General features: G+C 35.9%; 2 protein-coding genes and 1 non-coding gene across 8 annotated transcripts; 2 read left to right on the forward strand and 1 right to left on the reverse strand.

The window, feature by feature from the left end:
* Nucleotides 1–2,878: 2,878 nt before the first annotated feature.
* Nucleotides 2,879–2,982, forward strand: LOC148573664 (small nucleolar RNA R71). Its single transcript, XR_015906447.1, has one exon. It is a non-coding gene; the product is annotated as a small nucleolar RNA R71 (small nucleolar RNA).
* Nucleotides 2,983–23,806: 20,824 nt separating this feature from the next.
* On the forward strand, nucleotides 23,807–31,583 carry LOC107625239 (cysteine-rich receptor-like protein kinase 26). Its single transcript, XM_088505344.1, has 8 exons — nucleotides 23,807–24,770; nucleotides 25,460–25,585; nucleotides 26,020–26,150; nucleotides 26,629–26,839; nucleotides 26,937–27,174; nucleotides 27,267–27,417; nucleotides 27,581–27,954; nucleotides 31,474–31,583. Exons 1-7 carry the CDS (start codon nucleotides 23,906–23,908, stop codon nucleotides 27,875–27,877), a joined length of 2,019 nt encoding a protein of 672 aa, XP_088361470.1. The 5' UTR covers nucleotides 23,807–23,905; the 3' UTR covers nucleotides 27,878–27,954; nucleotides 31,474–31,583.
* A 322-nt stretch (nucleotides 31,584–31,905) lies between these two features.
* Nucleotides 31,906–40,911, reverse strand: LOC107625238 (uncharacterized). Of its 6 annotated transcripts, XM_088505345.1 has the most exons (7): nucleotides 39,506–39,918; nucleotides 37,240–37,349; nucleotides 37,087–37,157; nucleotides 36,868–36,972; nucleotides 32,771–32,841; nucleotides 32,601–32,663; nucleotides 31,906–32,490 (listed from the first exon to the last, which is right to left on the reverse strand). In XM_088505345.1, exons 2-7 carry the CDS (start codon nucleotides 37,260–37,262, stop codon nucleotides 32,212–32,214), a joined length of 612 nt encoding a protein of 203 aa, XP_088361471.1. In that variant the 5' UTR covers nucleotides 37,263–37,349; nucleotides 39,506–39,918; the 3' UTR covers nucleotides 31,906–32,211. The 6 variants fall into 6 exon arrangements, with proteins under 6 accessions (XP_088361471.1, XP_088361473.1, XP_088361474.1 ...); XM_088505347.1 differs by lacking the exons at nucleotides 37,240–37,349; nucleotides 39,506–39,918 and adding an exon at nucleotides 40,331–40,911; XM_088505348.1 differs by lacking the exons at nucleotides 37,240–37,349; nucleotides 39,506–39,918 and adding an exon at nucleotides 40,331–40,887 and having other exon boundaries at nucleotides 37,087–37,170.
* Between the last annotated feature and the right edge of the window lie 31,178 nt (nucleotides 40,912–72,089).

Here is a 72,089-nt window from a genome sequence, read left to right on the forward strand (position 1 = left end):
TAAGCATGGCCGAATGGCCAGCCTTCAAGGTCTATGGACTAGACGTCCAAAGATCTCTCCCAACACAATAGCAAAAGGTCCTATTTATAGAAAAATAGTAGCCTAGGGTTACAGAAATAGGTAATTAATGCAGAAATCTTCTTTCGGACCCACTTGGTGTGTGCTTGGGCTGAGCATTGAAGCTTTCATGTGTAGAGACTTTTCTTGGAGTTAAACGCCATCTTTTGTGCCAGTTCTGGCGTTAAACGCCAGAATTCTTGAGCTGACTTGGAACGCCTGTTTGGGCCATCAAATCTCGGAAAAAGTATGGACTATTATATATTACTAGAAATCCCAGGATGTCTACTTTCCAAAGCAATTGAGAGCGCGCCAATTGGGCTTCTGTAGCTCCAGAAAATCCACTTCGAATGCACGGAGGTCAGAATCCAACAGCATCTGCAGTCCTTTTTCAGCCTCTGAATCAGATTTTTGCTCAGGTCCCTCAATTTCAGCCAGAAAATACCTGAAATCACAAAAAAATACACAAACTCATAGTAAAGTCCAGAAGAGTGATTTTTATTTAAAAACTAATAAAAATATAATAAAAACCAATTAAAATATACTAAAAACATACTAAAAACAATGCCAAAAAGCGTATAAATTATCCGCTCATTAGTCCACAGATCCTGAGGTGTCAAGGACTTCTCATCCATGCACCATTTTGGCGTGTAAACACCCCTTTGACTGCCAATCCTAGCGTTAAACGCCAGGTTGCTGCCCATTTCTGGCGTTTAACGCCAGCTTTTCTTCCCTTTCTGGCATTAAATGCCAACTTTTATTCCTTTTCTGGCATTTAAACGCCAGCTTTGTGCCCCTTTCTAGCGTTAAACGCCAGTCTGGTGCCCTTTTCTGGCATTAAACGGCAGCTTTGTGCTTCTTTCTGGCGTTAAACGCCAGTCTGGTGCCCTTTTCTGGTGTTAAACGCCCAGAATGGTGCCAGACTAGGCGTTTAACGCCCATTCTGCTACCCTTACTGGCGTTTGAACGCCAGTAAGATCGTCCTCCAGGGTGTGCTATTTTTAATGTTATTTTTTATTCTATTTTTGCTTTTTCTGTTATTTTTGTGACTTCACATGATCATCAACCTAAAGAATATATAAAATAGCAATGGAAAATAGATAAATATAATTAAATAAAATTGGGTCGCCTCCCAACAAGCGCTTTTTTAATGTCAATAGCTTGGCAGTGGGCTCTCATGGAGCCTCACATATACTCAAAGCATGATGATGGCCTCCCAACACCACACTTAGAGTTTGAATGTGGGGGCTATGTTTGACTCTGCATTGAGAGAAGCTTGTCATGCTTCTTCTCCATGTGTGTAGTAGGAGATCCTTGAGCCTTAAACACAAGGTAGTCCTTATTCACTTGAAGGACTAACTCTCCTCTGTCAACATCAGTCACAGCTTTTGCTGTGGCTAGAAAGAGTCTGCCAAGGATGATGGATTCATCCATACTCTTCCCAGTGTCCAGGATTATGAATTCAGCAGGGATGTAAACGTCTTCAACCTTTACCAAGACATCGTCTACAAGTCCATAAGCCTATATTCTTGAATTGTCTGCCATCTCTAGTGAGATTCTTGCAGCCTGCACTTCAAGGATCCCTAGCTTCTCCATTACAGAGAGGGGCATGAGGTTTATACTTGATTCTAGGTCACACAGAGCTTTCTCAAAGGTCATGGTTCCTATGGTGCAAGGTATTAAAAATTTTTCGGGATCCGGTTTCTTTTTGGGTAATTTTTGCCTAACCAAGGTATTCAGTTCATTGATGAGCAATGGAGGTTCATCCTCCCAAGTCTCATTACCAAATAACTTGGCATTTAACTTCATGATTTCTCCAAGGTACTTAACAACTTGCTCTTCGGTAATATCTTCATCCTCTTCAGAGGAAGAATACTCATCAGAGCTTATGAATGGCAGAAGTAAGTTCAGTGGAATCTCTATGGTCTCTATATGAGCCTCAGATTCCTTTGGTTCCTCATTAGGGAACTCCTTGGAGGCCAGTGGATGTCCATTGAGGTCTTCCTTACTGGAAATCACTGCCTCTTCCTCCTCTCCAGGTTCGGCCGTGTGGGGTATGTTGATGTCCTTACACTCTCTTTTTGGATTCTCTTCTGTATTGCTTGAGAGAGTACTAGGAGGGAGTTCAGTAACTCTTTTACTCAGCTGACCCACTTGTGCCTCCAAATTTCTAATAGAGGACCTTGCTTCAGTCATAAAACTTAGTATGGTCTTAGATAGATCAGAGATTATGGTTGCTAAGCTAGAGAGACTCTGCTCAGAATTCTCTGTCTGTTGCTGAGAAGATGATGGAAAAGGCTTGCTATTGCCGAACCGTGTTCTCCCACAATTATTATTATTGAAGCTTTGATTAGGCTTCTGTTGATCCTTCCATGAGAGGTTAGGATGATTCCTCCATGTAGGATTGTAAGTGTTTCCATAGGAATCTCCCATGTAATTCACTTCTGCCATTCCAAGATTCTCAGGATCATAAGCTTCTTCTTCAGAGGAAGCTTCCTTAGTACTGCCTGTTGCAGGTTGCATTCCAGCCAGACTCTGAGAAATCATATTGACTTACTGAGTCAATATTTTCTTCTGAGCCAATATGGCATTCAGAGTGTCAATCTTAAGAATTCCTTTCTTCTAAGTTGTCCCATTATTCACAGGATTCCTTTCAGAAGTGTACATGAATTGGTTATTTGCGACCATTTCAATGAGTTTCTGGGCTTCTTCAAGCGTCTTCTTCAGATGAAGAGATCCACCAGCAGAGTTATCCAATGACATCTTGGACAGTTCAGATAGACCATCATAGAATATGCATATGATGCTCCATTCTGAAAGCATGCCAGAAGGACACCTTCTGATCAATTGCTTGTATCTTTCCCAAGCTTCATAGAGGGATTCGCCTTCCTTCTGTCTGAAGGTCTGGACTTTCACTCTAAGCTTACTCAATTTTTGAGGTGGAAAGAACTTTGCCAAGAAGGCATTGACCAGCTTTTCCCAAGAGTTCAGGCTATCCTTAGGTTGTGAGTCCAACCATGTTCTAGCTCTGTCTCTTACAGCAAAAGGGAAAAGCATAAGTTTGTAGACCTCAAGGTCAACCCCATGGGTCTTAACAGTGTCACAGATTTGCAAGAATTCAGCTAAAAATTGATGAGGATCTTCCAATGGAAGTTCATGATACTTGCAATTCTGCTGCATTAGAGAAACTAATTGAGGCTTAAGCTCAAAGTTGTTTGCTCCAATTGCAGGAATTGAGATGCTTCTTCCACAGAAGTCAGAAGAGGGTGCAATGAAGTCACCAAGCATCTTCCTTGCATCTCCACCATTGTTGTTGGGTTCGGCCATGTCTTCTTCTTTTTTGAAGAATTCTGTCAGGTTCTCTCCAAAGTATTGTGCTTTAGCTTCTCTTAGCTTCCTCTTTAGAGTCCTTTCAGGTTCCAGATCAGCTTCAACAAGAATGTTCTTATCCTTGCTCCTGCTTATATGAAAGAGAAGAGAACAAGAAAGTATGAAATCCTCTATGTCACAGTATAGAGATTCCTTGAAGTGTCAAAGGAAAAGAAGAATAGAAGAATGAGGTAGAGAGGGGAATTCGAACTTATAGAAAGGGAGTGAGTCCGAATTTCTAAATGAGGGGGAGTGTTAGTCCTTAAATAGAAAAAGGTGAGGAGGGAGAAGAATTTTTGAAAACAAATTTTTAAATAAAATTATAATTTCAAATTAATTAAAAAGAATTTTGAAAAAGTGGTGATGGTTTTTTCGAAAATCAAAATTGAGAAAGTGGTTAGGTGAGTTTGAAAAAGATATGATTGAAATAGAAAACTTTTAAAATCAAACAAAAAGTCAAGCAGTTGATTTTAGGAGATTTGAAAATCAATTTTTAAAAGATAAGAAGTTAGAGAAGATTTTGAAATTGATTTTGAAAAAGATATGATTGAAATTTATTTTGAAAAAGATATGATTGAGAAGATATGATTGAAAAATAATTTTAAAAGATTTTATTTTGAAAATTAAAGTTGATTACTTGACTAACAAGAAACTAAAAGATATGATTTTAAAATTTTAAAAAAAATTCAACCTTTCTTAATAGGCAAGTAACAACTTGAGATTTTGAATCAATCACATTAAATGTTAGCATTGATTTTGAAAAATTATGAAGATTTGAAAAAGATTTGAATTAAAAACTAACTTACCTCTCTTGTGTTGTTCTGGTGTTAAATACCCAGAATGGTATACATTCTGGCGTTTAACGCCCAAAATACTACCCTTTTGGGCGTTTAACGCCCAGCCACCTAGCTAGCATTTAAACGCCAGTTTTCCTTCCTCACTGGGCGTTTTGAACGCCCAGCTTTTTCTCTTTAATTCCTCTGTTGTATGTTCTGAGTCTTCAATTCTTTGTATTATTGACTTGAAAAGACATAATTTTGAAAATTTTTTTGAATTTTTTTTTATTGATGGGAAAGAAAAACAACAGAATGAAGCTAAACATGGAAAATCAAGATCAAAACAAATAACGCATGCAAGACACCAAACTTAGAAGTTTGTATACTAGGGAGAATAACAATTTGGAAATGCATATGAAAAACAATAAAAGACACCAAACAGGAGAGTTTAAAGATCAGAACGAAGAAAATCATCAAGAACAACTTGAAGATCAACAAAGAACATAATGCATAAAATTTCGAAAAATGCAAGAAAAAGAAAAACATGCAATTGACACCAAACTTAAAATCTGACACTAGATTCAAACAAGAAACACAAATTATTTTTTATTTTTTCATGGTTTTATTAAATTTTTTTCGAAAATAAAATAAAATAAAATTACCTAATCTGAGCAACAAGATGAACCGTCAGTTGTCCAAACTCGAACAATCCCCGGCAACGGCGCCAAAAACTTGGTACACGAAATCGTGATCGCACACTTTTCACACAACTCCATGCAGCTGACCAACAAGTGCATTGGGTCGTCCAAGTAATACCTTACGTGAGTAAGGGTCGATCCCACGGAGATTGTCGGCTTGAAGCAAGCTATGGTCATCCTTGTAAATCTCAGACAGGCGAATTCAAATAGTTTTGAGGTTTTGATGATTAAGATATAATTAAAACATAAAATAAAATAGAAATACTTATGTACTTCATTGGTGGGATTTCAGATAAGCGTATGGAGATGCTTATTACTTCTGAACCTCTGCTTTCCTATTGCTTTCATTCAACCATGCGTATTCCCTTCCATGGCAAGCTGTATATTGGGGGGATCACCGTTGTCAATGGCTACCGTCCGTCCTCTCAGTGAAAATGGTCCAAATGCGCTGTCACCGCACGGCTAATCATCTGTCGGTTCTCACTCATGTTGGAATAAGATCCATTGATCCTTTTGCGTCTGTCACTACGCCCAACACTCGCGAGTTTGAAGCTCGTCACAGTCATCCCATCCCAGATCCTACTCAGAATACTACAGACAAGGTTTAGACTTTCTGGATCTCAAGAATGCTGCCAATTGATTCTAGCTTATACCACGAAGACTCTGATTTCACGGAATGGAAGGTTCTGTTGTCAGGAGAAGCAACCATGCGTCGTGAATCAGGAGGCTTAGAGATATGCATTCAAGCTTGTTTCATGTAGAACAGAAGTGGTTGTCAAGCACGCGTTCATAAGTGAGAATGGTGATGAGTGTCACATAATCATCACATTCATCATGTTCTTGTGTGCGAATGAATATCTTAGAACAAGAATAAGCTTGAATTGAATAGAAAAACAGTAGTAATTGTATTAATTCATGAAGAACAGCAGAGCTCCACACCTTAATCTATGGGGTGTAGAAACTCCACCGTTGAAAATACATAAGTGACAATGGTGTTCATTGGCTTCGGCCCCAGAGAGGAAACCAGAATAACCAAGATGAAAATACAATAGTAAAAGGTCCTATTTATATTGAACTAGTAACCTAGGGTTTACAGAAACAAGTAAATTATGCAGAAATCCACTTCCCAGCCCACTTGGTGTGTGCATGGGCTGAGCATTGAAGCTTTCAAATGTAGAAACTTTTCTTGGAGTTAAACACCAACTCTGGTGCCAGTTTGGGCGTTTAACTCCAGCTTTTATGCCAGTTCTGGCGTTAAACGCCAGAATAGAGTAGAAAGTTGGCGTTTAAACGCCAGTTTGCATTATCAAAACTCGGGTAAAGTATGAACTATTATATATTGCTGGAAAGCTCAAGATCTCTACTTTTCAACGCAATTGAGAGCGCGCCAATTGGGCTTCTGTAGCTCGAGAAAATCCATCTCGAGTGCAGCAGGGTCAGAATCGAACAGCATCTGCAGTCTTTTTTCAGCCTCTGAATCATATTTTTGCTCAGGCCCCTCAATTTCAGCCAGAAAATACCTAAAATCACAAAAAAATATACAAACTCATAGTAAAGTCCAGAAATGTAAATTTTGCATAAAAACTAATAAAAATATACTAAAAACTAACTAAAATATACTAAAAACTATGTAAAAACAGTGCCAAAAAGCGTATAAATTATCCGCTCATCAGTAGCTTTAAGAGTAAGTCTGCCCTTGTGTTTCATTCTTCAGGAATGTGTTGAATGGTTACTCGCTCGAACTTGGCCGCCAGTTCTTTTGCCTTTGCTAGGTATTGTTATAGCAGGGGGTCCCGTGTTTGGTAGTTTTCGTTAATTTGGGAGATGACTACCTGGAAGTCGCTGCAAATTTCTGATGCGTTCACCCCGACTTCTTTGGCTAATATCAATCCGGCCAGGAGGGCCTCGTATTCGGCTTGATTCCTGGATATCGGGAATTCGTATCGAATGGACTATTCGATGACGATTCCAGTTTTAGTTTCCAGTATCACTCCTGCTCCTCCCAAACTAGTGTTGGATGAGCCATCCACATGTAGTTTCTAGAGTTTTTTGGGTTCGTTTCCTGGGGTCATTTTGGTGTTGAAGTCGGCTATAGCTTGTGCTTTGATGACGTTTTGGGACCCGAATCCGATCCAGTATTGAGATAGTTCGACGGACCATGCGAGCATCCCTCTTACTAGGTCCGACTTTTGTAGCACTTGCCTGACCGCCTGGTCAGTTCAGATCGTAATAGAGTGGGCCTGAAAGTATTGTCGGAGGTGTCGCAAGGCTGTGAGTTGCACAAAGGCAACTTTTTCGAGTCGGAAATAGCGTGTCTCCGTGCTTTTAGGACCTTGCTTATGAAGTATATTGGCTCTTGTGCCTTATGCTCGTTTTCTCGGACGAGTGACGCAGCTAGTGTCTCTTTTGTTATGGATAGGTAGGGATAAAGTGTTTCCCCAGTTTTGAGTTTGGAGAGTATGAAGGATTCTGCCAGTACTTTTTTGAAGTGCTGAAAGGCTTCTTCGCACTCGGTTTCCCACTTAAAATTGATGCCCTTTTTATTAGTTTGAAGAAAGGGATGGCCCTTTAGGCCAAGGCCCCGAGGAATCGGGAGAGAAGGGCTAGTCGTCCAGTTAATCTTTGGATGTCCTTGATACTTTCCGGGTCGCTTATATCAAAGATGGTTCTACACTTTTCTGGGTTTGCTTCGACCCCCCGTTAGGTGATCATGAAACCCAGAAATTTTCTGGCTTCCATCCTGAACGCGCACTTTGTCTAATTGAGGCGCATTCGATGTTTTCTTAAGGTATTTAACACAAATTTGAGGTCACTAACAAGCTCTTCACCGGTTTGGGTTTTGGGGAGCATGTAATCGATGTAAACCTCCAACTTGGTTCCAAAGAGGTCTTGAAAATCTTGGTGACGAGCCTTTGGTAAGTAGCTCATGCGTTTTTTAGTCCGAATGGCATGACTGTGTAGCAGTACGTGCCATCGAACATTACGAAAGCTGTCTTTTCTTCATCGGGCCGGAGCATAGGTATTTGATTATACCCCGAGTAGGCCTCTATAAAGCTGAGAAATTTAAGTCCTAACACGGCGTCGATGAGTCTGTCGATGTTCGGGAAGGGAAAGGCGTCTTTGAGGCAAGCTTTATTCAAGTCGGTGTAATTGATGCACATTCGTCACTTGTCATTTGCTTTCTTGACTAATATGACATTGGCTAGCCAGGTCACATAAGGTAATTCTCAGATGAAGCCTGCTTTTAGCAGGGCTTTGACTTGCTTCCTGAGTTTGGCTGCCTGGTCTGGTGACATTTTCCTCCTTCTATAGGTCACGGGCTTGGCATTTGGATCCATGGCCAAACGATGGGAAATTAGATTGGGGTTTATGCCTGGCATGTCGGCCGAAATAAACGCGAATAGGTCTTTGTTCTACTTTAAAAGTTAAATTAGGTTCCCTTTCAGGTCATAGGGCAGGTTCTTGTTGATGAATATATATTCTTTCTTGGTTTGCCCTATTTGTTATTTTCCATGTCTCCCTCCGATTCTGGTCTAGGCTGACCGTCTTGGCGTGCGTCGAGGTCGGCGAGAAACATGTCAGCTGCATCACAAGACCTCTTGTGGAGAGCCAGGCTGGTGTTGCCACATTCTACTGCGACTTCCCGGTCCCCATGAATTATTCTGATGGTGCCGTTATTGGCTTGGAACTTCATGAGGAGGAATTTGGTGAAAATAACGGCGGAAGGGTCGTTGATCGTTTTCCTTCCAAGGATGATATTATAGGTAGTGGAGTTTTTGAGGACTACGGACTCGGAGAGGATGGTCTTCCTTTGGCTTCCAGTTCCAATAGTGAGTGGTAACACTATGGATCCATCCAGTTTCAGGAAGTTGTCCCCGAGTCCAGTTACTCCATTGCGATGGGTTTGCAAATTTTTGGTTCGGAGACCTAGCTTGTTGAAAGCTCCTCTGAAGAGGATGTTGGAGTCTGCTCTGGTGTTAACCAGTATTCTCTTTACCAGTCTGGTCCTGACTCTGGCCGAGATGACGAATGGGGACTCTTCCGCCGAGGTGCCGTGTTGGCAGTCATCAGGGGAGAATGGAATTGCCTCTATGGGCAGGGGGGTTGGAGCTTGGTTTCTTATTGCCAGGACTTTAAGGTCCTTTCTCAGTGCCAATTTTGACTTTTCTAGCGCGTTCTTTCCAGTGATGATGTTTTCTACTATGGTGGGGTCGGACTCGGGACCTTCCTGTGGTGTTTGTCGTAGTGTCCTTGGGTTATGGCCTTCGCGGTCTGGTGATCTTTTTCTTTCTGTTCTTTTGGGTTCTCAGATAATCTTGGCAAACTCGGGTAGTTTGCCGTCTTGAATGGTTTGTTCAAGGGCATCTTTTAAATCGAAGAAGCCTTGGATTTTGTGTCTGTATCCTCGGTGATAGCCGCAATACAGCCTTTTGTTGCCACCTGTCTGCTCTTTCAGTTGTCGTTAGGGGTGGAAAAAGGCCAGGCGGCCTGCCAGGGGCCTGCAGTCTGGCCTGTATTTGGCCTGGCCTAACCTGGCCTGTTATAAAATAGGCACAGGCCCAGGCTCTTTTAAAAGCCTTAATACGTTAATAGGCCAGGCCCAGGCTCACTAATTAGCCTTATTGGCCTGTCAGGCCTGCCTGGGCCTGTTAAAATATAATTAAATATATAAATAATTATTTATTATAACAAAATTATGAGATATTTTAAATTTATTATATTTTATTATAAATATTTTTGTATATTTTTAATATATTAAAAGTTTAAATTTTTTTATAAATATTAAATATATGACATATTACATATAAATATTTTTATTAAAAAATAATTTTTTTAAATAATATTTTTATTTTTGTAAAAAAAAATTATCAGGCCTTTTAACAGGCTTCAGGCCAGGCCAGGCTGAATAACAGGCCAGGCCTAGTACCTTATAAAGAGCCTATAACAGGCTGCAGGCCAGGCTCAGGCCAATTAACTGTATGACAGGCCAGGCCTGTTAAGAGCAAAGCCTGGCCTGGCCTGGCCTGTTTCCACCCCTAGTTGTCGTGCTTTCAGGAGGATGCCCTATTCTACTATTTATTAGTAGATTTCTGTGATGGGAGCGGGCAGGGGGTGTAGCTTGAAATTTTTCCCACCCAAGGTTGCCGGTTGGCGTTTGTCAGTTTGGGGTGCTCTTTTTTGGGGTTCTTTTGGTGGAGGGTTATTGCAAGGTGCCGAGTTGTCGTACTGTGTAAGAACCAGCTAAATCGTTTTAATAAAATAATAATTTTTAGTGCTCAGAGTAGATTCAAAATTTAGAAGTTTTAATTTAAAAGTATAAAGGTGAAATTTGGTTTTAATGAATTTTTTGAGTCAGAAAATGTATTTTTTTTAAAAACCGAAAAAAATCGCGAACCGACAGCCGAACTGGTCGAACCGGTTTAAGTCTGTCCGGTACTGTGTTTTGAGAAAAATCATATTTTTGAAAATTGATTTATTGTTTTGAAAGGACCAAAAAAAATTTAGAATTGAAAACCGGGAACTAATCTTAAAGGTTTTGGCCCAAAGTGAGCCAAACGGACCCAAAACGCTAATGGGTTGGACCGGGCCCAAGTTGGGTCCAAGTCCAACATTTAAAAGGAAGTTATGAGGCCATTTGGCCTCTTTTTTTAGAAAAGAAAGAGAGAGGGACGGTGAGAAGAGGGAAGAGATGAAGAAGAGAGTGCACTATTCATTGTCACTTTCCGGGAGCCATAACTTGAGCTACGAAGCTCCGATTGACAAGCCGTTTGCGGCCACGCGAAGCTCTTGACGAGATCTTTCTTTCTATTTTGGTTTTGTTGGTAAGATCTCTCAACTCACACTCCAGTTTCCTGCCCTAGATTCTGTGCGTTTTTGGGTTTGGTTTTTGAGTGAGTTTTGTGGTTTAGGTTGTTTAGGTGGTCTCTAGTAGCGGGTAATTGTTGGAAATTGCCTCAATCCTCTTTGGACAAGGTAAAATTGCTCATAAATCCTTGTAATATTGTATGTTATGGTTTATAGGTTTTGATTTTGATATATACATGATGTTAGTTGAGCTTTGGTGCTTGTTGGAAGCTTGTTTAGATTTTGAGTGGTGGATTGTGCATATTGGAAATTGGCCAAGGTATGGTTTCGATTTTCTTTATATGTAATGTTTCTGGAAATTTAGGCTATTTGGCCTTAAGATAGGGTTGAATGTTTTGGGTGTATGTTTAATTGTATGTGATTTTGATGTTTGGGGATAACTTGTATGATGGTGATGATGATATGGAGTTTTGGTATGAGGAATATATGAGTTTGATGATGATTGTTGGTATTTAATGATTATGAAGGTTGATGATGATTGTGTGATTTATTGTTGTTGATGAGGGTTTGTTGATATGGTTGATGATTGATGATGAATATTGATGTTGTTGGTAAATTGAAGGTGAGTATTGAGATTGTTGATAAATGATATGGATTATGATGAATTGATGATTTTTTTGGAATATGTTGATGAATCATGATGTTGAAATTGGTAAAGATGGTGTGAGAGATTGAAATTAAGATGGAATGAGATTGATTTTGATGTTTGGTATTGATTGAATTATGATTGATGAAAGTGTTGGTGGAGGATGGATTTTAGTGTTATATAGTTGATGTTTGAAGTTGAGAATAATGTAATGAGTAAAAAATTTGGTATGATTAGTGGAAAGTGACAAAAAGCGTGAGTTATGATGGAAATTGGAGTTTGGAATGGTTTAAATTGGTTTTGGTTGTGTATTGCAAGGAATTGAGAGCTTTGTGAACTTTTGGTAAAAGTTTATTTTTTGTGAACTTTGTCTGATCATAACTTATGCCTCAATTTTCAAACTTGGTTGAAATTTATTTAGAATTGAAGCTTATTGAAAACTCTTCAAATCGATATAAAGTTTGTAAAATTTGGATTTTTGTGGAGGAAATTATAATCATTCAAAGATTGGTGTTAAAATCTGAAATTCTGCAAAGTTGCAAAATTTTGTAATTTCTGGTATGTGTGCACGCACATCCTTGTGTGCACGCACACCCCTGTAAAATTTTAAAACTTGTGCGCACGCACAGCCTTGTGCATACGCACACATAGGGGAATGGCTTCTGTTTCGAGCGCTAGCACAACCTGTGCGCTCACATAACCAATGAAGTTTTACAACTTGTGCGCATGCACAGCCTTGTGCATACGCACATGTTGGGAAGGTCAGCCTGTTGGGGGCGCTAGCACGCCTTGTGCGAGTGAACAGAATTTTGAAAATTGGTACATGTGCGTACGCACACCCCTATGCGTATGCACACTTTTTAAAAATCCCTTTGGGCGTGCGCATGAACACCCTTGTGTGCATGCACACGCCCTGTTTTATAACTTAAACTTTGTTTTTACACTATCTTACTTTTCCAACAATGTTGTATACTTCTATGATACTTAATTGAGGCTCTTGGGCTTATTTTTGGGCATTGAAACATGGGAAAGGTCTTAGGAGAAATTATTTGGTTTTTCTTTGAAAAAGTTAGAGAACGGAGGTTTATGTTTCTGGTGTATTGAGGATGATTTAGTCGAGAGAGAAGGAAGAGTAGTGAACTTGGTGATTTCTGGCAATGAATTGAGAAACTGACGAACCAATGAGTTCAGAATGGAAAACTATGAATTGATGATGGTTATGATGAGTTGAGAACTTGGAAAGGAATAATGAGGAAATGATTGGATTGTTAAGAGTGTGCGGAGCCTATATCTCCGGCGTAGCAGATTGTTCTGCTGCATAACCAGTTGTTGTTAAGAGTGTGCGGAGCCTATATTTCCGCATAGCATATTGTTCTGCTTCATGACGAGTTATTTTTAAGAGTGTGTGGAGCCTATATCTCCGACGTAGCAGATTGTCTGCTGCATGACGAGTTGTTGTTAAGACTATGCGGAGCCTATATCTCCGGCGTAGCAGATTGTCTACTGCATGACGAGTTGTTGTTAAGAGTGTGCGGAGCCTATATCTTCGGCGTAGCAGATTGTTCTGCTACATGACGAGTCGTTGTTGAGAGTGTGCGGAGCCTATATCTCCGGCGTGACAGATTTTTCTGCTGCATGATTTGTTGTGCTTGGTTCCTTCTCTGCTGCAGGAAGTGTGCGGGGCCTATATCCCTGGTGTAGTAGACTCCCTACTACATGAGTGTGCAGGGCACTATATCTCTGGCGTAGCAGATTTGCTACTGCATGAGTGTGCAGGACACTATATCTCTGGTGTGGCAGAAAAGGCTACATCTGGGAGGATGTGTCGGGTTGGCATTTACGGACCGACAAGTGATATCACGAGCCAATATGGCAGGCATTCATCATATGCATCTCTTATATGCTTGTTTGCTTTGATTACTTGGGTTTGCCTAATTGTATAACATGCTTACTTGCTTCTTGAATTACTTGTATATATATGAATACTACCTGTGATTTTCCTTGCTTGCATTATCTGTGTTTGTCTGGTGCTGAAGAGGTTAGGTAAGCGGTGGCGATAGGATCGCGCGGAGGATAGGTTGGCGAAGGCTGTGGGATACAGCGGTGTGATTAATACTAATTAGAAATCCTTTAAGTTTAGAAAATCCTGTTTATTGTTTATGGTTTACGTTAATTATATTTGTTCTAAGCTTGAATGTCAGTATTGGTGTGAAGTTCTAGGATTGCCTTCGGCGTCCTGGAGCCTTACATCTTACATATTGGGCACTGTTACCATACTGAGAACCTCCAGTTCTCATTCCATACTTTGTTTTTGTTTTTCAGATACAGGTCGTAATCCACCTCGGTGAGATTGCGGATATGGTGACAGAACGGAGTATGGTTCCTCCTTGGTTCATTTCTGTTTTACTTTGTTGTAGTTACTCTCACATCTCTTTGTATATTTATTTTTATGGCCTTAGAGGCTTATTTTGAGAGAATAGTTGTATAAGCTATTTTGAACTCTAAAACTCTGTATGTCTGTGTATACTAGTCGGCTTAAACTCCGCAAGCTGCGGCTAGTTCCCTATGATATTTATACTCTTATATCTATATATGTTCTAATTCTCTTGCATTTATACCTTGTGTCTTGTGCGTTAACTTCGTGTGAACATTTCGCACTTCTGTAATTCTGTTATTGAGCTTAATCCTTCATCGGGCTTCTAGAATATATCATTTCCTTCTATATATAAATATGTATAAGCCTTAGAACTGTCGTAACATCTGATTAACCTTTGCCTTACGGCTAGAGGTAAGGCTTAGGGTAATTAGGGTGTTACATACTTTCGTTTGTTAGCGGCCACAACTTGACTTACCTCTTCATCCTTTATGTATTCCCTTGCGACGCTTTGAATTTCATGCATAGTCCAAACCGTTTTGGTGGTGAGGTGTTTTTGGAAGTCTTTGTTCATGAGGCCGTTGGTTAGGCAGGAACTGGCAACCAAGTCCGTGAGTCCGTCGACCATGAGGCACTCATCATTGAACCTATCGAGGTATTTTCTCGTAAATTTGTCTTATCTCTGGCTAATTCCAAGTAAGCTAATAGGGTGCTTGGCTTTTGGCAATTCTGGTGGTGAATTCGGCCATAAATTTTCTTGAGATGTCATGAAAGCTGGTTATGGAGCCGTTCTGGAGGGAGTTTAACCATTTGATTGCGGGGCCAGCTAGGGTTACTAGGACGACCCTACATCAGACCGTGTCGGTGGCTCCTTCCAGGTTCATCCTGGCCTTGAAGGCTGTTAGGTGTTCCTGAGATCTTTGGTCCCATCGTATTTCATGTCAGTGGGCTTGTCAAAGCCCTTTCAAAGCTTGGCTCGTAAGATTCTTTCGGTGAAAGGGGTGGCTCCCATTATCACATATTCGCTTCTTGCACGCTTGGCTTCCCGGTGGTGTTGTCGGTCATCTTCTTCATGTCGGTGTTTCGGGTCCCAAAAAACGCTGTGGTCGTGTCTTTAGCCATGTCATCGTTCGGGTGACATCTTGTACCTGGTTTCACGGTGAGATCGGGTTCTGAAAGTCGCATGGTTTTCGTGTTCCGCATGACACCGTTCTTTGGTCGTAACCCGTCCTTCAAGGTCTTGCGCCCGGAGGCACAGATTCTGGATGATTTGGACTATCTTTTCTCCCAGGCCGTCGGGGGCTCGGGTTTCAGGGGGTGGATGGTTGTCCTCTTTTAGTTGCTGCTGGGGCGGGGTTGGTTGGCGAACAGCACTTGTTATTTTTCCCTGGGTAGGAGGGGTGGTATCCCGCGTTTGGGAGTTGGGTTTCGTGTGTGTGAACTGTGGTGGTGGCTTGGGGATTGCTCCTCGGGGTTATTTGCCATGCTGCCACGACGTTGCAATCCGCACAAACAGTGCCAATGTACTGGAAGTTTTCGGTACGGGTTGTGAGATGGATCGAGAATTTGCGAGTCGAGGCGGTCGCCAGATTATCTAACTGAAGCAATTGGGGGTAGTACCTGCAAAGACACTCCGACGCTCAAGTCAGAATGGATCTAAGAGGTATAAGGTGTGTAGAATGAATGACGTACCTGAGGGGACCTTGGGCTCCCCTATATATGACTAGTGGAAATTATTTCATCTTATCTTATTTGACTAAGATAAGAGAGGTATTTGAATTTGAATATTGGTTAGAAGGTCTAGATGACCATTTTGGACCTTCTAGAAGAAGGAAGCGAGCCGATCCCAAGTATCCGGGTATAGAGGCCGCTCGAGTGTGGAGCCCGAGGGTCGAATCCATAACAAAAGTAATATTTAATGTAATACATGGACAAAATTAAAAAGAAAATACTTATTATAAAAGAATGAAATAGAATTATATATAATAATCAGACTAATCAGTTCATTAGTAATCTAACAGTTAAACCAGTGATTTAATAATTCAATATTCTAACCAGATCAATTATCGATTCAATTCTGATAATTATATATGTTATTTGATTTTTTTTTAAATAATATTATATGACTAATAAAAATTATTATTTTAATCAATACTTGATTAATAAAAATATTTTTATACTGAATTTTAAATTTTATAATCTAAATTATAATAATATAAAAATTAAATATTTATTCAAAATATTGACTAATATTTATAAAAAATATCAATCATCTAATATTTTTCTTTTTGTGAAGGGTGGTGGACAGCCGGACATCTAACAAAATGGCAAAAGAGAAAGGAAAAGAAAATTAATTTTAGAGTAAAGGACATTTTCGTCCCTAACCTTTTTTTTCGCGGACATTTTCGTCCTCAAGGAATGGAAAATACATTTAAGTCCCTCACCCCCGAAAAACGTGGACATTTCAATCCTTCCGTTGGATTCAGGCGTTTGGACGGGACGGAAAAGTTTGACCTGGCAGAGATGGTGCTAACCTGGCCGTTACGGAGGCCATGTAACAGGGAGCATTTCGAAACAGGACATATAAGTCCCTGGAGACAAAAACGACGCCGTTTTGTTACTGACCTCCATTTCTTCTCCCTCGTCTACCTCGATATTTTGGTATTGGCCTTGTCCAACCCATTATTGCAGCTTCGTCTCGAGCTTCCTCCGATGATGAAGCAGAAGAAGAAGAAGAAATCATTAAAGACGACGCAAGAAACCCCGGCCCCTGCCCCGCCAGAATAATCGACTGCTCTGCCGTCGCCGCTATTTCTCCTGCTCCGCCATCGCAGAAACCTCAACTTCCACTTCACGTTCCGCCTCAGATTCCTCCTCTCTCTTCTGACGACGAGGAGCTCGTACAGCAGGTGGTGTCCGACGATAGGGTTTGTTCAGATTTCAGTGGGTGTTGTGGGTCCATTGTTGCTCGATGGGGTAGAGCACACGGTGCCAATGGCCACCACCAAGGGCTGTTTGGTTGCAAGCACAAACAGGGGTTCCTTGAAGACCCAATCAACTTCGATTCCCTCACTGTCGTTTTCGACAAGTAATTTTCATTTTCCATAATTTTAGTTCCTTTTTTTCACTCACACCTTCAACACAAGTTTTGATTTTTTGTAATGTTATTGGTTCTTTGCTCTTTTGGGTAAGTGAATATCGTGACAAGTTTGAATTTTTTTTCTTGGCTTTCTTTTGTGATACTCCTTCAGACGCCATGGAAGGAAGAATTTCCTTTCTTCATTTACTCCCCCACAACACCCATTTTGTCGATTCTGTTGCGTTTGTTGTTGTTGCTGTGATTGTTGCTGAAGCTGTTGCTGAAGCTGTTGCTGCTGCTGCTGTTATGGTTGCTGTTGCTGTGATTGCTGAGGGTCTTGGGGGAGAGGAGGGAGAGAAGGGGAAGAGATATTGTGAATTGAAGGATTGGGATTTAAATTAGGGATTGAGTTTGGGTTTGGACTTTGGGAAGGTTGGGATTAAGGGTCCATGGTAGAGGGTTTAGGTGAGGACGTTGAGGCGTTTGGAGTTTCAGCCATTTGTAGAAGAATTGCTTAGTGGAATTGGAGAGCAGAGAGTGAGTCTATGATTTCTATGGCGATGCGGACATGGCCAAATTGGGCGGAGAGGTTGAGTGAATCGCAAGAGGAAGAAGAAGAAGGACGGAGGAGGTCGCTGGCGTTGATGGTGGCTGACGGAGGCGCGGCTGTGCGGCAGTGATGGAGGAAGGGGCTGAGGAAGAAGAATGGAAGGAAAAAGGACGAAGGTAGAAGAAAATGGCAGATGGGGGAGGAGACGGAACGGCGTCGTTTTCGTCTCCAGGGACTTATACGTCCTGTTACGAAATGCTCCGTCTCCAGGGACTTATACGTCCTGTTACGAAATGCTACATGCGACCTGGCCTCCGTAACGTGCCACCTCAGCGCCACCTCTGCCAGCTCAGCCTTTTTCGTTCAGTGCAAACGGCTGAATTCAACGGAAGGACATAAATGTCCACATTTTTCAAAGGTCAAGGGCTTTAATGTATTTTCAATTGCTTGAGGACGAAAATGTCCGCAAAAAAAAAGGTCAAGGACGAAAATGTCCTTTACTCTTAATTTTATTTGAAAAGGTCATCTAGGTAGATTGACTTGGTATTAGAAGGAGATGCACAAAGATAACTTGTAATTTAAAACTCGGTCTCTCTCTTATCTTATAGTCTTCGACTGTTTGCGTCTTTATCACGCTGAAATAGCATATTAGCATAAAGTCTCCCTTTTCTGACATGGTCAAGAAGAAGAAATTTTGGTCATAACTATTGTTTATTTACTAAAATGTTCTTCTATTACAAGATGTTTTCTGAATTTTTTTAAATAAATAATAATAAGAATAAAGTATATTTTTTATCTTTTAAAATTTGACAAAAATTTTAAAAATATTTTTAAATTTTATTTTATTTTAATTTTATCTTAAAAAATTTTTATTTGCATCAAATATACCCCTAACAGCTAATTTTTCAAAAAATTTAAGACCAATCAACAACAATTTCATAAGAACAATTTTCAACACAAGCAAATCAACCATAATTTTCATGCATTATTGTTATATTGGTCTTAAATTTTTTTAAAATTTAGCCGTTGAGAATATATTTAATACAAATAAAAAATTTTTGGTATAAAATTGAAATAAAGTAAAATTTAGAAACTTTTTTAAAATTTTTGCCAAACTTTAAAAACAAAAAATATACTTTACCCTAATAATAAATATAATTATTTTTATTTTACAATATGTTTAAATTTTCAATTTTGGATCCTTATACAGTTATACTGTATAGATGTAAATTTTTGTACAGAATTATAGAAATTCTATTTTATCATATTTTTTTTTTAATATGTGTCCACCTTTTGTCCTTGTGAATGGAAAGTTCGCTCAAAGTTCGACGTTGAAGCCAGGAAGTGAAGCTTATTTATTTAAAAGTTTGTGTACAGTTTACCTAAAAATGCATTAAATTTTAACTTATACAAGCGTTTCAAAATAATTGGTAGTATTATTTATTTTATTTTTTAATCCAAATAATCCAATAAATTTTTTTCTCAATATTTTATAATAATTTTGATCTCCAGTTTAAATATACATTTTACAGTTTTTCTATAGCTATATTAGTAAATTCAAAATTTATATTATTATAATAAATAAAGTTATGATATAACATAATTTTTATTATTGTAAATACTGATTTGGCAAAAATTATTTTAAATTATAATCTATATTTACACAGGAAGTATTGGAATACATCAAAGTATAGTTTTTATATTTATAAATAAATGTATATGTTAAAAAAATTGAGAAATTTTAGGTAAACAAATTATTTTTATAATCAAATTATTTAACCAAGTTTTTTTTTTCCTCGTTCTTATTCTTTTCAATCAAATTTATTGTGTGATTAATCTATTAAACTAATTTGATTAAATTTAATTACCAAATAACTTGGTTAAACATCACCATATAATTGTTTTTCAAAAAAAACAAGTGATATTCACATTATCATCCATTACAAAATTTTTTGTTGAAGATAATCAATGTGATTTTTTATTTTTTTTAAGGTTCTTTAAGAAGAACTAGAATTATTAGATTCTATTATTAACATGATTATTAGATTTTATTTATTATTTGTGATTTATTATTTCGCTTTAATTAAATTTGCTCTTATATATATGAATTTGGATTCTTTAAATTTTGAATTTCACTTTAAAGAGTAAAATGTGATTTCTCACCATTTATTTCATAGGTAGGACAAAAAAAAATGAAAAAAAAACAGTCAACGGTGAGAAATTACATTTTATTTTCTAAAGTGAAAATTTAAAATTTAAATTATCCACATTATATATATAATCCAAATTTAATATCCTCGATAATTTATTATTCTTTATTAACATTACGGTTAAAGTATTAAGCTAGATTTCATGTATGTGTTTACAAATAATATGTACCAAACAATAAATATTAATAATGTTATAAATTAGCTCGAACGCTATCTGTCTATAATCACTATAAAAAAATTTGTTTAAAATGGTATTTATATTATGGCAATTTTAAAAAACGGTCATAATATTTAAGTATTATGGTATTTTATGGTATTGTCATAATTTATTTGCATAAAATGGTAGTTTTTGGTGGTTTTGGCGGTTTTAAGCCGCCGTTAACTAGATCCATGATTTAAAAAAATAAAAGACCCAAAACTCTTCTTCAACGACAAAAATTCATGAAACCTCACACTAAAATGGCCTAAAATTCTTCTCCAACAACGAAAATCCTAAAATTATGCACCGAAACTAATGCTGCCACCACTGAAACCTAAAAACGATACTACCACTGTGTTCTGTTCCGGCGACGATCTGCTCTGACAACGGTTTTCATTCTCAGTGGCGTTCACCCCTGATCGACTAGAAACTCCTCAATCGATATTGTGTGCTATGAACTGAGACGCTCTCCTTGTTGTCTCCTCTAGTGACGATCTCTCCAACAACGATTTCCTCTGGCAATGTTCTCCTCCGATGACGCGTCCTCCTCCGGCGACGCGTTCTCCTCCGACTACAATATACTCGATTGAGCTACCGTGCCACGAACTGAAATGATGTCATTGTGTGAAAGCAAGGTTGAAACAAAGATCTCTTCCAATGATATTCTCTTCCGGTGACGATCATTAATAAAAAATATAATTTAAATATAAATTTTGATATAATATTTTTAAAATTATTATATAATTTTTATAAGTTATATAAACAGTGTATATGAGTCAAAGAAATCATAGAAGAACAATTAACTAAGTCAAAAGAAATCATAGAAGAACTAATAAAGTGCTACTCAAAAATATTTTAAGTGACCATTATTTTAATTCTCATATTTCATTCTTTCACTGTTAGGCTGTTTAAAATTTTTTAATAGTATAGAATTGAATTGAATTCTATTAGAACGAAATTGAATTTTAATCATAATTGAATTAAATTTTAGTGTTTAGATTATAGAATTGAACTAAATTTCAGTATTTAAAAAGTTTATTAAATGAATTAAAATTTTATAATGAATAATTTTATCTTTTATTAATATAACATCATATTTAAATAATAAATATACTTATTTATTAAATTATATAAAATAATTAAAAAAATACTTTTCAACTAAAATTTATTCACTTCTTTTTAAAAAATAAAAATTGGATTAATCTAAAAATAGTTATTAATTAAAAAAATAAGTAGTTTTCCATGGTAAATTCAAACAACAAACTAACAACAAAAAACAAATATAAACTATTAAGAACTAACTTGTTGAGTGATCTAATGACATAACAAATAAAAAATAATTAATTATTAATAGCAAATTATAGCAACTAATTAATATCATTAAAATGAGATAAAATTATGCTACTTTTTGCTAGTGTTATGACTAATACAACTTTACTTAAAATATTCAAAATTAGCAGCTAACAAATGTTTGGTGTTATTAATCTAAGTTAAACACATAGAATTCATACGTGTAGATATTTTTTTGATCTACTTAGTAGAAAATAGGTATATTGAGTTGAAGGAAAGGGAATAGAAGAGAATGAAAGTAGTAAAAAAAAAAGAGTGTCTGAATTGAAAGGTAGAAAGTGTTGAGAGAAAATAAGTAAGGAGAAAGTTAAGAAAAAATAATTAGATTATAAGGACATTTTTAAACATCTTAAATTTTAAGCGAAATTCCAATAGAATAGAATTCCAAATTAAATCTATTTAGTTTGAAATTAATTTTAAAAAAAATAATGAAATTAAATTAAATTCGAGCCTCGTGAAAATTGAATTCTAAACAATTTTCAAACACCCTAAAATTTATAAAATCTCTTCTAATTTCATAAGAGATTTTTTTTATTTAATTGTAATTTAGATTTATACTTATATATCTCTTATATCAAATTACCAAATATATGTCTAAAAAGTTTTTACATTTGATAAATCTTAAAACTAAATCTCAAATCGTTGTACACTAAATGTTAGAATTAATATAATTTGTATTCATATTACACAATAAATATATATATATATATATATATATATATATATATATATATATATATATATATATATATATATTGCAAATATATGGTGTGGTTATTTTTTATTTTTTATTTTTTATTTTCTTGTTGAACTGATTTCTACTCAACTTCAAGATGTTGAGATTTTTGTCCTTACTTTAAAAAATCTAAAAGATATTATTATCCAATTTCTTCTCTTTGTTATATACTCATTAAGACTCTTCTTAATAAAATTTTCTTAGTTTTGAAATTTAGTTTCAAGATATATCAAATATAAGAATTTTTTAGACATATATTTTTAATTGAAAAAGTATACAGAATCAATTCTTAATTAGATAATATTAGCTAATTTTAATGTTTAAGTTTCTGCTTTAGGATTTAAGATTAAAGTTTGTGATTTAGAATCTAAAATTTAAGATAAACAAAATAATTTTTAAAAAATTTATTAATGTTGACTGAAAAAATTAGTTACCTAGCATTATTTTTTTTTAATTTGGTATAAGATATTTAAGTATAAATATAGACTATAATCAAATAATTTTTTTCCTTATGAGATTAAAAGGAATTTTACAAAATAAAAATTTTGAGAACTGAAAGGATGAACACTTAAAATATTTTTAGCAGCATTTCATTAATTTCTGTATGATTCTTTGACTCATAATATAGTGTGTCCATAATATAGAAAAAAAAATCTAATAATTTTAAAAACTATTATATCAAAATTATAAAGTTATTAAATTATATTTGTTCCTAACTATTAATCATAAAAAATTAATTTGAGATATATAAAACCAACCATTATTTGTTACAGAGTCTACTTGAAAATGGAATGGGTAAAGAAATTCAAAACTCGCTCGAACAATAATAAACTTTGGATTTGACAGAATATTGAGTAATGACAATCAAGCATTTCATATAATATATATATATATATATAGAGAGAGCAATTGTAATTAAAGCGACTAAGCTAATAAATAACAAATAATAAATAAAATATATTAATTTTATTCCATCTTACTTTAATCAAATATAACAACAAATCTAATAATTTTGGTTGATCTTAAAGAACATTATAAAAAAATTATGTGGGTCATCTTCAATTACATTTCAATCATTTTTTTTTTGTAATAAATGGTACTGTGAACATCACTCGTTTTTTTCATTTTTTCCATATGCATTTATATTTATAAATATAAAAATTAAATTTTAATGTATTCTAATACTTTATGTAAATATAGATTATAATTTAAAATATTTTTTTTAATTAAGTACTTACAGAATAAAATTCATGTCATATCATGACTTTTTTTTTTCATTTTAATAGTATAGATTTTGAATTTATTGATATATTTATAAAAAAAATATAAAATATATATTTAACTGTAAGATCAAAATTATTGTAAAATATTAAAAAAAGTTTATTGAATTATTTGAATTAACAGAATAAAATAAATATGCAACTGATTTGAGACACCTGTATAAAAACCAAATTTTAATATGTAAAGGTCAACTGTCCGTGAACAAACTTTAAATAAAGAAAAAGTCTAGGGGACCAACAGATTTATTAAATTTGGTTAGTATTTAGCCAGTAAAAAGAAAATGAGTAATTTTTTATCATTAGATGAAATTTCACACCATTAAATATACTATTAATGACTAATAAATGGCTACAACTCACAAAATCTGCTGCCCCTAACACTCCTCTTAAATAAATAGACTTCCTTTATCATCTTCAGACTCCAAAACCAAGGTGGGAGCCAACTTCCAATCACAGAAAGATGGACACATGTCAAAAAATACATGAACAAAAAATTTCTACTCTTTTAACTTTATGCAAATTTACATATAAAAAATGTTATTTATACTCTAAAATTAATTATTAATATATTTATATATAATTTAATTTATTTTTAATATGAATTTATATTCTAACATATATTTTATACTGATAACTACTTTGATGGCTAATTTTAGTATACAGCAGCATTACTCTTTACATATGTACATTATAATTGACCTTAAATTTTTTCCATTAAAGAAACACTTCCCCATCATCCCTTCTTTCTTATCACTTCTTATTCCCAGAACACAACCATGAAGATCTTTCTTTCTTTAAGGACATTGTCCTTTCTTTGTTGCCTTCTCTTCACTGCTAGTAACTTAGCATCTGAATCACACGCTTCAGTAACTTCGCAGGAGTTCCAATACTTCTGTGATGAGCATAGTATTACCATAGACATCGAAGGCAACTACACAACCAATAGCACCTACCATACCAACCTCAACACTCTTATGTCAAATATTCTCAACAACAAAGAAATCGATTACGGTTTCTACAATGTCTCATACGGCGAGTACCCAAACAGAGTGTACGCCATTGGACTATGTAGAGGAGACATTAAGCCGGAGCAGTGCCGAACTTGCCTAAACCAATCCAGAGCCAATCTCACGGCGGTTTGTCCGAATCGAAAGGTGGCGATCGGGTGGTACAACGACGAACTATGCATGCTGCGATACTCGAATCGCAGCATATTCCACCTGATGGACAATGGACCGGCTTATTACAAGAAAAGCGACAAAAACGCCACGGATTTGAATGAGTTCAATACAAAATTGAACGATTTGTTGAATGGCTTGAAAAGCAAAGCTTCTTCTGGTGACTCTCGGTTAAAGTATGCTGTGGGAAACTTTAGTCTTCCCAATTTTGATGATGTTTATGGTCTTGTTCAGTGCACGCCTGATTTGTCTGGAGAAGATTGTGATAACTGCATAGCTCAATCTATTGAAAGAATATCAAAAGATTGTTGTAAGGATAGCATGGGTGGTAGGGTTGTTAGGCCAAGTTGTTTTATGAGATTTGAGACATCGTATCAATTCTATGGGCCAACGGCGTATACGCCACCTTCGCCACCAGCTCCGCAGCCCACCACCACCTCTGTAACTAACCCGTCTTCAGGAGGTATTTACTATCCATAATAAACATAAAAAAAAAAGAGTAAAGTCCATAAAATGCATTATGTCCAAAGGAGTTGTTCTAGTATGTCAAGCTGTGTTGGCTACCATAATTATAATATTTTAAAAAATATTTTTAAAATTAAAGTAATATTCTTTTATTGTTAAAGAAAAAGTTTAGAATCCAACTAAGACCTAAGCTAACTTAATTCAATCCTTTGTATTTGTAGTTTTAAAATTCAAAAAATTAGAATAGTGAGAGATTATTTTTTTCTTTTTTATAACAGATTTTTTATTTTTCAACTAATTGACTCTAGTTAACTATCATCCTAGTTAATTCCTAAGAAAAACTGTATTATATATTAAATAATACTTTTTATAAAAAGTATTGTTAAAAAAGTGTTATTAAAATATAAAAAAATATTACTTTAATTTTAACCATACATGTATAGTCACTTTAATCATGGTAGCATAATTTTACTCTTCTCTTCTGTTAAATACTTGTTCATCAATATAAATTCACTTTGCTTTCTTTCTTTGTCACACTATCCGAACTTCTTATCACTGTATCAACCCTAGTAGCTTAATGCACTTTTATTATTTTTTTAAAAAATGTTAAACTTTATTACAAGTATCTAATTAAGAAATTGATGTTAATCTTATGTCCCACTAAGGATTATATATGAAATTTTGCAGGAAAGAGCCACACTCCAGTACTAGTCATCGCCATAACAGTACCTATAGTGGCTGTGACTATGTTCATGTTTATTTTTATCCGCAGCAGGTATCTAAGAAAGAGAAAGCAAAGGAAAAGCAGTTCAAGTGAGTTGAAATGTTTAATTTGATCTATGACTTCATTCAATGTTTGATTTAATTCTTAATAGCAATTTTAACATGTAGGACAAATTTTTTTTTTTGTTTTTTCTAGGTTTTTTTTTTCCATTATTTTCACTTTTTTATAAGACAGAAAATAAAAAATATTCCGCTTAAAATAGAAAATTTTTTATACATACTTCAACTACCAAACAAAATTATGTATTGTTTATCTCTAACTCTCTTTTGTTTTATTTTTTATTTTTTATTTTTTTTTTTGGTCATGAACTCTCTTTTGTGTTTGAAAAAGCAACTTCTAAACACTGCTTAATAGTAGAAAAGTACAATGTATTCTTATAACACAAAAAGACTCACTTTCTTTCTTTCTATCAATTTTGAAAATTACCCGGTTAATTTAAATTGTCATCCATGTCAAACACCAGAGGATGATAACACTGAAGATATGGAAATTGTTGAGTCATTACAATTTAACTTGGAGAGTATACGAGACGCTACAAATGACTTTTCTGATGCTAATAAGCTTGGACAAGGTGGATTTGGGGCTGTTTACAAGGTCAGTTATAGTAGTAATATTAGATAGGTGAATTATAGGATCGCTATGATATGATTGTGGTGGCAATGAAAGTTTGATAAAACACCAAAAAAAGGTTTCAAAACTTAAGATCACATTTTTTATTTGATCACACTATTTTTTTTTTTTCAAATTAAAAAGTGTAGCTAAATAGTAAAAAAAAAAGTGACTTTAATTTTAACTATAATTTTTAAATGTTACTAAAGTGCCATAACTACTATAATAATAGCCACCACAGAATTTCTTAATGATAAGTTGTTTATGTTTTGTATTCTTAAAACTTGCTATTATATTGTCAAATAATATGATTATCACTTTTGAGTGTGCCTGCATCTTATTTTGAAGAGATGATTTTCTAACTGAGCATACGGAAAATAGTCATCTACAAAATCTATATTTAAATATATATATATATATATTCTTGACAAATAATTTCTGGCTGTATGTTTTTACTTGTTAGGGTATTCTCACTAATGGACAAGAGATTGCTGTAAAAAGGTTGGCAAGGAGTTCTGGTCAAGGAGACCTAGAATTTAAGAATGAAGTGTTGTTACTGGCTAAGCTTCAACATCGAAATTTAGTTAGCCTACTTGGTTTTTGTTTGGAAGGAAGAGAAAGGCTACTCGTCTATGAATTTGTACCCAATAAAAGTCTTGATTACTTTATATTTGGTAGGTTTAAATACCTCTATTTTTTTCATTTTGGTTTCAAATTAAGTTTAATGAGATCGTTTTAAATTTCATGTGCTTTGAATATATACATGTGTAGATCCCACCAAGAGAGCAAATTTGGATTGGGAAAGCTGCCACAGAATCATTGGAGGTATTGCTCGAGGTCTTGTCTACCTTCATGAAGATTCTCGATTGCGTATTATTCATCGTGACCTCAAAGCAGCAAATATTCTTTTAGATGAAAAGATGAATCCTAAGATATCAGATTTTGGTACTGCAAAACTATTTGTTACAAGTCAAACTCACTCTAATACAAATAGAATTGTTGGAACTTAGTAAGTATATATTAAAATTTACTTAATTTTACTTTAGTATTAATATTATTAAGCTTACTAATTGACACTATATTACCTATCTTGTTATGTAGTGGATATATGGCACCTGAATATCAATTTTATGGACTATTTTCAATCAAGTCGGATGTGTATAGTTTTGGTGTATTAGTTCTTGAGATTGTAAGTGGCAAGAAAAGCAGTGGCAATTGTCAGAGTGAGAATCCAGAGACTCTCATGAACTTTGTAAGTCATCACTGTTTTCTCATTATGCCTTCCTTATCTATACTACAGTACCTTTGTATTTTGTATCTTAAGAGTTACCACACAGACCTAATAGCAAGGGATCGGAAGATTAATTGTTAGCAAAAATTAATAAAAGGATACTAATCTGAGAAAATTCTTGCAGGCATGGAGAAATTGGAAGGATGGGACAATTTCAAACATTGTAGATACCACATTAAGAAATGGTTCACAGAATGAAATAATTCGATGCATCCACATTGCTTTACTATGTGTTCAAGCAAATGAAGCTCATAGACCAACCATGGCTACAGTTTTACTCATGCTTAATAATCATTCGGTCACACTCGCAGTACCTTCAGAACCTGCATTTTTGCTGAATACAGGATCAAACACATCGACAAAAAGACCAGCACAAGAATCAGTCAATGAAGCTTCAATTACTGATCCATATCCTCGCTAGTTTCAAAATACTACGTTTAAAAATTGAAATACATTTTCCTTTAATTTTAGAAAATGTCATGTCAACTATGCTATATAGTATAGGAAGCGTTTCACATATACCGTTGTATTTTAGCAGTACATGATGTTCCATTCTTTTTAATCATTAAGATTTATAATAAAATAAATTAAAGAATGAGATTGAATGAAAATCTTGTACGTAGAATTGTTTGACTAATGAGCATGGTGAAGAAGATATTTGTCCTTTCCTTCACCCACCAAGAGAGAGATAAAATTACAATATTGTCCTATTTATAGCTAACTTGTGTTGCCGTGTTGAATGAGTTGAGCCTGCGATAGGTTAGTGTGACTGACCTCTTTTTTAACAAGCATTGAAAAATTTATTAAGAAAAAGCTTATTGATTATTCATTTTCTTTTAAAAAAAATTGATTGGTTCATTTATAAACCTTTTTTTATAAAAAAACATATTATTTAGGCATTTAAAAATAACGATAAAAATTTTTAATTTATAGTTATCATTTTCATTAATTATAATTATTGTAATAATAGTATAACAATAATTAAAACAACATTAACAATCATAACAATATGTTTCTTAAAAAAATTAAATATAACACGCAAGTCAGACTTCTTTTTATTTCTATAAACTTCTTTTATAAATTGCACATAATTATATTTTAGCAATAAATATCACAATTTCTTTAAACATCTCATTTGTTTTAGAATAAGTTATAAAATAGGATTCTAAAATTTATATTGTCTACAAAATTAACCTTAAAAGATACCAAGGATAAATAAGACACCAAAAAATTTAATTGATAAATTGATCCTTTTGTTGTTTTCAATTAAATTTTTAATATATTTATTGAACAAATAAATTTTTAATAAATTTTATTACAAAATAGTTAAGTTCCAAAAATACACTCTAAGAAAAATTAGATTCTTTTAAAATAAACAATAGAAGGACCAATCTATATGATAAGAGTAATAAACGAGGACTTCTAAAAAATAAAATTTTTTAAGGACTAAAATATTCGATTTAAAATTCTTTAAATATCAATTTAGATATTTATCCATATACAATAAATAACCAAAAATCTAACACATAAAATTTTATTCAGTAAAAATAAATTATAAAAAAATATGTTATGAATAACATTCCTATAAACAAAATTAACATTCACACTTTTATAATAACAAAATATAAAATGATAATACAAAGTTTAAATTAATAATGTAAAAATCACCCTATGAAAAAAATCATAATACATTTGATAAAAAAAATTATATATATATATATATATATATATATATATATATATGAAAATTTTGATCCTAATGTTAATGTATTTTTTTTAGAGAATTAATAAAAATATTATAATTACTCACAAACTAATACTTTATTAAATATATTGTAATTTGTCTAAATACTTTTTTTCATAAAAATTAATTATTTTTTGGTAACATTTAGGTGTATTATTTTTTGTTTGGACTAAGAACACTATAATACAACAAACTAATATGATTCCACGTATTATTATTTAAAAAATTTTACGATTTATTTTCAAATTAAGATCCTACAAAAATGATAAAATTTTTTCTATTTTACAAGTATGGTCAAACTTATTAGAAATATTAATCAGTCAAAGAAAAATATCTTGTAAATATTAATTTGCAAGAAATTATATATATATATATAGAGACTATAATTATGATTTTTATTATTGGAACGATTTTTATGTTTTTCATTTAAACTTTGTATTATGTTTAATATTTTATTATTATAAATTTATGAATATTATTTTTTTAGAAATATTTTTTTCTAATATATATTTGTATATTTTATTTTATTTTTATTCGATAAAATTCAATATATTAGATTTTTGGTTATTTATTCGTAAATCGTATTAGACAAATAAATTTTAGGGGTAAATATAATTTTGGTCCCAAAAGTTTAGCGCGAAACCGTCCCTCATCTAATTTTTTATTTAGAATCGTTCTTAACATTTTTTTCGTATTAAAATCGTCTTTTTAACTTTTTTTGGACAAAAATACCCTCCACCTTTATCAGCACCTTTTCTTCCACCACCACCACCACCACTCCCACCAGCATTTCCTCCACCACCAGCACATCCACCACCAACAATAACATCATCAATAAAATTAACCCAAATTCAATAAATCAACACAAATTCAACCACCAAATTAACACAACAACAATAAAATCAGAAAACAACAAATTAAAACACCCTCTCCATCTTGCAGTGCTGAGAAAGGATTCATATTGAAGCATACAGTGTTGTACTGGGTAATTCCTTTATGGAATTGCAGTGCTTGCAAAGATTGATCCAGCTTGGAGAATGAAATATAAGAAGAAGCAGATGAAGAAGAAGAAGGAAGCAGATTCAGAAGAAGAAGCAGAACCACCGGAGCAGCGCCGTGGTCGAATCGGCGGCAACGGCAGCGGCGTGGTCCCCCGGCACCGTCCCCCTCCCCCTCCCCTCCCCTCCCCCTCCCCTCCCCCTTCGTATACCCTTTCCCCTCCCACCCACCCCCCGGGGACGCGTTTTCTTTCTCCCTCCCCCCAACGGCAGCGGCGTGGTCTCCTGAGGTCTCCCGGCGCTGTCCCCCTCCCCCCACCCCTTTCCCTCCCCTTTCTCTTTCCTTTCCCCTTCGTATACCCTTTCCCCTTTCCCCTGACGCGTTTTCTTTCTCCTTCCCCCCACGCGTTTTTTTTTTTAATTTTTTTTTTAATTTTATAACTTTTTTATTAACATAGGAGTAGTTTAGGAATAATATAAAAAAATTTATTAAAAAAGACGATTTTAATACGAAAAAAAAAACGTTAAGTACAATTCTAAATAAAAAATTAGATGAGGGACGGTTTCGATTCTGGCGTTAAATTTTTGGGACCAAAACCATACTTATCCCTAAATTTTATGTATAATTTTAAAAATTTATTATTCTATTATTATTATTATTATTAAATGTAAAAGTAGTTAAATAATAGTAAAATAGCACAATTTATGTAATAAAAGAAGATATAATAAATTTAATAATTTATGATAATAAAGTATGATTTATGAATAAATAGTACATTTATTACGTATCCTGTAATAATTTATATAAGTTATAAAAAAAATATTTACGTGATGAATTATAGTTTAAAACAATTTGATAAATATAGATTTTTTTATTTTATTTTAGTAAAAAATCTAAATTATTTAATACATTTCTTTTTTAATCATCAAAACTATACATATTTATCTATCTTATAGTTTAAAAATATATTTTAATAGTGTAATACTAATTTTTTTTATTTTTTGTTATATTTAATATGTTAAAAATATTAAAAAAATCAATATATTGAATGTAAGTTTGTGGCCCAGAAAATAAAGAATTGCTATATAACTTTTCAAGCCAATAACCATGTGTTTTAGTTGGTTATTTTAGAAAAATTAACAGTTCAGTTAAGGTTATTTGGTCATTACATAGTTACTAATGACAAAAGTAAAATTAGCAACCTTTTAATACCAATGAACATCATATTCCAATATTTATCAGTGAACATGTGATAATTTTCCTATAGTATATAGGTGCTATGAGTTAATATACTACTTTATCAGACAAAGCTGAAAAATACATAAGGGAAATCACCCCATTCATGAAATTTATTGGTGACTATCTAAGTTTGCAACTTTATACCTATTTGAAACTACTACACTTATCATTTTGTTATCAATTGCTGAATTTAATTTTGATATCAATGTAAATCAGTTTTGTACTTACATCCAATTATATAACGCTATCAGCAAACATAATACTTTTCACATTAACCTTGTAAATGATCATTCAAAAAAACGAAAAAAATAAACAACTGTGTAAAACGTTTACACTGTCAATGCATCAAAATTAAACTCATCACTTGCTATAACTTGTAGTAGAAACATGGCTGTTTTGAAAATTAACAGGTTGCATAAATTAACATATTGCATGGAAAATGGCTCTAAAAGTTAAAAACACTGAAATTTAGCAAGAGCATATAGAACTCATAAAAATAAATCAATTAAGTATCGCTACACCGAAATCCTGTCATTAAGGGCATAAATACATGTATAGCTCATTGAGGAGTTACCACTAAATTAACTCATATGGAAGCTGCTATTGTCTGATCTCAAACATAAGCCAAAATCAAACAATATATTCCTACCCTAGATGTAAAAGATGCATTTTGATTCTTGCTGATATCATCTTAGCAAGTACATACAACAATTTATGCCAACTCATGCATCTAGTTCTCATAACCCCTTACCAGTTACCACACACCATTGAGTTCATGAAAGCTCGACTATCCTTGCTCGTTTTTTGGAATTATGATTTCCCTTTCGTTTTTTATCATCAAGAGATGAAGGCTTTCTACCATCATTTCCAGCATCACCACTTCTGATTCCATCATCCTCGTTATCATCTTCAGCACTGCTTTCATCTGAATCTGTGTCTGTGTCTTTGCCATCAGCGGCCAATGAAATCGCAGGCTGACAACTGGAAATTGCTGATTCAGCAGCAGCCACAGCCTCAGGTGTATTAAGATCCGCAACACCAAGCATCAAATCCTTAAAAAGAAAAAGATTGAGCAAAAAAACCAATGCAATAATCAACTATTTGCCGGTCAGTAACACGAATCATACATAGAAGATATGACACGGATTGAACAATGAATTACCATTTCAATAACTTTGGATTCATTTCCAGTGAGCTCTTCAATATTGTAACTCTCAGGATGATCCTACAAATTTTCAAAACAAAGCAACAAGAAAATAGATAGGAGAACAAAGGGAGAAAATGGTTGTGAAACAATTAAAATATGGCTTCAATCAGAACTCAAATTTGAACCTTCGCATCAAGTTCCAGCCGCTTATTTGCTTCTGACATCACTCCTAAGAAATCTTTAACCTTCCCTAAAACTGCATCAATCCAAAATTAAAAAAAAAAAGGTCATGTTAGGTTAAAAATATTGCAGCTCAATTTTGTGATTCCATCTTAGGGCTATGCTCTACCCAAAGTACTAGTTCAGTGATTACAACTATAAGGTAGCGTTTGGTAGAGAGACAGAAACTGAAAGACCGAGACTGAAAGACAAAGATTAAGGGACAAAGACTAAAATAAATTTCAGTATTTTGTTTGGTATAAAATGAGAGACAGAAATTGAAATAAGAATAAAACTCTAATTTAATTTGCATAAAGGATAAACTTTGAATTAATTAATTGAAATAAGGGTATTTTAGGTATAAAATATTATTAAAATTTCAATCTCCGTCTCTAAAAATTTCAGTCCCTTGTGTCCCTACTTTTTAGAGGTACTGAAATACTGAAATTTTGGGGACAGAGACAGAAATTTTAGTACCAGTCTCTAAGCCAACAAATATGATACTGTGTCTGTCTCCTAGTCTCTATCCCAATACCTCAAAACAACCGCTACCTAATATTCACTTGTACTAAGTATTAACCAGGTAGTTTCATTTGAACACCAAATTCAGCAGTGAAATATTGTCAAAAAGAAAATCATTATCATGTATATCAACAATAAAAGCATTCAGTTATCTTCTACTGATAACATCAACAACTACTTAATTAAGAACAAGGGACTAACCCCATACTAAAAATGTAGAACAGTAAAACAACAAAACATGTGAACAAGCAGAGAAAATCTAATCAAGAAAATCACACAGACCAATGAAACAGATTTTGCCATCAAATATTTAGGTTCTTATTTCATTGCCATCACTACAAATATAAGATCACAAACTTTGATTTCCCAGCCTAAACTAGTTCACTTCTAAGTTATAACAATAGCTTGGAATATGCAGACAATCCTTTTGGCATTGCACTTGAAAGCGCCAACTAAGAACACAAATCAAACCAAAATTAAGAATAAGACCACATCAAAGTCAGACACTGATACGAAACGAAGGATAAACAAAAAGATAAACACTGAAATTGAATAAAAAGATAAATTGAAATTAAAATAGAAAAAAGAATAGGTTGAAATTGAATACAAAGGGAATTACACTATTTTTTATCCAATTTTTTGATGCAACAAAAGGATTCTCTCAACTTAACTTGTCAACACCATAATTTGGGAATTGAATCGAAGGGAATCACTCAATCTTCTATCCAATTTTCCGATGCAACAAGAGAGTGACTCACTCGACCTCACTTGTCCATGTCATGGTTTCAAAACAAAAAAAAGTGGTTTTTCACACCTCTAATTTCTCAGTGACAACTACAATAGTTTAGGAAATATTTACAACCTCATATTAGGTTAAAATAAAGAAAACCTTATGCCCACTAACATAAAACCCAATCTACTAACTAAATAAATAAAATTAAAGAACATGAAATTAAATTAAACATTCTAATATTTAAAAAATATAAACTAATAACTACTAAATAATACTTAATACTATTCATGACACAAACTTTTGAAGCACTATCAGACACACTTATGGGCAACAACTCTGGCACTAGCAGAGAATAGCTATATCCCTATTGAGATCCAAATCCAACTGCAATGCTCATTAACTTATTCACAATTATAAAGTATCATGATTCATCTTACTAGCAGGCAATGTAATTGGGGGTTATGAATGCCATATTCATCAGCATGATTGTAAAACTTATAAAAGCATATCATATCATATTGAGTCCAATTAAGCAATTTGAATGAATAATAAAATATGCTGAGACACTAGAAGCAAACAAGAGTAATGTGTTGAAATATGAAGAGAGATATCATTGTTAGATAGTGGTTAGTAATTTGGACGGTGCATTTATGGAGAGTAGTTGAGAAGGTACTCTAGATTTATCACTCTCCTCTCTATATATGTTGGCCTTTTCCCTTGTAACGATACATAACAATTCACACAATCAGTAATAATCTCTCTCGTTTGTCTAATTACTCTAATATTTCCAGCTGAGTAACCATGAATCTTAATATAACATCAAAGACATGGTATCCTCCTTGAAAACTGTTGCGGCGCTGCTGCCCTCCACCATTGTCAAATCTGACCAAAGACCACACCCTTGGCTTCTCCTTGTCCAGCAATGCCCAACCTCTCCAACCTTGTCAACAGTGTTGCTCTTCGACAAGCCACGTGTTGCCACATTCAACATATCTCTGACAAACAAGTCACCGACTTCACTTCCACTAGTGCCTGAGGGCACATCAACCACTGTATTCTGCTGCCAACTCCTGCAGCTACTGACACCTCAATGCTCACCTCTTTGTGCTATCTTTGCATGTGTTTATCTCCTTGATCAAGCCGCTAGTCCACTACAGTATCAAACTTGATTTATCCCTAACGGGTGCCATGACTATTTGAGTATTGATCTCCTGCTTCTAATAGTGCAAGTCTGACCCCTTTGTTGTCTCTGTAACCTCCTCCAGCATCTCCCTATTCTTACTTTTGGTATCTGGTCCTCTTGGCACAATGGTTGCGTTTGTTTATAGGCACGGAACATTGAAGATACAGAGATACAAATTATGTTTGATAGATAAAACATAGACAGAGACAATGTGTGTAGGGACACTAAATTAGTGTATTTTGCGTCCTTTCTCTCAAGGACACAAAAACACTAACAAGAGACAATTTATTTTTCATTTTTTCTTTCAATATTTATACCAAATTTTCAAAATTATGTTTTTCATCATCATATTTTTCTTCCTAAATTTTTGTATGGAAAAAATAAGAGTAAATTAGACTTTTATATTTTGTTCTAGTTTATCACCAAACAAAAATACAAGAACATTAATCTTTGTGTCTATGTCCATTGTGTCTTGTTCTCAATGTTCTATTCTCAGAACCAAACGCAGCCAAAGTGATGAATATTGGTTGTGTTTTCCTTCCAACCTCCCATTCTAAACCATACCAACAGTAATATTTGTCATTCACAGTCTTTGCCAGTTATATGCTATTTATGGCCTCTTTGAAAGACAATGACTGCTCAACCAAGTCGCTTTCCTAGGTTCCTTACCTCCTTACTGGCCCAAGCAGTTCCGGATAGTCCCAGCAAGTCCCCAACAGTCCCAGCTACCCCTTGCACAACTCCAGAAGTCGCAACAGGCCCCTGCACATCTTCAGCAGTTCTTGCTGGCCCTGACATGTTTCCAGCAGATACAGATGGCCTTTCCTTAGTCTTCATATTATATTTCCACGAGTATTATTGTAAAAAGCTTAGAGCTTAGTAACTTTAGCTTGAGGGTGAGTCTTAGAGAAGAAGTTTATCCTTAAATATCAAATAATATCTTCTATAGGTTATTTATGTTCTAAGCTTGATAAATATTATCTATATGCTCAAGTTTGTGGGGAAGTGATGAAAGGAAAAGGAGAGGGCGAGAGTCAAAACGGAGAGAATGCGAGGATAAGAGTTTGTTAGTTCACAGCTGTCAAATAAACATGATGATAGAGCAAAGTAATAAATTTCAGAGCAATTGACACAATTAGTAATAATCTTTCTCTCATTTGTCTAGTTACTCTAATATTTCCAGCTGAATAACCAGGAACAACATAATCAAATTCAAAATCTAGAAAAGATAAAGCATTCACAATTTCAGAACAATATCATCTGTTCCATACTGCACAATGTTTCAAAAGAAAATTTCTTCAGGTAGAATATGGACTAATCTCAACTACTAATGAAAAGGTCGCATAGATCTACCAAATCATTCACTTTTACTCAATTATATGATTTACTAACAATGAGAGATAACTATTATCAAATTATTAAACAATTAAAACTACCAATAATCAAATTTCATTGAGATCTTTAATTATTTCTACCTTCAATAATAATAGTAGATAATAATCATGGCTAACAATCTAAACACCCCCACTAAAATGAACTTAATTATTAGCATAGGTCCTATTCCACCATAAATAAATAAATAAAATTTAAAAATATAAGAACTTGGGATGAATTTGAAACAGTACGTTGGCTTTTGGGAATAGGAGAAGTAAGAGGAGTGCCATTAGGGGGAAGTATCTTAGTTTGAGCGCATTGTTCTCTTTTGCCATTACAAACAAGAAGTGTGGATTCTGCATAAAAGTGAAAAAAAAAAAAAAAAATCAAATTTCAACAATAAGATATCTAAAGCAAAATATATATAAAATAAATAAAAAAGAAAAAAGAAAAGGGAGAATAAAATAGACCTAAGGATGAGAGGGGTGTGGCCTTTTGCTCCAAGTGAAGAAGCTCCTTGCTCCTTTCAGCCATGGAGACTCTGGCAGTTATGACTTGTGAGCAAAACAAAGGTTCATGGTGAGACAAACACAAAGAGAATAAGGAAAAAGAGTAAAACCAACATGGTCCCCGCCCCGTCCCCCATTTTGCATAACTTCCCAGTCCCCACACCGTACCCTTGACGAGTGACGGGTACCAATTCCTCGCCCAATACCCGGATCAGAGTGGATATCTATGGATTTTCAAAGAAAAATTTTAAAAAAGGGACTTAAATATTCTTCAACCATATTACAAGCATAATCTTCATTGTCGTCAAGACTTAAATCGAAATAAACATTGTCTTTATCCATAATTCAAACATAGTTTAAATAGTAATAAACAGAGTTTCAGAAGACAAATTGTCATACCTGAGAAATAGACAAATTCATGTCAAAAAGTACACAATCTACCCTTAACTAGTCTAATACAACATAATGCATATGCTAAAAAATAACAATCAAACTAAACCTAGCTGCCAACAGTTCATAAGGTTAAGTATACTTTTTGTCCTGGAGTTTGTCAAAACTTTCAAAAATAATACTAAATTTTATTTTGTTTCAATTTTGTCTAAAAGTTTTCAATTTGAATCAAATTACCCCAACAGCTAAATTTTCAAGAAATTTATGACCAATTTAGCAATAATGTTTGACAATTAGGGGCCAGTTGCTTGTGTGAAAAGGTTACTTAAGAAATTGTTGCTGAATTAATCCTAAATTTCTTAAAAGTTTAACTTCCTGGTACATTTCATGCAAATCAAAAACTTTTAGGAGAAAATTGAAATAAAAGGTTCTGAGAACCGGACCGGTCATCAAACCGCTTTAGTTATTGGTTCATTGGTTTACTGGTCTAACCGGTCTAACCGGTAGTTCAACCGAAAAAACCGTTTTAAAATGGAATAATAAATAAATTATAAATATGCAAGTATTAAGTTGAGGGTATAAGGTTGTATGAAGTTTTTCTAATGGAGTGGTGAATTCCTCTCTTAGGATTTTCCTTTTTTAATATTAAATGCAAAATTGCCAGATGAAAGCATGATACCAAGCAAGTACAATTCCTCATCAGTACACAAAATGTTAAAAGAAATATCTGACAAGAATAGGAAGAATATCAAATGAATTATCATAAATCCAACTAAAAATAAACATAGTACTCGGATAAATAAATTTGATAACATTATTAATAACAAAGTTGGTAGTGGACTGTGCTAGAAAGGCTTCACCAAATGAAGGTGCATACAGGCTTTTAGAGACAATAGACTTGGATTTGTGCAGTAGCATTTTGGATGAGTTGCTTTGAAGACCATTTGGTAAAACTAAGCTTTGAATAGGTACAATACAGGCTTCACCAAATGCTCATAACACACACAAAGACAGTTTCTCAAGATACATAAATAAGTGCTCATCCTCTAAAAATAATCATCTGAATCGGTATAAGGCAGGAAAAAATGACTATAAGTCTCTTTACCCAAGTCAAAATAAACAACCATATCTGAATTCAACAATCAGCATTCAGCACCAAATATTACAAAACATTAACCAATAATCACACTAAACCTGCAACCAGCAATTACAAAACAGCAACAAACATGAGTACATTATAAAACATTCCAAAACAGTGATGACACTAAACCTGCATAGTAAATAATCTCAAAGACAATGATCACCAATATCCAGCAAATAAACAATAAATACACAACAACAATTTAGCAAATAAACAAGAACAAGACCTAAATAGAAAATCCAACAAATTAAGTCGCAGCAACCTAACAATTTGACAAATTAAAACAACAGTAGCCCAACAATTTACCAAATTATCAACTTAACAAATTCAAGAACAGAAAATCACAACAAAACAAAAAAAATTAAAAGTAACAGAAGAACACAAGAACAATTAGCAAATTAACAAGTTCACAATAACAGTTAAAAAATTTACCAGAAGAACACTAATGCAAGTGGAATCATCATGCTAATATGTTTTCTGCAAAGATGCTATTTGTACAGCTATAATTTCCTAATTACTATGATCCAATTATTCTAATTTCACATGCAATCAACTTAGTAAGTTTCTAAAAGCTAGAAATTATAAAACCAACCAGAAATATGGTTAAAGCATTTCATCAAACATGTTGAGTGCGGTAAAATTAAAACGAAATAAGAGAATTCAAAGCTTAATTTCAATGTGACAGAGAAGAGAACATAACTATTGTAACTTTAATTTAGTCTATGAAAAAATCCAAACCACTACCAAATCAAAGAATTACTTATTGTAATAGAAATCAGAAGTTGCAGAGTTTGAAGAGTATTGGTGTTGTGTGAGTGTATTGTCTGGTGGCGGGTTTAGGGAACTCACGGCGGGGACAACAGAGAGCAGTTCGACGGCTGAGTGGAGGCGCGGGTTGGTCGCAGAGTTTGAAGCAGAGTAACGTGCCTTCCAGACGAACGCGAACTCGAGCGGTGAACAGTGAGTGAACGCGAACGGTGAACGCCGAGCGAACGCGAACGAAGATGCGAACGTGAACAGCAAACAAACGGCGACGGAAGCGCGGCTGACCAGACAAAGACGACGGACGCCGAGCTCGAGGAAGCAACCGCGATCGGCGACAGCGAACAGGGGTTGAAGACTTGGAGCACGAGGGAAGCTAGATAACGGATGGCGAACTTCGAGTGCGACGGACGGCGGCAGTATGCCACTCCTTGTGGCGGTGGTGTAGGCTTACAAGTGCTAGGGTTTTGTGTGATTTGACTGATTTCTCTGACTGAAAGAAAGAGAGGGAGAACGAGAGAAAGAAACGAAGGAGCTACCCTTTTTTGTGTAAACCGGCCGGGTTCCGGTTCGGTCTGACCGACCGGTTCTCGTTCGGTTCAACGGTTTTCTGCTGGTTTTTTTATTAGCGGTTTTATATACCTGACCGGACCATTAATGTTGCCGATTCGCGGTTAAATCGGTCCGACCGGCCGATCCGATCCGGTTTTCAGAACATACTGTTAAGGATATTTTTCAACCTTTTGACATACTTCAAGACAAAAATATACTTGACCCTTGAAAAAATTAAAAATACCTAACCTAAACCAAAATCACAGCTAAACTTGTATCAAAAAGACCCAACCTAAACCTAAAATCACATTATATCATCAAGAAAAAGAAAAGAGAGCAGAGGTAATGGCAACGGCCTACCTGCTGGCTGCAGATGGACCGTAAATTGGCCACGGAAAGGGAGGGGCAACGCAGTGGGACCGTGACGTACTGACGGCGACAGAGGGAGGCACGGCGAGTCGGCACGACGCGGAGGCTCAGAGGAAGAGGCGAGGCCACAAACCGAGTGGTGAGAGGCGATGTCGAGGGACAGTGGAGACGAGGCAGTGGCCGCGAGGAGGTCTGAGAGGCGAGGCAGAGATGCAGAGTGAGTGTGAGTGGATGAGAGAGTAAGGTTGCGAGAACTGAACCGGTCAAGTGACGGGTTCAAAGGTTTGTCCAACAATGGCAAAAAGACGCTGGCGGCAGCGACGCGGAAAAGCGGGAAGAGACTCTTGCAGCAGCCAAAGGGGGAGAGACGGGAGCGGCGACGCAAGAGGTGAACGGCGTAGGAGATGTGGAGAACAGAGAAACAATGCCGGCGGTGGTGCCTCTGCTGGAGTTGGGAGAGAGAAAAGGCGAAGGAAGGGGAGAAGAGGATGGCGGCGGCAGCGGGGGTTAATGATTTAGGGTGATTTTTAACCTTTAAACATGTAAGCTTTGAAAAGACAAGTTGTTCTCTCACGATTCAAAATTGTTTAAGTTACTTTTATAAATAAAAAATAAAATGTATAAAATAAAGATAAAATATTTAAAGTTTATTAAATATTGTATTTGTTTGGATGTTATTATTTTGATAAAAAAATATTTTTTAATAAAAAAAATTTTTTTTAGTATATTTGAAAATTTTTTAATAGTAAAAGTAAAAATATTAGAAAAATAAAAAAAAGCACATCTTTTTTTAGAAGCTGTAATTTACAATTTTTTTTTATGAGTAAATATCCTTTCTGGCCCCTGTCCTTTTTGAAAATTGATTACATGCCCCCTAACCTTTATAATTTACCAAATCGGCCCCTATCCATATACTCCGTGATACCAATTAGCCCTTCCGTTGGTTTCTCCGTTCAAAGTCGTTGGAAAATGTTGAGGTGTAACGTGCATCCTGTGACGTGTCGTTGGATCATCATACGTGGAATGCTCTGTGGGCATTTGGACAATTAAGCCCCTGCACACTCAGCAAAGCGACGTCGTTTTGAAAAGAAGCCCTTTAGCTCGTTTAGGGTGAAATCACATTCTCCCTCATTTCTGAACCCTAACACTAGTGCCTCAAGCATGAGCGATCCAGAGCAATCTTCAACCTCTAACACACGCCGTGTCTAGAGGAATACTATGGTGGGTTCGAGTAGCAATGCAAGTGAGGGTAAGAAGGCCAAGTTCCAACACCCTAAATGCAAGTGTGACACGTATACAATCATGCAAGAGTCTGGGACAGCCAAGAACCCAGACAGAATCTTCCTGGGTTGTTCCAACTATCGCGTAAGTGTGCATCTATCTTCCGTTTATGTAATCAACTTCTTCTGTTATTTAACAAGTTGTATTCACTATAATGGCAATTGCAGACGGAGTAACGTCACTGCAACTATTTTGTTTGGCTGGACAAACTGATTGCTAACCGTTTTGCGCATGAAGATGACAATGATGTTCAAGGAAGAATGATGATGCTGGAGAATAGATTGGAGCAACTGGAATTCAAGATTGAGGATGAATTTGAAGGAAAATAAAAAAAAATATAGTAATACCCATGGTGTATTAGTTATGCTGGCAATGTTAATTCTGTTAACAGCAATTGTGTTTGTAGTGTTTTAGGGTATATTGTGTTGCTGTAAGTGATGCATGGACAAGGTTAAAAGTTGGGTTAATTTGCTCTGTAATTGCAGATTCCATATGAATTGAATGTGAATTTTTTTCTAAGAATGTAAAGCCTGAACCCATGATAAGTCTGCACAATGTTATATAAGCTAAAAGCATAATTTTTATATTCATACTGCTAAGCACAAAGGCTATTACATATTCAGCCAAAAACATCAGCACATCTCTGAATTCACAAAACAAAAAACATGTTTCAGTAGTCTTAAGTGTATTACTTCTTATAACTTGACACCAAAATATTCATAACTATAACTACGATTATGTCATTTCTGAAGTCTTGGTAGCCTAAATCCATATGTTGGCTTGAATTTGTGGGGTGCATTTAGGCCTGGTGTGGGGATAAACGTGAAGGGAGTTGTGACAGTCCCTGAGCCAGTTGCTCCTTTAGTTGGAAGTTGCTGCTGAGTTGGTGGTTGTGTGGTTGGGGTTGTTGCTTGCTGTAGAGGGGGTTGAAGTATTGGGGCTTTGTCCTGCTGCATAGGTTGCTGAACTGTTGGGGTTGTGGCCTGCTATTGAGGGTGGTGAACTGCAGGTGCTAGAGGTCTAGATATTGCTTGTTTGGGTCTGAAATTTGGCCCGTGGTTGAGTGTAGTTGGGGTAGCAGGGATTGAGGGCTCAGTGCTGAAGTCCACTCCCTAAACCACATGAAAACAACTCAATTTAGTGTATATACTGTTGGGCCAAAAAATTTTATAGTTGCTGGACATAAATGTGTAAAATAACATTACCTCTATTGGTGGTGGGGCAGACTGTGAAGATTCCATCTCAACTCTTGTCTCTTATTGGACTAAATTAGGGTGGGAGGTCTTTGGGACTTTTTTCTTTTGCCTTTTTGCTTTAGCCTGTGAAAGACACAAGAGAAGCAAAGTTGTTCAGCCATGACAGAAAAAAAAACTTAAGTAACTTTAGGATCTAAGACAATGGACTACCACTCGATCAATAGGTGTGGCAGTAACATTATGGGGAATATTTGTTCGAACTCCTTCCCCCGCCTGTGCAAATGAAAAATAACATCTCAGCTACTATACTGCTCAATTAATAGAAATAACAATTACTACAATGTACAAAAAAAAATGTAGAAGCTCCTTTAACCTGTGCTTCCTGCTGACTAGAAGTGGCTGTGATGATTGGTTTTCATTTTGTTGTTGCCTTGCCTTCTTTCACTTTGGCTACCAATTCGGATTTGCAAGAGGGCCTTTGCAAGTCATATGGTAGTGTCCATTTTGCCCACATTTACTGCATGTTACTTGGAATGACTTCCTCACCTACCTTGCTGCTGCATTTGAGACTCAGCCACCACATCAACAGCCCTTTTTTTGGTTGGTCTCCCAGGAGTCTCTTAATTATTGGTGCCTCTGAACGCAGCCTGTTGGTTTCTTCCCAAAACTCCTCGGAGTTCACTGGTTTAATGGAGTCCCCATAAGTAGCCCGGACAGCTTCCATTGTAAGCCATTTGTGTGCAAAATCCTCTGGCTTCAGTTGTTGTTTCCTTAACCTTGATATAGCAGCTACTGCATGCTTGCATGGCAACCCTGGTAGGATAGATACATAAATGCAACATTTACTGAATCAATATTTAGTTATTTACTTACATCACATAACTATTATTGCCAAACAATAAGTAGATGATTAAACCTGTTAGTTGCCAAACATTGCAAGCACATGTTTGTCTTTGCAAATTGACAGCCACTCTTGTCTGGTACCTCTGGACTTCAAATAATACCCTTGCTTCATCCCCAACCCACTCTGTCATCCACTTGTTGCTCTCAGGAATGATGTAATCATCCAGCCTTAATTGTTGAACTGGAGCCAGTTTACCCTTGCATTTGCTTAACCTGTGCTTGTGCCCTGCCATCTTTCGCATAATGTAACTTCGAAGCTCCTCGCACATAGTTAAAATTGGTTTCTCTTTGTACTCCACGATCTTGCCATTCCAAACTTCGCACATGCTGTTGGTTATATTGTCACATTTCGGGCCATGGCTAAAGTAAGCCTTGATCCATGCACCGGGATCAAATTTCCTCAGATACTCCCAAGCATCCTTGTTTACCTTCTTCACAAGCTTCATTGAGTCTTTTAATTCTCTCATTGTTGTGCTCTTAGCAGCCTTCCAAACTAGCCCTTTTGTGTGCTTGTCCTTAAAGTGCTTGATGAAGTTTTTCCATATATGTAGGACACAATTTCTATGATGGGCTTGTGGCATTACCTCATGCAATGCCTTAGCCAACCCCTGCAATAACAAGTCAGCCAAGAGTTTATTTAACAAGTCAGCACAACACACAAGTCATAAGACAAAAACAAGCATAACAAAGGAATTCATGTTACCTTCTGCCAATTGGACATGAAGTTCCACCCATTGGCAGCCACTAGACCAAGATCATCATGCAGGATTGAAAGAAACTATTTCCAGGAATCAGTGTTCTCAGCTTCAACTACAGCAAATGCTATCACAAAGAAACTATTATTGGCATCCTGCCCTACAGCTGACAAAAGATGACCACCAAAGTACCCTTTTAAGAAGCATCCATCCAATCCGATCAGAGGACGACAGCCCGCCTTGAAGCCTTTCTTGCAAGCATCAAGTGAAATGTACAACCTATTGAACAGTGGACGACCCTCCGGTTGAGGAATAACGTCAATCATCGCAGTGGAACCTGGATTGCTTCTGTGAATTTCATTTAAGTAGTCATGTAGCTTTCCATATTGTTCTCGCTCCTTTCCAATTGTTTGCTCTCTAGCAGCTTTCAAAGCTCTGTATATCATCCTGTAATGTATATGGACATTATAGTCCTGTTTCATGTGCTCGAGTGCCTCTTTCGGAGTCATTAGAAGTTGAGTTACCAACCTTTTTACCAATTTACTAGTCACCCAAGCCCTATCAGCCATGTTACTGCTCAAATTCCTGCCACAGTTGTGCTCTCCAATGAATGTCTTGATCTGAAAACTTAGACTCTGACTATTATGAGAGCAAAACACCAGTCATGGACAACCCTCCTCAGCACACCTTGCTCTAATCCTCTTGGGCTCATTCTTCAAATACATCAGCTCTTTACCCTCATATACAAAGTAGTCCTTAAGTGCTTGCTTGAACATTGCCATGGTCTCAAAGTGTTGTCCAACCTGAAACTGAACCTCACCATACTCTGCATCCTCATTGAAGTTAGGATATCTTGCCTTATGCTCCTCATCTGAACTGGATATTGGAGAATTAAATGCCTTAGACTCATATTGATATGGCTTATCTAGGTCTGAGTCCAATTTCTCAGCCACTGGATCTGAATTGGGCTTATCCCTTGCCTCATCATTTGGGTCAACCTCAGCTGGCCCATTACCTTGATCTCCACTAGGCCCACTGTTTGGCACATTGTCTGCTTCTTCTTGGGATAGAACATGTTTTCTATTTCTTCCAACATACATTTTTGCCTTCTTCTTCTTAGTCCTAGGAGACATGTCCTTATCATCAAATCTACCAGGTGGCACATTCTTCTTCTGTTTAGGTGTCTATTGTCTAACACAACTCTTCTTCTTAGTACACTTTTGTCTAGCATTCATTGCCTCTTTCATCTTCACACTAGGCTGCTTCTTCCTCACACTCTTTCTCTTTACATTAACTTCCTCATTACTACTACTTCTATCAGATTCAAATCCAGGTGGAGGGGATTTGTAGGGTTTGTCTTCAGTTGTCTCATACCCGTCATCGGAAGAAGACGAATCTACCTCAACAACATCTGGCCCATAAACTGGTTGACTAACATCATGCTCAAAATAAATAACCAGCGAATCCGACTCCACATTCTCCATCTTTTTATCACACATTTCATTGATTTCCTTGTCTCCTTTAAGAACATGTAACCCAGACTCTAAATCAGGGGCACTGCCATCATACCAATACATCTGTTTGTAGCTTGTATACCCTAAACCCTTGAACATTTCCTCCAAATCCTTGAAATTAACATAATCTATGTCTAACGGAGAAAATGTCTCAACACTTCCGTCGTGGTAGTATAATACACCATCTTCATCCCGTTCAAACCAACCCCATGATGAAAAACAGGGACTATTTCATATGACATCTATTAGAACAACAATGTGCAATAATTAGAACTTAATTAACTACTTCCATCAGGCCTCAACCGTTAACAGAATAACATTTTAGAACATGCATGGGATGATCACTAATCCAAATCATCATTAACAAAAACCACATTCAGCCAAAAAAAATTTGGAGCAACACAAGCTAACAAAGCTACAAGATCAGATAGCGACACTAACCTTAGTAGCGCCGTCAGTTCCTCCGTCTGCAGCACCGTCAACACCTCCCTGTTGGAAGTCTCTGTCAGCTTGCTTGGAGGGAAACGTTTCGTTCTCTTAGGGTTTCTTTGTAATTTTGAGTAGAGAACGAGAGTGATGTATGCTAACTGAAGTATGCACAAGGGGAGAATGAGATTTCACCCTACACGAGTAAAAGGATGCCAAGCAAAACGACGTCGCTTTGCTGAGTGTGCAGGGGCTTAATTGTCCAAATGCCCACAGAACATTCCACGTATGATGATCCAACGCCACGTCACAGGATGCACATTACACCTCAGCGTTTTTCGACGACTTTGAATGGAGAAACCAACGGAAGGGCTAATTGGTATCACGGAGTATATGGATAGGGGCCGATTTGGTATTTTATAAAGGTTAGGGGGCGTGTAGTCAATTTTCAAAAAGAACAGGGACTGAAAAGGGTATTTAATCTTTTTTTAAAAGATCTTTTTTTTAAAAAAAAGATGTTTTTCATGTAATAAATAAACAAAAAATACTTTTATATCGTTATACCCAAACATAATAGATAGATAAAAAAATCTTTTTACATGAGATACCCAAACATAAAATTACTTTTACTTTTCCATAAGATCTTTTAAAAAAAGATAACTCGAAAAAAGATCTTTTTTTAGAAACTCACCCAAACAAATCCATTATCTATTTACTTTTATTAGTAAGTTAGACATAATGTTATAGACAACATAACATTTACCTTTAAAATTATTTAACCGATCAATTCAATTAATTCGCTCAACCACAAAGATTTGTACAAAGGATTTGATGGTCCATAACATTTAGATTTTAGACTATTAATAAAAATTTTTTTAATTATTTTAATAATTATTAAATATTTTTATTTAATTTTATTTGTAAATTAATTTTTTATTTATTATTTAATTTTTTTTTATGTTATAATTATTTTATTATTTATTATTTATGTTTATTAATAATTAAAAACAACAACGAAATAGATCTTCTATTAATCGTGATCTCTATAAATATTTTGGCAATATGAATCAACGTTTTTCTTCTCTTGATCTATTACATCCGTAAAAATTAGGAAAATCGTATTTGTTGTTAATTCAGTCTATTTGTTTGACACCAATTGATGGATAAGAAACGAATGTTGTCAAAATATCGATTAGAAGTATAATTCAATCGATCGAATACGAACTAGAAATCGAGGTGTCTGACAAAACAGAAAGTCGTCACCTTTTTTTTTTTGCCATTCTTGAAGGTATTCTTTTTCTCATTTCTGCTTCTCTTCACTTATGCTCTTATGGCTAATCACCTTTATTGAGGTAAGTGAGAGGACAGAATGGGAAATTTCAAGGAGGAAAATTTCTGTGACTTTATAGTTGTTTTTTTTATATATCAGAGGTCATTAATTCTTGGTTTTTGGGTGCCATCTGAGCTTAGTGTATATTCTCTTATGTTTTTCTCTACATGGTTGAATGGTTAGTAATCTATAATTTTCTGCATGAAACGTAAGTGCTAAATTTGAATTTGTCAAAATATTAATCTCATATATGTTATGACATTTGAAACCATAACAAGGATCCTCCTTTTTTCCTATCCTTGACTCAGCAGCATCTCAGCCATTAATGACTTACTTTGTTCTTTGTTGGTTCATTAATGATGAAGGCTTCACTCATTGTAATATAAAATAAGAGAAAGTCTATTTCATCAACGAAATATGCAGTTTACCAACTGCAACTACGATATACATACATACATTTTGTACAAAGTGTTTTCTCCTTCGTAATGTGGATCGAAATAACACGCGTTATTCCCAGTCAATTGAAACCAATGTGTGTTCTATCTCTCTCTCAACTTTCCGGTTCGATCATCTTCTACCCAAATTCAAAAATTTAAAGTGGTCTCTTTCAAACCATACTCCGTAAATATCGCTGTGTCTCTCTCAAACCATACTCCGATTTTTACTCCATTTTCATGCCCACCGAACCCGAGTCTCCATCATTCTACCATTTTTCCAATTATCACTCATCCACTGCCATTTCACACTGTTTCTCCCGTTCTGGCATTCTCTATAGATTCACCGTCCCTCGAAGAGTCTCTAAGCCACTCCCCATTCACCGGTGATTGGATGAAGGGGAAGAGTTCATAAGCAGGGTTTATGAGGTTCTTCACGGGCCATGCACAACTTCTCCATGGGTCGTGCAAGCTCCTCCACGGGCAAGGTTTCTGAAATCACGGGCTGTGTTGCTCGCATCCTTCCCTTGGCGTTTTCTCTCTTATTGTTGTCGCAAAAGCTGGGCTGTGTGGTTTTTTTCGTTGTTTGTATGAAGTCTACAATAACAAGTATTGCTCATTGTTACCGTCAATTATGGTAGGTCTGCCACTTTACTTCTCCTTCTCATCAATGCCATCCCATTTTTTGGGTTCTTCTAGACTTAGATTTAATTTTGATACACTGAAACTTCAACTTTAATGTGGATTTTTTTTTCTTTTTTTTTTCTGGTCTGAAGGATCTAAAATGATTAATGCAAGGATTCAAAGTTGTACTTAATTGTTGTGTTGTTCTTTTTATTGATGTTGTTAAAATTAAATTTGTATTTATGCAATCTGTTTCAATCAATTTCCTACTGTGTATTATTATTATAATTATAATTTGAAGTTAAGTTTTTATTTATGCAACTTGTTGCTGTTATCGTAATCTGTGAGTTGAACTTATTGAGGATGAGTTAATTTAAAGAATATCATGTTCACATTAACTTTATAATTTGAAGAAATAGAATTACAATATATTGCTAGTTTTATACTATCTTTAAAAACCAAACTATAAAGTACGAGTTAATGAATCATTCTTTTTTGTACACATGTGCCATTTCTCTATCTCTAGCAACTTGAAAGTGCTAATGCATTAAAAAGGTAAAGTAGTCTTATTTTTTTCTAGATTAAGAGAGTGATTGATATATTAAGGCTGAGATTCGTAAAAGAGTATAGTCCTAGTGTTTATTTAGAACATCTTTATGCATGTTCTATTATTTTATTGTATATTGTCTTACTTTTTAACAGATACATAGCTTCAACAAGGACTTTTCTGTAATTTCTACAATTTTATTGTACAATCCACTTATATAATACAATTTCATTCTATAATGACGAGTTGTTGTGTCTACTAGATAATAACGTGCTGAAACTCTAAATAGATATTTTTATTAATGTACACGAAGTGATTATTCTAATGGCTGAACAGTTGTTGTCACTAGAGCTGTGATTATCTTAGTTGAACACTAATGATTCTTGATGAATTTTGGAACAGTTGCTCTCTTATCTAGTTAGAAATTGTTTGCCATGAATTAGCTTTGATTGTGAATATTTTATTCAATGTTTGATAACGTCAGCATGATGAATTATCTTTCATCAAATTATTTTAAGGAAATAAACATATGGCTTAATGGCTTATAATGTTTTCTAGTCAGTGTGCTTGACAAATGTATTCTTGTAAGGAAGTAAATTGTTGTAGTCATTATTTGTCCATGTTATGTTTTCATTGTGATTTTAATGGTATCCTTTGATTGATGACAAAATGAGGTTGTTGATATTGCGTATTATGCAGAGGTTTGGTGCAAAACTTACAATCCACAATTTACCGGCAAGTGCACCGGGTCGTACCAGGTAATAAATTCAGGTGAGCGAGTATCGATCCCACGAGAATTAACGGATTAAGCAAACGATAGTCAATTAATTATTCTAGTCAGACAATCAAAATTAAGTATTTCAATAGCAAATAACATAAAAGTAAAGAATTAAACAAGAGCAAACTGAAATTGGTTAAGAAAATAATATGATAAAGATAGTTAAGGTATCAGAGGTATTTAAATTTCAAGATTAATAATTATTGCTATCTACTTTGATCATGTAAAGATTGAGTTTATGGCAAACCCTAGGTGCTTGAATTCCCTATTCCTAGGCAATTCAATCTCCTCTAACCCAATCGACCATCAATTCCTTGATCAATCAATTGTACTAGAAGGTTAAGTTCAATTTTTTATTTGTAAGCCACACAAACCCTAAGAACCCAAAAGCATGATGCAGTTATATATCGCGTACTACATTAAGTCTAGATAATTAAGGAGTTGTGAGAAATTGGTTTCAAGCTGTAATTCTAATGATATAACTTTTTCAAGATTCAAATAGAATTCAAGTGAGGTTAGAGTTGTTTTCCAATAATCACTAATCCTTGGGATGAAGAATGAAACTAATTCTTAAACCATAATAAAAGCATTAATCAAGAGTAGAAGAATAAATAATTATTAATCTATCAAAGTAAATAGAGCTCCTAACCTTAACAATGGAGGATTACTTGCCCATAGTGCAGAAAAATTGAAATTCTAATCTAATGTAAAACCTAAAACTAATGAATGAGAGAATGGAAGGGAGAGAGTGAGTCGTGTGAGAGAGAGCCCTTTTTTTCTTTTATACCAGCGTGTTTGGGCTCTGGACCATGTTGCTGGCATTTAGTGCCACTTTGGGGTGCTAAATGCCCCTTCTGATACAAACCACGCGCTGCTTTCTGCAGGTCTGGCACTAAATGCCAAAGGAGTGGTGTTTAGCGTCGGCTCTCCTGAGAAGAATAGTGTTGGACGTAGTTTGGCGCTAAACACCAATGTCTTGGCATTTAGCACCGTGATTCTAGAGAGCAAGTATGAATTATTATATATGGCTGGAAAGTTTTGGATGTTGGCTTTCTAATGCCACTGAAACTACATCATTTGGACCTTTGTAACTCAAGTTATGCTCGTTAAAGTGTGAAGAGGTCAGGGTTGACGGCATCTGCGAATTCTCTTGCTCTAGTCTTCAATTCTTGGTTCCTCCTTATGCTTTTGCTTCTTTTTTCCTGACATCTCCCTACAAGAATCATGAAATCAAAGAAAATCAAAGTACTAATAGAATAGCTTTGAAAATCATATAATTATCAAGTAAAAGTCATTAACTCTCTATAAAAAATGTCAATGAAAAGTGCTTAAGATGCTTATGCATCACAACACCAAACTTAAACTTTTTGCTAGTCTTCAAGCAAGCAAAGAATCATGGCTTAGTCATCAAAATTTTCAATCTTAAAATGCAAGGGTGAATGGTTGCAATCCAAATGAATTTAGTTAGTCGTTCCACTTGTGCACACTTTAACACAATTGGTTATAATCCTTTATGGCCTCTGTCCAGATTAGATTATAGAATTATTCCTTGAATCATCACCTTGAAGAAAGCTTATTTACTTTCCTTCAACAGCTTATTTTCTTTGGATGCTTTGCACCTTGAGCCTAGTCGTGACTCTAAATGTTTTGTCTCAAGCTTTGCTCGACATAGAAACCCACAAGCACATGAAGCTCTTTGAGCTTACCATGTCATTTTAACATTTTCCATCATTGATGCTCAGAGCCTTTAGCTTTCTCCTCTTTTAGGAGGTGCTTTGCACCTTGAGCCTAGGCCTGACTATAAATGCTTTGTTTTCAAGCTTTTGCTTGATACATAAGCACTACAAGCACTTGACTAGGATGCTCTTTGAGCTTATTTTTCTTTTAATTTCCTTAGTCAGTGGTACTCAGAGCCTTTGACTTCTCTTTTAACCCCTTTTTTTTTTTCATTACATGTTGCTCCTTCAAGGCTTTGTCAAGTGTAAAAGCCCTATAATAGTCCTCTAGACTAAGTCCTCAAGCAATTTGGCTCAGCTTGTCTTAAACATTCTTAGTTAATTTAGCCTTCTAAACTCACATTGTCATGCTCTTTATGATCAATCCCTTTCTCTTTTTGTTCTTTCTTGGCACATGATCCTTGTCCACATTTAGGAGCAAGCATAATTATAATTGTGGGTTGTGATGAACAAGTAATGATATATACTTGAATAACAAGACTCATAAATGCATTATATAAGATAGAACAAGATAACATATGCATATAATTAAAAAGAAAAGAAATAAATAGAAGTCAACAATCTTAGTTTTAATTGCCATCATCTTCCTCATCTTTCTCTTCATTATCCTTTTAGGCTATGTAGAGCGTAGCCTCCAACACCAAAGTTAGAATGATTGCTTGTCCTCAAACAATAAAGAAAAACAATGGTGATAGAAATAAAAATAATCATGATTGTCTAGTGGATATAAGGAAGCAAAGCGAAAGCTCATTCAAATAAAACAAACAAAATAAAAAAACGAAAGAAAAGACAAAATAAAGCAAAATAAACATGTTGCTAATATATTGGCACGGGGGAGTGGACTTTGCATAGGTGAAGTATGGCAACACCAAACTTGGTGTGAAAACACTAAATTTAGTGTGACATAATCAATGAGAGGCTGAGCCAAGTACCCAGTGAAGTGCAAGCGTCATGTTGGTGTAGCAACACCAAACTTAATCCATGAAATACATATGCAACACGAAGCAAAGCAAAAAAAAAAAAAAAAGAAAAAAAATGAGAAAAAAAATACCTAACATTGGGTTGCCTCCCAACAAACGCTTTGTTAACGTCACTAGTTTGACGGTTGGTTCTTGAATTTTCTTCCTCTTCTTCCAGTTGGTTAAGTAAAAAAAAATATATAGATGTTCAATGGAAGAAGATGACTTTTTTATTTACAAAATATATCATCCTTTTATTTATAAAGTATATTTAATTGGACGAGTGTGGTAAAGTTCGCCGAGGGTTAAGCGAACTTCTCCTAAACCAAAAGTCTCCATCAGCCATTTTTACCTTCATAAACATTTCTTTGAAATATTTTAATGGAGATTTGCACAAGACAAAAATATACTAACAGGGATGGCTACTCAAATTAACCGACAAACCTCGCCTGACACCTTTAACTTGAAACAAAGAAAATAGCAGACCAAAGGACAACAGGTAATCTTAGAAACGCATTAGATTTTCAAAAGCAAGAATAAAACCTCAGGAGTCAGGGTGGATCTGAGAAGGTTCACAATTTAATAACATAAGAACCCTTGTACACAAAATCACTACAGGGAAAACAAACACCCAACTCAGTCAGCAAATAACTATATGTAAAATTCGGTTAATTAATGAATAATTAACCCACAAATTAAATTTATTCTAGAAAATTAGAAAGTAAAATTTTATATTTTAATATGATAGAGAAAATTAAAACGAAAATTTTGACACCAATTTTAAAGAATTTGGCCCAAGATTGGGCTGAACGAGCCAAACTGATCGAACCGGACTCAAACCGGACCCGTGGGCCCCACCCACTCACCTAATTAAATGAGCTCAGCTAAACACGTTGCTGGTGCAGCAAGGAGGAAGAACACTTCCAAAAATTCCCAAATCCTCACTCAATCTTCAAACCCTTGTAACTTTCGATCTGAAGCTCCGATTGCCGCACCGTTTGCAACCACGCGGCTGCAGCGTCGAGCTCTACAAAGCCCAGTATATCACAATGTATGGAAACTATTGCTGTGTTTCAGTTTATTTCTCCCTAAAATTCGAATTATATGAGCAATTATGTTAAAAATTGCTTGATTTCGGTGTTTAGGTTCGAATTAGCTTGCGGACTTTGTTGAATGTGGCTTAGTTGAGCTACGAGCAAGGTGAGAACCCTAATCCTCTTGTTAAATTGTTGAGATTTTGAGTTTAGAGATTAATTGTAGTGATATGTGTGGTTTAGATTGCATGTTGTTGGTAAGAAAACCAATTGGAGGTCAAAACTTGTGATGTTGAAGCTTAATTGAGTTATTGGAAAGCTTGGAGTGGGTTTTGGTGCTGAAAATCCTGTTGGTGAGGTGTTGAGCCTTGAAAGCTTGAGGAAAAGTTGAATTGGAGGTGTTCTGGGTTGAACGGGGAATCGGCCAAGGTATGGTTTCGGTTTCTCGTATCTAAAATGTAATGTAATGTGAAAACTTAGGCTAGAGACCCTAAGATAGAAATTGAATTGTTGAAATGGTTGATTGGTTGGTATGGATTGTATTATTATATATGTGGTTAGTGATATTGGAAGTTGTAGCTTGATTGTGTGATGTGATTAACTTGATATCATGTTGGGGGCTAAGTGGATGTAGTAATTGATATGAGTAATTGATAATGCTTGTTGTGTATTATTGAACTTGGAAAGGTTGGATATTGTTTGGATTGAATTATTGAAATGAGATTCATAAAAGTGGTGGATTGAATGAGGAAGCTTAGGATAGGAGTTGAAATATGGTTAGTGTTGAGTTGGTGAGCTTTTGGTTGGTTTTGAAGAGGTTTGGAACTTGTATGTTTTGAAATTTAGAGGTTTGTTCAATTTTGTGAAAAATCATGATTTTGACCCAACTTTGGCGGAGCATAACTTGATCTCCGAACCCCCGATTTGTATCAAACTTGTTTAAAAATAAAATTGGGTCCGAGATGTTTACGCCATTCAAAAAATGAAGAAAAATGCTTTAAAATGAGAAAGTTATGCGCGATCAAAGTTTGGTGTCCAAAACTGAAAATAAGGACTTAACAGCTTTTTGGGCTAGAATGCACGGCCACGCGTATGCATGGCTCAGGGTTTTTGCGTATGCAAACTCCCTCACACGCGGCCAATCGTTTCGGCCTGGTGCGTATGCGTGCGCAGGAAGGGCAACACGTACATGTCTTGGTCGAAACGCGCACCCACGCGTACGCGTGGCCCAGTTTTCAGCTGCAATGAATTTTTGTGTTTTAAAACCTAATTTCAAACCTCTAAGCCTCTACTTTCATCCTTTTAATCCTAAATCCTTATAGTATGCCTAGTAATGAGAAGAAGCTAGGAAGGGTGGTAGCTTGAGGATGAAGTAAGGGGAGAGTTAATGATGAATTGTGATTAATGATGATTGTATGAGTTGCTGAGGGTGATGGTGGAAGTGCGGTGTATGCCGTGAGCTGAAGGACTATATTTGATAATGATTTATGGCTGGTTGTGGATTATATTATGAGTCGGATGGCTATGATAAATATTGATTTATGGCTGATGATGAATATATGAATTTGGATGATTGTTTTATCTTGAGTCATCTTTCTCGAAAGTGCGACCCCAGAGAATGATGGAAGGTGGGGATCCCCTTCCTTGATCCTCCTGGTATTGTAAAATTGCCTCTAGCGAGATGGTGGAAGGTTAGGATCCTCTCCTTAGTTCCTCCTGGATATATGAGAACGTACCTCCTGGGTAGACGCAAGGGTTGTGCTTTCGCCCCACTTGCTCCAACTTGGTTATTATAGAGACTCTCCGGGTAGACGCAAGGGTTGTGGTTTCGCCCCAGTTGCTCTAGGTTATGATGAGTTATGTATAAAAAGTGCAATTATATGATGTATAAGTGATGATATGGCCATGATGGATGATTATGGAATGTTTATGAATGAATATTAAATGACTATCTGAGATACGAGTTTTTATGGGTGAAAACAGTGGCTAACCACCACGTGCTCCAGGTTGAGACTCGATACTCTACTGACCCTATGTCGTAAGTGTGGTCAGACACTTTGAAAGTTTCGAATGAGCTCGCCCCCGTGGATAAACACCAGTGTGGGTGTTGTATGATTATGATTATGTTTATGATTGAGAATTACTCGAGTTGGGGATGCACGACAGAGGAACAGTCCAATAGTTAGCTACTAAGACTTGTCGGGTTGGCTTTATAACTAACAGATGAGACTCATCAGCCACTAGAACAGGCATGCATCATATGCATCTATATGTTTGTTTGGTGTGATTTGTTTGGATTGCCTAAGTGACTTCATAAACTATTTTCTACCTGTTTTAATTACTGTATATACTTTCTATTTATGATTCCTTGTTTGAAATAATTGTGTTTGTGGCATTTTGGTTCTATTGTTGGTTGGGAGAGGTTCGGAAGAGTTGAAAAGGGGTGTTTTAGTTAGATTGAAGATCCTTAGTTAGTTGCCTATTTTCATTTCTCATGGTTTAGTTATGTTTATAAATTTTATTTATATATTGGAAGTTCTAGGATTGCCTTCGTCTTTTCCAGGACATTATATGTTAGATATGTAGGTACTGTTATATATGTATGTATACTTATATGCTCGGGACAGTTACCTTCGCAAACCGAGTCTTCAGCTTTATTATCTGTATTTTGGCACTCTTCTGTATACATATCCATATTAGTTTATATTTTACCTCACTTCACGTACATTATCGCATTCAGGAGTATTGTGCTTTTCAATTTAACGATTTTGCTTAACCCTTTTTCTTCAGAGGCTCCTAGTTACAAATATCTTTCACACTATTATATATATTAAATTTTATTTCCAGAGGTCATAATACCTCACCAACTCAGTCTTATGACTTATGCTAAGTCATAAGACTTTATGTGATAAGATGTTACACTATACATATAAAAATAACACCAACCATCGTGCTTTTTTTATACCCTGTCTTCCTCTCTACATGCTAAAAACTCCACTTATACTAGAGCCCTCCTTAACCCAAACATTTGTTTCCAACTCCTTTACCGAATTACCATCCACGACAAGCAAACAACGATATCTTATATCGTCATTCACCCACAAGTAGCAGGGATCATCCTCACTAACTTCTACACTCTTAACTCTTAAGCTTAAGCTTCATCACCAACATAACACTACATAATCAATAGCAAAAAGTGGGAGAACATAACAAGTCAGGAAAATAGATACACTAACCTTTTTGGCTCATTTTTTTCCGACTAGAACCTCACCTTTTAACAAATGCCTATCTCACTGACGCCACACCTCCTAATAACACCCTCGAAGGGTCATGAGGAAAGTAACCCCCTACATCTCACTAACTTCAAACTACAACCATTAATTGTGAGAAAATCCAACAGTTACATTGATCAACGGTTGCTATTATATTAAAAAAAGTGCAAATATGTCACATCAATTTAATGTGTGAGGTAGTACGATCTAATAAAAATACCAAAATGTCCATATTTCGAAGAGAATATTTTGAGCTTGGGGCTCCAACTAAAAGCCTCGCAAATATAGGGACGACCGAGTTACACCTCACCTTTTCTTTTATACAAAGCTCAACCTATCCTCTTTTGAAATAGTCAAATCAAGTTTGGGGGTGTGATTTGAGCAATATAATTCGACAACCACTAACACATCTCAAAAGGAGTTTTTCAATAAAAGAACGCTATAAATCATCACATTAGGTAGTAGACACGTCAGTTATAATTCTACAATGTCACTATTCAATTTTGACATTTAAAAAAACTTGATGAAGCAATCAAATATAATCGCTCACGCTTCCATGTAATGATCCCCACTACTAGCACTTCGGTAATTGAACAAATTCAAATATCTATAATGCCAATTCTATATAAGGAAGAGAAAAGGTAACGTAAGCGGTATTATAAAACTGAAACTCATGTCATACGGATTTTTATTTCCTCAAGGTGAAAAGTGTTGACTTGAGCATCGAGTGCCATTAACAAGCACTACCTCACTGTGTTCAAAGGAGCCCTACGTATAGCTTGCTTAGAGGAGAAAAGAAGCTCATTCATTCATCAAAAACCTCCTACCTCACGATTGTTAAAAGAGGGACACAACACAACTTTCATGCAACGCACAAATTTAAATCTAGTATACAATAGTCAACAATAGTTATTCTCTTCCAAGGACGCTCTATCATTTCCTTGTCAATTGCATATTTGCATATCAGGATTAGGGGTGAACATAGGCCAGGACAGACTTTACTCTTAACAAGCTAGGTATATAATAAGATTTATTGGTCTGGATCTAGTTAGTAACCTGCTATCGGCTATTTACCAAGTACTAAGCCTGGCCTGTTGACAAGCCTAACCTGACCTGAAATCTACTAAAAAATCTGATAATTTTAAAAAATAAAAAAATAGTAAAATAAATAATAAAGTAAAATCAAAGATTAAATATATTTATATATATAATTAAAGAAATAAATAGCCTAGTGGATAAAAGTCTCTAAATAAAATAAATTATATAAGTTTAAACTCTCATTGTAAGGCATAATGAAGATTCTGTTATTCTATTTTATATTAAGTCAGTTAGACAATAACTAACTACAATTGTAATAGCAGTAACTCTATGTAACAAACTACTTTGAATACTGTTACCAATAATAGAAACACAATTTCGTTCTCTCTGCTTCTCTGTTCTCTCTTTCTACTTTTTGCTTGTGAATCAAGCTTTCTTTCTTTCCTTTTTGAAAAGGTTCATACTCGTCAGTATTTTTTTAATACAATAAAATTATATATTTATATATCTTAAGAGGTCTAGACCGACCTGACAAGACAAACATGCCAAGGTTCTGAGAACTTGACCGATCATTGAACCGCTTTAGTCACTGATTCACTGGTCCAATTGATCCAACTATAGTTTAACCAAAAAAATCGTTTTAGAATAAAATAATAAATAAATTATAAATAAATATCCTAAAATATAATTATAGTCTAATATAAATATTAAAATATCTTTCAAATTTAAAACACCACATGAAATGTCATCAACCAAAGCCATATGATCTTATTAAAATACAAATACTTTAGTGAATAAACATAGGCGAGCAACTCTACCACAGTCAATAAGAGAGAACAGAGAGACAATCAATATACATCACACATTCATATGTACAACAATTGGCAAGTAAAGACAGGTACTACATAAACAAATTAGAAGCTTGCCAAAAATGGCATTACCAAAACTACAGTGTTGAGTCTGCAATCTCCCAATCTAAAAACATGAGAAAGTACCTATGAAAGTTTCCAATTACAATTGTTACAAAATATTTATGACCGTTATATATGGCTAGATTTTAATGGAAAAGCATCTTATGCGCAATACAACATAAAGGTCACATTCAATAATTTCATTGACTGGAAGCTCATTAAAAAACAAATAAAACTCTTTGATTATTTGGCAACCAAATGATTGGAAAGGACTATAGCAATAAATAATTCTAAATAAATTATTGCAATTCACCTCAAGAGTGCATCTGCCAATGCAAAGGCTTCTGGACTTGCTTCTACTATAAAGGACGGAGCCTAGCATACATTTGACAAAGATGACAAGTTAAATGAGACATGCATGAGTATAAAATGTTAGAAAAAATCTATAAACGTGAACAACCACAAGCAACTCAGCTACTCTCATAATAGTAAATAGAAAGTTAATAAATTATCACGGTTAGTGTATAGTTGTTTTATCGGTGTAATTCCAAAAGAAAACTAAAAGAAGGTATCTGTAACAAGCATTGAGGAATCCAAGGGAACACAAATTTGTGAAATTACTATCCATTACTTACAGCCTGCCCAATTTTTTACAACAAGCATACAAGGCCCCCAATTATTTTCATGTCTCCCTTAGTAAGAGCTGGAAGGAGAAATACTTCCTTTAGATAATGTACTTTGCATAACAGACCTTGAGGCACTCCCTAAAGAAAGACCATGTCAAATTATCAGTCAATATATCACATGTCCTTAGAGACACCATACATAAAGATTAAAACTCAATGAAATATAAAGATAAGTTTCACTTAGTAAACCACCAATATCCACCCCAAATGTTCCTAGAAATACTAGGCATAAAATTCAGAGAAATTTTAGTTGCATGTGCAATGGAACCAACCTTGCAATTATAATAGTAACAATCCACTGCTTCTCTCGACCATTTTTCAAATATGGCAACAATTGAACAGTGGCAACCTAAAGATAAGTGAATATAGACCAAATATGCAGTGATTGAGCACTGACACTAACCTTCGACAGGGGTTGAGCGCGACGGAGAGCAGGACGACAATGAGATGATAGAGAGTATCACGGAGGCGATGAGACGACGGTGAGCAGCACAAACAGAGAAGCCATGGTTAGATGGAGGATGGATGCCGAGCCGAGACAAAACAGAGCGAATAGGGGGCTGGGGACAGGATGAACAGAGAAGCTGCGGATAACCACGGACGGCGACAGTCGTTCGACGGTGGTGGAACTGTGGAAGCAAGCTAGGCTGCTAGGGTTTTCACTTTTCAGCTTTGCTTTTCTTTCCGTATTGGTTATTGGACAAAGAAAGGGGTTGGGGGAAGTGAGGGAACGCGCTCTCTTTTTTTTTTAATTTAACAAAATGACGTTGTTGTTTAAAGAGAACCGGCCAGTTTTTATTTCGGCCAACTAGCCAATACTCGGCCAGTTCAACAGTTTTTGGTTGGTTTTGTTATCAGCGATTTTAGGCATGGAACCAAATTGTTAATACCATCGGTTTCTGGTTGATCAGTTCGACTAGTCGGTTCAGTCTGATTTTCAAAACTATGATTATTTTATAGGAAAATTATCACATGTTCACTGATAAATATTGGAATATGATGTTCATTGGTATTAAAAGGTTGCTAATTTTACTTTTGTCATTTAGTAACTATGTAATGACCAAATAATCCTAACTGAACTGTTAATTTTTCTAAAATAACCAACTAAAACACATGGTTATTGGCTTGAAAAGTTATATAGCAATTCTTTATTTTCTGGGCCACAAACTTACATTCAATATATTGATTTTTTTTATATTTTTAACATATTAAATATAACAAAAAATAAAAAAAATTAGTATTACACTATTTTTTTTTGAATCAAAGGGAGCTCAACACAGCAGAGTGGAGCAGATAGCAAAGCTATAGTAAGAATAAAACAAGATAACATACAACTCCTAGACACCGTGACCCGGCCATCAACACCCAAAGGGCTCAGCACCACTCCATTCTTCGTAGAACGTAAACGATCTGTTGATAATGTCCCCTACTCTTGAACTCTTATTTCGGAAGAGCCTGTCATTCCTTTCTAGCCAAATTGTCCAGATAACAGCAAAGAATCCAGTGAACCATCTCTTTCTATCTACCTTCCTTCCTAGAAAGCTCGTCCAACTCTCAAAATGTTCCTTCAAAGTACCCGGAAAGCTCCACCTTTGTTGAAAGGCCATTAGCCAAGCACACCACACCTGCCATGTAATCTCACAACTAAGAAACAGATGATACGCGGTTTCCACAGGCTTACCACAGAGAAGACACTTATTGTCCTGCTGGTCAATAACCCGTAATCTGCACAGTCGATCCTTTGTGTTGACCCTTCCGACTAACGCAAACCAAGAAGGAAGTTCAACCCTCGGGGGGACAAATCCTTTCCAAACAGCACTAGTGAAGCTATAGCTGGTAACCTCCTCCGGTAGGACTTCCTCCTGCATCACTCGCACAAAGGATTTTGTTGAGTAGTCACCTGTTTTATCAAATTTCCATACCACACTATCTTCCCTCCCATTTGTAAGCTTGAATGACTGTAAGATCTCATGAAGCTGGTGTACTAAGTCCAACTCCCACTGGAACAACTCTCTCCTCCACTAGAAACTCCAAATCCACACTAGCCCATCCCAAAAGCCACAGTTTGCTATCACAGATTCATGAAGAGTTGAGACCGAGAAAAGCCTAGGAAACATATCTTTCAATACTCCAGCCGGTAGCCATCTATCCTCCCAGAATCGGATTGTTCTGCCATTCCCTAACTCCATCGACAACCCACTGATCATTTGATCTCTCAGCCCCGGCTTACTAACTTGTAGCTGGCATATATCCTTCCAAGGAACCCCTCGCATGGGAGTAGGCTGTCCTCCCACCATTCTTGCAGGATGCATATTATTACAAGAGCACACCACTTTCTTCCATAAGGGACAGTCTTCTTTTGAGAACCTCCACCACCACTTAAACAGCAATGCAGTATTTCGAATCACCGCATCCCCAACTCCCAACCCACCTGCCTTCTTTGGAGCCATAACCACTTCCCACTTCACGAGCGGTACCCCGTATCTCCCATCCTCAGTACTCCACAGGAACCGTCGTTGCAGGGAAATCAGCTTCTCTGCCACTGTCTTTGGCATCTTATATAAACTGAGGTAGTAAATCGGCAAGCTACTAAGAACCACCTTAATTAGGACCAGCTTACCTGCTTTGTTAAGGGTTTTTGCTTTCCACAAACTCAGTTTGTCTTCCACCTTATCAATCACCGGTTTCCATGTCTTAACCAGTCTCGGATTTGCTCCCAGGGGAATGCCCAGATATCTGACTGGTAATGAAGCCTCTTTACAACCCAATAACCGACACATCCTCCGGACCCACATCCTCTCACAGCTGACCGGTATAAGGCTGGACTTTTCAAAATTAATGGCCAATCCCGACATGAGCTCGAAGCATCTGAGTAGCCGATGATAATTCCTGATGGTCCCCTCATCAGGCGGACAGAAAAGAATAGTATCATCTGCAAACTGCAAGTGAGACAACTCAATATTATCTCTACCAAGCAGTAACGGAGTTATACGGCCATTCCTCACCGCCTCTCCAATCATTCGATGCAAAACATCCACAACTAACACGAACAGAAATGGGGACAACGGGTCACCTTGCCGTAGACCCCGTTCTATTTTGAAAGGTTTTGAAGGTGATCCATTGACAAGCAATGGCATAGATGCAGTGGTGACACACTCCTTTATCCAACCTCTCCACCTCTGGCCAAACCCCATCTTCTGCAAGACAATATCCACAAAGCCCTACTTGACTCTATCATAAGCCTTTTGGAAGTCCAGCTTTATTATTGCGGCGTTCTTTTTTCGTGTTTTTAGCCAGTGCACTGTTTCACAGGCGATCAGGGCCCCATCATGGATTTTCCTGCCCTTAACGAAGGCGCTCTGAGTCTCTCCTACCAACCCCGGCATTACCTTTCGCATCCTCCTAACCAACACCTTGGATATGACCTTATAGACACACACCACCATACTAATCGGCCTGAGATCCTTTATTTCTCTGGCTCCAGTAAACTTTGGCACCAGCGTAACCCACGTAACATTCGAGTCTCTAGGAAGTGTAGCCGAAAGGAAGAAGCCTAGCACCGCATCAGCGAACTCCCTTCCTAAGTCATCCCAGCATTTTTTTATGAAGTTCATGTTGTACCCATCACTACCTGGCGCCTTTGTTGACTCACAATCCCACACTGCCTCCTTTATTTCTTCAACAGTTGGCAGCATCTCTAGCTCTAGTGCCTCTTTCTCGTTGATCTGCTTTACAAGCCCGTCCCTGAACCCAATCACTGGCGATGTCTCCTGGTGGTACAACCCCTTATAGAAGTCTCGAATAGCCGTCTTGATCCTCGCCTGGTTCCTTATCAACCTCCCATTAACCATTAAGGAATCAATCATATTCGACCTTCTTCGTGCTGAGGCTAGATTGTGGAAGTAGCGGGTATTTTTATCCATTTCCTTCACGTGCCGCGATCTGGACATTTGCTTCCAATGAAGCTCCTTCCTGATATACCATTTTCTACAGAAGTTTACCAACGCTCTCCTTCTTGCTTCAATAGTCCCATCAGCCGTGCCAGTACTTACCATGTCATCTACTTTCTTAATTTCATCCTCCAGCTGTGTAATCTTTTGGTCCATATTCCCAAAATTGGCTCTATGCCATCTGCTCAGCGGAGTCGTCAGAGCCTTTAGTTTATCAATGAACTGTCCCTCCCCCAAGTTCCTCCACTCCTCCTTCACCATTCTCAAGAACCCATCATGGGTAAACCACGAATCCAAGCTCCGAAACGGTCTTGGTGCCCCGCTAATCCGGGTAACCTCCAAGATCATTGGGCAATGGTCTGATAACCCTCTAGGTCCCCCTCTCAGTCTTGTATCAGGAAACTCTTCTAGCCACTCTAAACTAACCAGTCCCCTATCAATGCGGCTACATGATTGCCCTCTGAACCAGGTGAATAAGCGATCAGTTATTGCCAAGTCCACTAACTCCATATCCTGTATCCACGATTTAAACTCTTCTGCGGACACTGTTAAAGAGGTAGCACCCTTTCTCTCTTCTACATGAGTTACCTCGTTAAAATTCCCCATATAACAGAACGGTACTTGGCATAACCCAGATAGGAAGCTCAACTCTTCCCACATAATGAGTTTTTCCGCCCTTTCATGTGGCCCATAAACTAGACAGAAAGCACAGGAAAAGTTAGTTTTTAGCAGCACACCTTCCAAGCATATCCAGCGAGCCCCTTTATAACAGTTGTTCATCCGAAACACCATGTCGTCCCACATTAATACCAGTCCCCCCGCAGCACCAACCGAACCAACTAACTCCCATTTAACTGCCCCATTTTCCCACAGTTGCGCTATATCAAAATTTGTCACCATCTCTGTCTTAGTCTCTATCAAGCCTAGCATATGCACATTAAACTTTCTCCGAAAGTTCTTAATCATACTTAGTTTACCAACCCCCTTCAACCCCCTAATATTCCAAGAACTAAAAATCATCGTATAGCACTTTAACACACCTTTTTCCGATTCTTCGGTCGACTCCTCCGTGCTTTCTCCTTTTGCTTAGCCTGTTTTTTCTTCTGCGCAATTAACTCATTCTGTGCCTGTAGAATGGCCATTATGTCATCTTCCTCATCATACTGCACCGCTCCAGATTCTACTGCAAGCTTCCAGGCTTCTTGGTTTTCTTGCATATCAGCTGTCCATTTGTTCTCTGATGTTTCCGTCTCAGCTTCGCTCACTGCATCAGAAGGGGCCCCTTGCACACCCGCTGAAACTCTCCCCTGAACACCAGTATCTAACTCTCCCTGACAGCCACTGTCCCTGCCCTCTGCCAACTCATCTCCCAAGCTAGCCCCATCCCCTTCCAACGGAGAGCGCGACACTCCCTTGCCGCTGACCTCAAAAGAACCAGTGCCATCTCCTGCACGACCTGGATTCCCCCCAACGAGATCCGCTGCCCCTCCTCCCTCCACCAGCCGCGGCATCATCAGCACCATCCCTCCCGCGAGAGCACTGCCTACCTCCCTCACCGGTGCCCCGCTCAACCCCCGTGCCCCCAGACTCGCCACAGCAACCTCACCCGCGACGTCAACAGCCTTGCACACGCAACCCATCCCCATCATCATGTGCGGCGACCCAGGGTGAGCATCCGCCTCCACAGTCAGCGTCGTACTCACCAAGGCGAAGCCCCGATCTGCGTCTCTTCTCCTCCCCGCATCACACCTGACCACGCCGCCATGGTCTCCTTCCCCAGCCTCATCGTCCAATGTAAACAGATCACCACTTCCATACCTACCCGATTGAGATCCTCCCTCCGCATTACCCACAACCCCTTCGCAACAGGCCCAATCCGCATCCCCTTTACGGAACCAGCATGAGGAGTAGATGGGTCTCGGGAAGTCAAGCCCAACGTTGCCCCCTTTGGCTTAGAGTAAACAAGCTGGGCCTTAGAGCTATTAGAGCCCAAACAAATCTGGCTTGTGATTTCTCCCACAGCAACCACCCGGTCCGCATCAAAGTCCCACGACTGAGTCCTCTCTGACGCATCTTCTTCAATCTCAGCACTTCCTCCCCTGAGCTCAGCAACCGTATTCTTGGCCGTTACAGAATTTGAATTCAAAGAACCGTTGCTCCATTCATCCAAAATATCGGCCGTAATTACGCTTCTGCCCTCCGGATCCCCTTCCATCCTATGCGGCAAGGCTACCTCCTCAGCCGCCGGACCCGGCCACCCCCTCTTCATCGGATTTCGAGTACCGCTAATGCCTTCCATGCTCCCAGCAACCCCTGGCATCACATCAGTCACCACCACCCCCTCCAAAGAGCCATGTTCATCACTGCCAAGTTCCTCAGCAATTACCTCAAACTCCGTCGACCCTACAGTTAAATAAAACCTTTCCGAGATAGATGCCACCCTCCAGGTATCGATCAGCATGCGACCAGCCCGGAGCGACAAACTTGGGGCTGTAACGTTAGCACAAGCCACAACCTCACCCCACTGGCTACCAATTGCACGAAAAGTATCCTCGGACCAGGCATGTAGTGGAACGCCAGAACACTCAATCCACACTCTTCTCCTCACACTCCGTTCCTGATCATTCCAACGGCACATACTATGGAAAAACTGCCAGCGGCCATCCCCACAACCCTCCAACGCCTCCTCCGCACTCTTTGTACTCTCAAATATCAGCAAGGCCTTATACCTCCCCAACTCACAGATTTTAACAACGTGAGGCCAAGCCTTCCTGCTGAGTTCATTCAATAGTCTGAAGTCAATTGGTCTCACAGTACTCCCAATCACACTCCTTTGCAGCCATTCGAGATTGGTCTTGGCAACAGAGGCTTTCAGCAACATTGCCCCCATTTTCTTGGAATCCTCCTCTATGGCATGTGTTGCAATATCTAGAGCACTCGGCCGTGCCCCCTGCACCATGTTTGGAGATGGCTGGATCCCAACTGTGTGCTCCCTTACCGCGTTATTGACCTCAGCCTGGCGGTGGTGTGGCCTTCCCTCCGCCACCACCTCTGCCACTCTTCGTCCCTTAGAAGCATCCCTCCTATACTTAGCCTCCCCTACATAAAGCTCTTTCCCCCTTAACAGCATGTGATTCATTTCAGCAATAGCCTTCAGCGCTCCTCCCTTCGTAGTATATCGTATGAAGGCAAATAGGTAGATCTTCCCATTTCTCGTCTTTCTTGAGAGGTATATGTCGTTGATCCGTCCCGTCCAAGAGAATAACCCAAACAACTCGCGTTTCGAGATATCCGCTGGTAAACTGTGCACGAAAACACTGAATGAATCTCGTTCAAGCCGAACGTACTCCTCCCGATTCCAGACTCTAGGGTCTTTCGCTATGCTTGATCGCTCCCTCATGCTTTCTTGTTAATTAGGTACTCCTTAGGTACTCCCAGACAACAAACATAAACTAACCGGAACCAATGATGATCTAATCACATCGTGTTCTGTGTGTGTTTTATATGTTTCCAATGCTGGACCACACATAATAATAATACATACATACAAAACGGAATGAATTAAAAGAGGAATGAATTGGGAGAGAAAACAAAATTAGGGAGCTAAGTGGAAAAGAAATTAAGAAAATAAAGTAGAAGAAGATGGAAAGAATTTGACGAAGAAAAGACAAAGAAAGGTGTAATCATGGAGGCGGCGCAGTGAAAGTTTCATAGAGAGTTTTTTAGGTTCAATGTTAAATGGAGGATTTGAAACGGTTTTTCGTGTTAAAAAGCGCTCTTGGTCCTTAGTATTACACTATTAAAATATATTTTTAAAATATAAGATAGATAAATATGTATAGTTTTGATGATTAAAAAAGAAATGTATTAAATAATTTAGATTTTTTACTAAAATAAAATAAAAAAATCTATATTTATCAAATTGTTTTAAACTAAAATTCATCACGTAAATATTTTTTTTTATAACTTATATAAATTATTACAGGATACGTAATAAATGTACTATTTATTCATAAATCATACTTTATTATCATAAATTATTAAATTTATTATATCTTCTTTTATTACATAAATTGTGCTATTTTACTATTATTTAACTACTTTTAAATTTAATAATAATAATAATAATAGAATAATAAATTTTTAAAATTATACATAAAATTTAGGGGTAAGTATGGTTTTGGTCCCAAAAGTTTAGCGCCAGAATCGAAACCGTCCCTCATCTAATTTTTTATTTAGAATCGTACTTAACGTTTTTTTTTCGTATTAAAATCGTCTTTTTTAATAAATTTTTTTATATTATTCCTAAACTACCCCTATTTTAATAAAAAAGTTATAAAATTAAAAAAAATAAAAAAAAACGTGTGGGGGGAAGGAGAAAGAAAACGCGTCGGGGGAAGGGGAAAGGGTATACGAAGGGAAAAGGAAAGAGGAAGGGGAGGGAAAGGAGGGGGGGAGGGGGACAGCGTCGGGAGACCTCAGGAGACCACGCCGCTGCCGTTGGGGGGAGGGAGAAAGAAAACGCGTCCCCGGGGGGGTGGGTGGGAGGGGAAAGGGTATACGAAGGGGAGGGGAGGGGAGGGGGACGGCGCCGGGGGACCACGCCGCTGCTCCGGTGGTTCTGCTTCTTCTTCTGGATCTGCTTCCTTCTTCTTCTTCATCTGCTTCTTCTTATATTTCATTCTCCAAGCTGGATCAATCTTTGCAAGCACTGCAATTTCATAAAGGAATTACCCAGTACAACACTGTATGCTTCAATATGAATCCTTTCCCAGCACTGCAAGATGGAGAGGGTGTTTTAATTTGTTGTTTTCTGATTTTATTGTTGTTGTGTTAATTTGGTGGTTGAATTTGTGTTGATTTATTAAATTTGGGTTGATTTTATTGATGATGTTATTGTTGGTGGTGGATGTGCTGGTGCTGGTGGTGGAGGAAGTGCTGGTGGGGGTGGTGGTGGTGGTGGAAGAAAAGGTGTTGATAAAGGTGGAGGGTATTTTTGTCCAAAAAAAGTTAAAAAGACGATTTTAATACGAAAAAAACATTATGAACGATTCTAAATAAAAAATTAGATGAGGGACGGTTTCGATTCTGGCGCTAAACTTTTGGGACCAAAACTATATTTACCCCTAAAATTTATTAGTCTAATACGATTTACGAATAAATAACCAAAAATCTAATATATTGAATTTTATCGAATAAAAATAAAATAAAATACATAAATATATATTAGAAAAAATATTTCTAAAAAAATAATATTCATAAATTTATAATAATAAAATATTAAACATAATACAACGTTTAAATGAAAAACGTAAAAATCGTTCTAATAATAAAAATCATAATTACTCTCTCTCTCTCTCTCTCTCTCTCTCTCTCTCTCTCATTTCTTGCAAATTAATATTTACAAGATATTTTTCTTTGACTGATTAATATTTTTAATAAGTTTGACCATACTTGTAAAATAGAAAAAATTTCATCATTTTCGTAGGATCTTAATTTGAAAATAAATCGTAAAATTTTTTAAATAATAATACTTGGAATCATATTAGTTTGTTGTATTATAGTGTTCTTAGTCCACCCAAATGTTACCAAAAAATAATTAATTTTTATGAAAAAAAGTATTTAGACAAATTACAATACATTTAATAAAGTATTAGTTTGTGAGTAATTATAATATTTTTATTAATTCTCTAAAAAAAATACATTAACATTAGGATCAAAATTTTCATATATATATATATATATATATATATATATATATATAATTTTTTTTATCAAATGTATTATGATTTTTTTCATAGGGTGATTTTTACATTATTAATTTAAACTTTGTATTATCATTTTATATTTTGTTATTATAAAAATGTGAATGTTAATTTTGTTTATAGGAATGTTATTCATAACATATTTTTTTATAATTTATTTTTACTGAATAAAATTTTATGTGTTAGATTTTTGGTTATTTATTGTATATGGATAAATATCTAAATTGATATTTAAAGAATTTTAAATCGAATATTTTAGTCTTTAAAAAATTTTATTTTTTAGAAGTCCTCGTTTATTACTCTTATCATATAGATTGGTCCTTCTATCGTTTATTTTAAAAGAATCTAATTTTTCTTAGAGTGTATTTTTGGAACTTAACTATTTTGTAATAAAATTTATTAAAGATTTATTTGTTCAATAAATATATTAAAAATTTAATTGAAAACAACAAAAGGATCAATTTATCAATTAAATTTTTTGGTGTCTTATTTATCCTTCGTATCTTTTAAGGTTAATTTTGTAGACAATATAAATTTTAGAATCCTATTTTATAACTTATTCTAAAACAAATGAGATGTTTAAAGAAATTGTGATATTTATTGCTAAAATATAATTATGTGCAATTTATAAAAGAAGTTTATAGAAATAAAAAGAAGTCTGGCTTGCGTGTTATATTTAATTTTTTTAAGAAACATATTGTTATTATTGTTAATGTTGTTTTAATTATTGTTATACTATTATTACAATAATTATAATTAATGAAAATGATAACTATAAATTAAAAATTTTTATCGTTATTTTTAAATGCCTAAATAATATGTTTTTTTATAAAAAAAGGTTTATAAATGAACCAATCAATTTTTTTTAGAAGAAAATGAATAATCAATAAGCTTTTTCTTAATAAATTTTCCAATGCTTGTTAAAAAAGAGGTCAATCACACTAACCTATCGTAGGCTCAACTCATCCAACACGGCAACACAAGTTAGCTATAAATCGGACAATATTGTAATTTTATCTCTCTCTTGGTGGGTGAAGGAAAGGACAAATATCTTCTTCACCATGCTCATTAGTCAAACAATTCTACGTACAAGATTTTCATTCAATCTCATTCTTTGATTTATTTTATTATAAATCTCAATGATTAAAAAGAATGGAACATCATGTACTGCTAAAATACAACGGTATATGTGAAACGCTTCCTATTTTATAAGCCTGATTCGGATCTATAATAAAATTTAGGTTTTTAAAATAGTCTCAATTTAGACTTATTTTTTATTGGACCAACTAGTCAAGCTAAACACAGGCTATTCTGCAAGTTTGAATGGATTGTCTAGCCTTTTTTTATTCCTAATCTATTTATTATTATAAAGTTGGGTAGTCTCAACAGTAGGCTACTACTCAATCCATCGATATCCGGCCAAAATTTCACTTTTTCTACTTTTTCTAAAACTAAAATGGGAAAGAAAAAGATTTGTGTTGTGATAAGGATGAAAGATGAGGTAGATGACCATTATTAATATGGGTGTTTGATTTCAATACTGAATGACTCAACTCCTCATGGCAAACATAAGTTAACGAAGTTGAAATTGTAAACTCCACACGCCTATAAATAGTGAAGCAATTTGAGGATCTAAACACAAGCAATAAAACATTCTCCTCTTTCTTTATACACTGCTAATATCTCTCTCTATTTACATAAATATATGAATTATTTTTATTGAGTTAATTATATTAATATTAGAGTCTTCTATTTACACATCTTTATTTTATATTCAGTACATCTTCCTTATTTATTTTACAACACGTTATCAGTATGAGACTTTAATCAAATTTTAGGAAGACTCAGGTAACAAATTTTCATTATGTTCTCATCTTGAATTCAATGCTCTTGATATATCTAGAAACAACTATTTATCATGGATACTAGATGTTGAAATCCATCTTGATTCAGTGGATCTTGAAGATACCATTAAGGCTAAAAATAATGTATCACAGAAGGATAAAGCCAAGGCCATAATTTTCCTTCGTCATCATCTTGACGAAGGATTGAAAATTGAATATCTCACATTAAAAGATCCTGCAGATCTGTGGAAAGACCTTGAAGAAAGGTATAATCATCAAAAGACGATGATACTTCCTCAAGCCCGATATGAATAGACGCACTTGCGTCTACAGGATTTTAAATCCATAAATGAATATAATTCTGCAATGTTTCGAATCACCTCACGAATGAAATTATGTGGGAAAAAGATATCTGATAATGATATGTTAGAAAAAACTTTCTCAACCTTCCATGCCTCGAATGTGCTCCTACAGCAGCAGTATCGAGAAAAAGGGTTTAAAAAATATTTTGAGTTAACTTCTTGCCTTCTTGTTGCTGAACGCAACAATGAGTTGCGCTTAAAAAATCATGAAGCGCACCCAGCTGGCGCCGCCCCATTTCCTGAAGTAAATGCGGCAAATCATTACTCCAGAAGAGGTAAATGGTAAGGTTTTAGTAACAAGAAAAATTATGGAAGGAATCGAAATTATGTTTACAAGAAAGGATCTCACCAGAAGTGGGATAAAAAAAAGAAACAATGGACAAAATAAATCAATTGAGGATAAATTGTTTCCATTGTGGTGGAAATGGCCATTGGTCACGTACCTGTTGTACCACCAAGGCACCT

This window comes from Arachis ipaensis, chromosome B2 (genome assembly GCF_059453495.1).
Source record: "Arachis ipaensis isolate K30076 ecotype BB chromosome B2, ASM5945349v1, whole genome shotgun sequence".
NCBI classification, from domain to species: domain Eukaryota; kingdom Viridiplantae; phylum Streptophyta; class Magnoliopsida; order Fabales; family Fabaceae; genus Arachis; species Arachis ipaensis.

What these genes read in the sequence shown, in the direction of transcription:
- LOC107625238 (XM_088505345.1), bottom strand. Translation starts at nt 37,262, where the DNA reads ATGGGGGACGGGGCGGGGACCAT. An exon ending in CACACCCCTCTCATCCTTAG is followed by an intron (nt 36,973 to 37,086) that starts GTCTATTTTATT and finishes ACTTTTATGCAG; the next exon opens with AATCCACACTTCTTGTTTGT. An exon ending in TCCTATTCCCAAAAGCCAAC is followed by an intron (nt 32,842 to 36,867) that starts GTACTGTTTCAA and finishes GGATTGATGCAG; the next exon opens with TTTTAGGGAAGGTTAAAGAT.
- LOC107625239 (XM_088505344.1), top strand. Translation starts at nt 23,906, where the DNA reads ATGAAGATCTTTCTTTCTTTAAGGACATTGTCCTTTCTTTGTTGCCTT. An exon ending in AACTAACCCGTCTTCAGGAG is followed by an intron (nt 24,771 to 25,459) that starts GTATTTACTATC and finishes GAAATTTTGCAG; the next exon opens with GAAAGAGCCACACTCCAGTA. An exon ending in GCAAAGGAAAAGCAGTTCAA is followed by an intron (nt 25,586 to 26,019) that starts GTGAGTTGAAAT and finishes GTCAAACACCAG; the next exon opens with AGGATGATAACACTGAAGAT.